This window comes from Lacerta agilis, chromosome 10 (assembly GCF_009819535.1).
Source record: "Lacerta agilis isolate rLacAgi1 chromosome 10, rLacAgi1.pri, whole genome shotgun sequence".
Lineage (NCBI taxonomy): Eukaryota > Metazoa > Chordata > Lepidosauria > Squamata > Lacertidae > Lacerta > Lacerta agilis.
The window spans coordinates 33,828,144-33,896,838 of NC_046321.1; the positions used below are offsets into that span (position 1 = coordinate 33,828,144).

Sequence of the window (68,695 nt, forward strand, 5' to 3'; positions counted from 1 at the left end):
ATTATGCTTCGTCTTTAATCATTAAAACATCAGGATTTGGGGAGTTCTTTTATCAAGCTCCATCTTCCTCCAGAATTTTAAGCATATACTATACCTACAAGATGCTTATTGTTATAAACCTGGAAGACAGAGGTCGTTAATAGCTGTTTTGATTGTTTGCAACAATGGTAGACCGGAAACCACAATACTGGAAATTAATGTGGAACCTAATTTTAGAAGCACCAGGAAGGTAAGCAATTGTAAGACTCTAAGCAGATCAGTGTGTAAAATGTGCTATCCAAATCCCACTATAAACGGCAAATAGAAGTTAGTGTGTGAGAGTGTACTCAGGAGTGATATGCTTTCCATTATAGAGCTTGATACTTTGGCAATTGGAAAATGATGCCTCTTGCAGAAGTGGAAGAGGATTGCTGGAAGATGTAGAGGGTTGTATACAATACTGTAAAAACGTGGAGGGGGCAGGATTAGTGGCACTCTCTTCAGATAGCAAATGCTGTTCCAGAAAGAATAAATGATATACCTCACTGCAGTACAATATAAGTGCAGTGGGAACCAGCTATAGTACAGTATTCCTTATTCATATTTTTTTTTATTAAAGCACACACAGGCTTCAGTTTCACACCTGGAAGACCACAGTTTATTATTTCTGCCGGAGTGTCTAGCTGTTTCTCAATCAATGGGAACCAGTGCTTTAGATTGACTTATTAAAGTAGGCTTTGTGTAGAGTAGAACTGGAGTTTGTATAAATTCTCAAATGAACTTTGGGAACATGAAATAGGTTGGGATGTTTCATTTAATCTAAATATTTTCAGTGTTTAGATATAGTTAACATGTTCAGAAAATATGCATGCATGAGATACTTTCCAGAATACAGCTCCTGGACACAATGCTCTTTTTATACAATACCACCCAGACTTATTAACTCTGCTTTTGTGTTGTATGTCATATTCAGGAAACTATAGTCATGATATTCTAGAAAGTGACACAACCTCTATTCTCCGTCTTCAGTATTTTAGCTTTCTGAGAAGAACAAACACCTTGGTGTTATTAAATCACAATGTTCAGTAGTATTTTTTCTGTACTAACCTGTTACTGAACACATTACAATTCTTACTGTATGTCTCTCACGCTCACAGACTTTAAAAAAAAAATGTAATCATGAGGGGTAGAAACTCTTCTTAAAATTGTCAAAAACTGCCTAGTTTTTGTAAGCCTTTGGCCATGTGAAACAGAAGCCACTGGCTTCAAAGTACTGGAAAAATTACCGGTAACTTAGAAGGTACAATACCTTGAGTATCGTCAGGAAAATGAAGAGCAGATTAAAGTTTCTTCAGTCAATGAATACATGAAAATGAGTGGCACTGAGCAAGGTTATATCTTCTTAATTTAAGAATGTCCCTAAAATACATTGTAAATATTTAAGGCCATGTTCCTCTTACCACAGAGAAGAATTGAAGCACCTATATCTAAATAGTGTCCTATTCTTAAACACACTTACTGGCCAAAATATTTATTATGGCCCCACAGTTCAGCAAGGAAATAGGAGGATTCTTTATATAACTGGAAAGCACTTAATTCAAAATTACATGAATACACTGCACCATATGGCCTACCGCAAGGGTAATACTGAAATACTAGCATGGGGAAGGGGCTGTTCAATACTTGGTTCCTTTTCAACCTTTACCTTAATACTGGAAAATATATAATCATTATATAACATTATGCAAAAGAAGGCACAGCCGGTTATAGTTTATACAAGCATGGTGCATAATATGCAGAAATACAGGATTAAAAAGTTTCACATCCTTTAGATAATTGTCTTGAAATCTATTAAGAAAAGTACTTCATTAACAGTGTTCAACACTTGGAGAGCAAGGATATAAAAAAATTATAACTCATTTTAATGCACAACAGATTCTGATAAAAAAAACACTGTTTAAAAATGCTAAATAAACATCATACAAGTAGATCATTCATGTAATGAAAAGTGCAAAACCATAGTAAAAGAGGGTTTCATGATGTCCTCCCAGTGTCACCAGAAAAATGAAACCCATCAGAATGGCTGTGTAAAATCCAGTTTGTGAGCGAGTCCTTTAATTTGCTGAGACATCAGGATTTATGAGTATTTGGAGACAGGAGAACTGGAGAAGAAGTCCCATCCAAGCTGGGAATTGGCACTGGGATGTGACCATTGAGCAGAGTTGGAAACTGCAAAAGGGGGAACAAGTATTTTAATTGTCTTTAAGATGTGCATTAAGGTTCAATCCAGAGATAACACTAGACAATAAACCATAAATGCTTTTTTTTAGTTTACCAATATTGTTAAGATGTATGGGCAACCTGTGCTCCCTTAAGCCACAAGCAGCCCTTGGCCTAATTTCATGCAGGTGGCAAGGTGTGGAGAAGGGAAAGGGGCATTGGGGGGGGGGGAGAGAGAGAGACAGAGAGAGAAGGGGTGTCCCATCTACTTTTCGTTCCAGCCCACCTCTCATAGAAGCACAGTCTGCATCTTAACTGCAGCCCAAGCAGCCACCATTCTGTCACAGTATTTATTGTTCATCAACCGATGCAAATAGGGACACTTCTTTGAGTAGACTGTGGGAGCATGTGTAGCCAAAAATAATGTGGCCGAAAGCTCTTCGCCTCCATGCTGCTGTTCTAATTCTACTCTACAACTGACTGTTCTGTACTGTTTTAAAGGAAGCGAGGGTGTTGTTTTTGCTAAAGGTACACTAGAAAAATGTAATTGCCCTGTAATATGTTATAATCAGCCAAGCATGTGAAATGGCAGGCTGTGCATGGGTTTAATTGCATGGGCATTAGAAACAAGATGCAGTGACCCAAGTCAGATACTTAACTTCAGGAAACCCTCAGGGGTATGGGGCAGAAGAAGAAATGAACCTCTAGCAACTCATCTTAATAGGCTTTTTGTAAATAGAGACATTTGGAACATACGTGTTCAACCTTCCTGCAATTATGCAAAATGCTCTGATTTGCTTAATACATTAATTCTGCAATCAATCATAGCTTTTGTGTTTTTATTCCTTCACTTGCTGTGTTTTGTCAGAGTCCCAGCTCTTCAGAATGAGATCCCTTTGTGTGTTTGTGCACTGCCTGACACGAAGGATCTCAGATTCTTCCCTGGAACTGCTCAGTTGCAACTATTGGGCAAATAATATGCAAACAAACAATGGTGTGGATTCTGGCTGCAAAGCAACATCAGCCAGTGGGATGTTTGAGATGAATTCCAGCCGTGCTTCCCTGCTATTGTTTTAGAACTTTATTGCAGAGTGAACTGCAGCTTTGAACAAGTCTCCCATTGCCCTAATTACACTGCAAGCTTTCAAACCTGGAGTAAGTTAATTACATTCCTCAATTAACTTGATCCAGTGAAGTAAGCTGGATGCAGGACTCTCCTCGCCCATCTGCTGGGAAACAGAAGTTGTTTTACCTGTATACCAACTAAGAGAAATAGTTTCACCAGTCCAACTCCTTTGGCTTGTGTGCCAGAGTAGCGTGTCTTAATTTTCTGTAACAGCACCTGCATTCCCCTCCCCCCCCCCAATGCATAGTTTTCTTGAAGTCACCTGAGCAGCATTGTAATGCCCCATTTGTCGCTTTCCAGCCGTTTTTTGTAAACCAAAGCACACTATTGGCTTAAGCTTTATAAATAAATATGTCCTCAAAAGGTGATCATAAGGAAAACCTTGAAAAAAGGTAAAGCAAGCTTACTTGGAGTGTTAATATCTGCCCCCCCCCCCCAATCTCAATATTTTTTTGGGAAGGAGAAATCTGCATCCTATGTGTAGACAAAATTTGTTTTGTAACCCCTGTCCGGAACATTAGTTGAGATTTCAGCACTCTGCCCATCCACATATTCTCCCTTGATCAGGAAAGGCTTTACCTGTGAAGATGGAAGTGAGCGCAGTGAGCCCTTTAAAGAAAGAAACAAGTCAAATCCTTGGTGAGTTAGATCAGGTTCAGGCTCAGCGGCTGTTGCCACTTCTTATTTGGTTCTTGGGAAGAACACTTTTCCTATGCTAATAGATTTGTCATCTTGGCCTTTCTCTGAACCACACGTTAGTCAAATAAGGGCCCTTGATGTGACGGATCTGGATCCCCTTTTCACTTCCAGTTACCACTAATAGGTGCTGGATGCACTTGGCTCTCACTACAGGGCAAGTCGTGGGTGCTTCTGTCTGATCCTAACTGGATGGCTCTAATCAAGTGTGCAAAATTATGAAATGCTAAAAATAATGGAGTTCGTGTGAGGCGAAAGAGAGCCCTAGGAGGACTGCTGCAAAGCAGGTTGTGTTCTAAGTCAGAACAGTTGTTGAAGCTTAGTGAGGATATATGGGGAGTTGGATATTTGGGGTTTTCAGGACTCTAGTTCTTGAAGCTGTGCTGCACAAGTTGGGGGTCCATCCCCAGATTTTGGTGGCAAGTGTCTTCTTCCAAATGCTCTATATCTAGTGCTGTATATACTTCAAACTTTTTTCCTCTCTCCCTCTCCTTTTGTGTGCATTTTAGGATCAAGCCTGTACAACAACGATCTACAAAACACTGGACTATTTCACATAATGTGTTACAGTATATCCTGGATATGAATCTGGTTTGCACGAGCTGCATTGTAATATTGACAACTTGGGAACAGTCCACAACTCCTTCCCTGCAGCACCTTCTCCCCATCTTCCATTTCTGCTTAAACACTACCCAGTGTCACTTAGGGGGTGTGTGCCCCCCCCTGAGTGCACACACTTAGCAGAAAAATATCTAATAGGACAAAGAGGGAATTTATACTTGGTGGGAATGCCTTGAGCACCCCCAATTTGTACAAGCACACAATTGTTAATTTATTAATGGGTGGAATGAAAGAATGCAAGCATGTTTGCATGGCGGTAGTAGGCAACAACAACAAAAACAGTATTAAATCCACCAGTTTTTAGAGACGTTTGCAACAGGACTCTGACTTGAACATGAGAAACAGTGGTACCTCGGGTTACATGCGCTTCAGGTTACAGGCTCCACTAACTCAGAAATAATGCTTCAGGTTAAGAACTTTGCTTCAGGATAAGAACAGAAATTGTGCTCTGGCGGCACGGCAGCAGCGGGAGCCCCATTAGCTAAAGTGGTGCTTCAGGTTAAGAACAGTTTCAGGTTAAGAACGGACCTCTGGAACGAATTAAGTACTTAACCAAAGGTACCACTGTATATTGCAACCAAAATCCAGGAATAGTGATGGGAATGCAAGGTAGCATAACACAAACTTGAATATTTGCAGATAGCATACCACAGCACTGCTACTACGGAGGTTTAATAAAAAGCCTACAGTTCTTATAGGCTGAATTTACGGACACACATTGAAATGCCCTGTGTGGCAGGAATTTGGTGATCTCAGCCCCCACTCACTTCAACGGCATGGTAATCCTGCAGTGACATCTTCCTTGCTTGCTCCAGGTGCTTCCCTGACATAAATTTATTCCTTCCTGTTATCGGTAAGTGTAGTTTTCCTGCGTCAGCCAAGGAAGCCAAATTCCAGGTGATGGTGCTAACATTTTCATACCCAGTATAATTTCTCCCTTTTTAAAATAGGGATTGAAAAAAAATTCCACATGATACTGGACTCATGGAGCCAAGATGCTCCTGCGATCATGAGCACTTTCTCTAGCATTTTTAATCCTTGTGACTTTAAACTGTTCTTGCAGCTTCCCTTAACACAGCCTCAGATAGGGCATGCTAATCCTCTTGAGAAATTTTCAGATTCTTTGGGAGGGGGGGGGTTGTTTTCCCATGCGCAGATAAGTTTTGACCTACAGTCTCTTTGACATATTTTGGCTGAAACATCAGAGCTGCCACAAAAACATAAGAGAAGCCTGCAGGATCGGGCCAATCGCCCGCCCAGTTCAGCACTGTGTGGCCAACTGGTATACAGAAGCATACTACCTCTGACGGTGGAGGCAGAACATAACCATAGCAGCTACCATGAATTTGTCTACTGTTTCAGAGCCATCTGAGTGGGTGGCCATCACTGCCTCCTGTGGGCAGTGCGAAGAATTACTTTCTTTCATCTGCCCTGAATCCTCCAGCATTTCGCTTTGTTGGGTGTCCCAAAGTATCTCCGTATGCATAATTTTACACATTTCTATCGTGTCCCTTTTTGCTCATCTTTTCTCTAAACTGAAAAAGCCCTACGCCACTGTTGTTATCTTTCTTCCTAGGGGAGTTGCTCTATCTCCTTGGTCATTTTGGTTGCCCTTTTCTGAACCTCTTTCTGAGTTGAGGCTACCAGAACAGCACACAGTGTATTCCAAATGCAGCTGCATCATAGCTTTGTATAACAGCATTATGACATTGGCAATTTTGTTGTCAATTCCTTTCCTAATGATCCCTAGCAAGGATTTTTTCCCCATTTTCACAGGTGCCGTGCACTGGGTCAACATCTTCATCAAGGTGTCTGGCACGTGTGTTTTCACTAACTATGAGAGAGGGGGGACTTAGAATCATAAAATTTTAGAGTTGGGACCACAAGGATCATCTGGTCCAAACTCCTGCAATTCAGGAATCGTTTGCCTAATGTGGGGCTCAAACCCACGACCCTGAGATTAAGAGACTTATGTTCTACCAACTGAGCTATCTCAGCTTGGCGTATAATTAACCGAAGCCACCTCTGCTGCTGCCCTAGTGATAACAATCACTTGCCCCTTCAGGAGGCAGATTCCAGAAAAGCAGTAAACCTCCCTCAGTGCACTGTGTAGAGTTTCTGCCTTCTGGCATCTTCATTGCTTTGTCTCTCACCCTGTTACTGAAGCTCCTTTCCTGACAGAAGATAATGTTTTTGCACATCTGATGTTATCTCTTTTGAGAATGGAAATGCCTCCACCCCCAGCCAGAGAAAGGTTCTTTTGGCTACCTGGCCAGAAAAGCGCCACCTAAGAGAGCAGAGCCATTGCTCCAACCCACCTGGAACAGGGTGTTTGGTCCTTGCAGCCTGGCAGGACTCAAAGGAGCGACGGGGCTGAGGCTGCTCCAGAAGTGAATGCTAGAAAGCAATGGACTCGGGGTCAACAGCAATCCATTTGGGGTCTGCAAGACAAAAGACACACGACATGTGTTCCAACGTTCATCTACTCTTTGGCTTACCATGTCTTGACTCACATTGCCAGGTTGAAGGTTACAGGGGGCCCTCCTCGTTGCTTCGCCCCATAGCTTTTTTTTCAGAGAGATGTTTTGTGCTTAGAAACTGTTTTCCTTTCTGAACCTTGGGATTTTTAACATTAGCATTTTAACAGGGATTTGGTATAAGAATTGTCATTACACGTACTGTGCTTTTTCTGGGTGAGTTCCTATGCAACTTCTTTCTAGCTGCATCTTCTTGTAAAGGGGAACTATGAGCAGAAAACGATGGAGAAGGAGAGGAAGCTGGGTGCAAATAAGCCCTTCTACTCACAAAAGGGCTGTTCTACATCCCACACGAGAGCACTCTGTGACCCAAAGCTGTGTGTGTGTAAGCAAAATCAGACGAACTGCCATAGAATCTGCCTATTATCACACTGTGTGGACGCTTAAGCATTTGCAGGACACTCCTCGTGTCAATTCCCCTTAGGCGAAGGGGCCATACCTCAGCAGCACAACAACTGCTCTGCATGCATCAGCTCCTGGGTTCAGTTCCAGGCGCCTCCAGCTAAGGCTGGGGAAAATTGTCCCTCAAACCTAGGAGAGGCAATGTCAGTCACCATAGGCAATATTGATGTAGATGGACCGCTGGCCTGACTAGCTTTACTGTGTGAGTCCAAAAAACTGAGCAATACCAATGTACTCTGCATATTCTATAGCCACTTTAAATGGTGGCACGTGATGAAACAACTAAAATATGAAAGCTGTACAGAATATATGACAAAAATCACTACTGTTTAGTTCATTTTTGCTTTTTGGGCATGGCAGAATCTCTAGGCTTATTATCATCATCATCATCTCTGAGCATAATACTCTCCTTACCTCTGCTTGTTTACTCTGCAAGTTATTTTGTTTATTAACACTTCAAGTCAATGTTGCTGAACGTGTCCCTTGCAGGATATGACATCACTCTAGAGCAAAGTACCTCTTTTCTTAATAAGGAAGCAGTTTCACTGCCTCATCGTGCTCAGTTTTGTTTTTCTACAATCACATGATACATCTGCCCAGCTGAGAATGAGAAGGCACTTTTTTTAACCTTCTCTGTTAGAAAACAAAGTATGAACATTGCTTTCCCCCTCATGCTGCATATATTCTGGACAGCTCCATACTGACTATCACATGATGAGGGATTTAGCTTGGACCCTTAAGAATATGTTCTACTACTGAACTAAGGTTCTTCCTCATTGCTTGCCATCATTAGCTCACATGGAGTAAAAGAAATTACCATAGTACTTGCAATGATCCACAAATGTATATTTAGGTGGAAGTTACCAAACTAAGGCAACAAAATTTTCCATAAATATCAGACATTGTTCTCACTTTTAATCTTTGAAGAAAAGAAGTGGACATATTTAATACCATAAATGGTATATTTACCACAAAATGTATATTTACTGTAGGATGACAGAATAAGACCCCACAGAATGCAACTCCTCCAGAGAACTTTGAAATCTCCTAGCCACTGGGACTTACTTCCCAAGAAAGTGTATAGGGTTGCCACTTTACAGCTACAACTACAAAAGGCCAAGCGGTGCCTTAAATATTGGCACATTTATTACAGCAAGTTTTCATGGACTAGAGTCCATTTCAAAGCTTATGCCACAATTTATGAATTGGCATTTAACATGCTGGAAGACTTGATGCTTTTGCTGCAACAGACCAACCCAGCCATCCTGCTGAAGCTTCCTGCACAATCTTGTGCATGTTTCCGCCGAGGTGCATTTTGCTCAACTCCATGGAACTTGCGCCCAGGTTAGTAGTTTGTAGCCCAAATCTACCTAGCTAGGCCTGTGTCGATTTTCAAATGCTATTTTCAGCAGCATGACTCATGAATGAATAAATCTGAGATTTCTTTTGCAAGCAGCCCACAGCTCAGAAAGCAACTGTCAGGTCATTTATTTTTAAAAGAACTGCAAACTCTCAGGCTTTCATACCCAAAATAACTAGGTTTCCTTTTTTAGCATCATAGACCGAGTTGATCGCTGCTTAGTGTTAACTGTTCTACCACATGTCTTTTGGCTAAGCTCCGCTCCCTCATCAGCACCATGTCGGAATCCTATTGTTCTATACAAGGTTTGAGCAAAGAGCATTTTTTAAGCCAGGCTTCTCTACTCTGGCGCCATCCAGATGTTTTGGGCTACAGTTCCCATCTGTCCCAGCCAAGCGGCTTTAACCCCAAAAGAGGTAGATTTGGAATGTGATGGGCTAACATGCCAGCCAGATTATTGTGTGTTTTAACACTTAGTGAATGGATGCTTTAAGGTGCAGTGTCTCTGATCCCTGCAGAGAATTAGTTTGTCCAACATTATAGAGTATTAATAAGGTTGGTTTTTTCTTAAAGCTAGACAGAGACACTTTTTCATCAAGCCAGAAAAGGTCATCAAAACAAAAGTGTCTTCAGTTGTTTCCAGAAAGGGCCAGGCTATACGTATCTTAATACTTAAAAGAATGCTACTTTAAAATACATATTCACATTACCATGTTAAATAGCAGCTTCTGAACTGCTGCTGGACTGAATAACACACGACTCTTGCAAGATGGCAGCGAAGGAAGAGGACTGCAACTGATTTCCATCAACAACCTCCCAAAGACAACAAAGAGAGCACCCAGTGCTCACTAGCACGATGTGTACATTTCATTGCTAGTGTAGAGCACCAACCTTCTGTTGTTACCAAATGGATAATGTAAGCAGATGATGCCTGGGATTCAGTGACAGAGGATTCCAGACTTAAAGCCCATCTGATGCTTAATGCAAAAGGGAGAGACAGTTGCATAGACACTCATTCTGCCCTTAAGGAGTCAGCCTTTTTTATTCTGAATACCGCAAAACCACTTTATGATTAAAGAAAACAGCTTGACCTAAACATGTCATTTCATATTTTGTTTGAGAAAGGCCACAGTGCCAGCAAACTACGAAATGTAATTAAGCTGCTAACGGTCTATCCCACTTTGAAAAGGGCGGGGGGACGGACAGTCTGGCCTCTTGTTCATGGAAGCATCCAGATTTCCTGGCATCTAAAGTGTCCACTTTCTTAGAAGGCTTTTTTCAAGCCTAATTGTTGTGGAGAGGTGTGATCTCTTGCTTCCCAGCTGCAATCTCCAGCAAGATCAACACACCCACCCAAGATTTGGCTTGAAGAAAAGCAAAAGCCTAACTGAGAGCAGATGGCCAATAGTGGGTTTACATGTATTTGATTGCTGTGTGTGTGTGTGTGTGTGTGTGTGCATGCCATGCCCCTAACAGCATCTCCACTTTGCAAATTTGCTCGTAAGCCCCAATGCTATGCAAGATTTGTCACAGGGAACGTGTGCATAGGTTTCTAGCAGATAGCTGGAAGTGGTGAGCTATCCATCCTGGAAAGCTGTTGATGCAGGAATGAAATTTACATGGAAGGCAGAGCATTACTGAGATGGGTCTTCTCAGTGGTGGTGCCCCTATTTGAACACCCTTCCCAAAAAAGATTTGGGAGGTGCCTAAACTACTGTCATTCAGATTAAGACCTTTTCATTTCCCCAGCGTTTGTATGTATTACATTTGCATGCCACTTATATCTTCCAAGGATCTCAAGGTGTTGAACATGGTTCTTCCCCGCCCCCATTTCATCATCACAACAACCCTGTGAGGTAGATTAAGGGAAGAGAGTGAGCTTCACGGCTGAGTGGGGATTCAAACCATGGTTTCCTAGGTCATAGTCCAACACTCTAACCATTATGCCACACTGGCTCTCTTTCAATTTTGCCTATGCTGATGTATTACTGCTTTTACATATTTTACTGACTGCTGCTCTCCTGATTTTTGCTCCTGCCGTATTGGTTTTATTTGTAATAACTGCTTTTTAAAAAAATAACTTGATTGTATTTTTAATCTAAGGAACATTTTAATAGAAAAAGGACTCATACATTCTTAACAAACTACATGCTGCTGTAGTTCTGTCCTTGGAAGAAAAAGGCACTTTCTCCAAGGGCACGCCATGGGCATCACTAAAAGGAACTCAGGAGGCGATCCTCTACACACAGGAGTAAGTCCCACTACACTCAGCAGAGCTTACTTCTAAGTAAACATGCATAGGATTCCCTGTCAAAGTCTTACCTGGGCAGTGAAGAAAGCAGGAGTCAGGGATCCTGAGGGGAGTGCTGGACTGTTGAGGGCAATAGAGCCGAGGTCAGTGCTTGAAAGAACCATTGGAGGTGCCGAGATCTCCAAACCTTTGGGTTTCTTAGCCTTTGGGGGAAGAGAAGGAGATTTTGTCTTGGATCCTGATGAGAGGTTCAGTGGCTCAAGAGAATCAGAATCCTGGCAACTGGACTCCAAAAAGATGCTTCTGTGTTCTGAAGGGAGGGGTGAGTTCGGAGACAGAGACGGCGACCGGGAGGAAGACGGCGAAGACGATGAGATGCTGGCAACATTGGGCAACATTAAAGAGGATATTTTTGCAGAGACAGAGGATGCTAAGAAAGCAGAAGCAGCTGCTGCCTCGGATGTTGAAGGCAGGGACACTATGGGCCTCATGACTTGCTTGTCTGATTTGTTTGTCACAAACCTTATAACAGTTCGGACTTCTTCCAGAGGGGTGGGCCCCTCCAGTTTCTCCTCCAGCTTCTCTGTTTTGATCTGCTTGAGAGTTTCTGGCTGGTTTTGCAGGGAGTTGATGGTGAAAGAGGAGTACAACCCCGAATGGATATATTCATTACGGCTTGCGCCTTTCAGGGCCGCCAAGCCATGCTTGTGTTGCTCTCTACCTTCAAGAGGTATCTTGCAGTCGCTGTCCTGCAGCAAAAGGCTCTCCCTGCTGATTTCCACAGCATGAGGATCCATCTTTAAAATGTCAGGGAATGACACAAACTTGTACACGAACTTCTGCCCAATTACCTTCTTGATGATGTTCTGCATTAAATAGCAAACGAAGTGTGACATGCGTTAGTATATTTCCACAAAGTAGCTCAGTGCACAGCATCTCCTCTACAATGCAGGAGGCTCAAGGTTTGATTCCTGGCATCTCCAGTTAAAAAAAAATCAGATAGCTTGTGGGTTTACTTAGGCCTGGCATGGTTACTTAAGCCACAAGTCCATTTTCCCCAAACCATGCCTACCCGTGTCATACCTGAAGCCCCTTGTGGTGTCAGGTGAGAGGCAGGTGGCAATGTGGCTGCCAATGACCAATTGGGAGCCTTTAAGTGCACTCGTAAATATGCACTGGCAAGGGAAGCCTTGCTGTCCCTGCTGATCAGCTGATCAGGAAGCCAGCTGGGATTGGCTGCTTGTGGGGACTCCATCTCTTGACATCATTGTGACATCAGGTGACTGACAGGTGGGCAGCCCCCACCCACCTGTCAAATTTGGCCTGCAAGTGCTAGAGGAGATAAGATCTGGCCCTGAGGTAACAGGTGATGAGAAAGACCCTCAGCCTGAGAAGCTGGAGAGCCATTGCCAGTTAGAGTAGTCAATTCTGGGTTTGACAGACTAATAGTCTGACATTTTATAAAGGCAACTGCCTAACATAATATAATATAATACAGTATGTGCAATTTGATTGACAATGCTTCCTCCTTATAGACTGTCTTTAGGCTGCCCTGCCTTTAGGTGGCTACTTAAAGGCAGCAGTTTGTTGGGGAATTTACTGCTGCACTGGTTTTGACATTTTGAGGGGGTTGCTTTTTGCATTTAGGCAAGGAAAATGATGCGTTTGGGTTTTAGGTGTTGTTGTTTTTTTAAAAAAATAAAGACTTTAAAATATATTACTGATATATATGGCTGGCTGAAATCTTTGTAAGTGGTATTTTACTGTCTGAATTTTGTATTCATGTTAACTTTTTGTGAGCAGCCTTGGGGGGGGGGGCTCTTTTTAGCCAAAAGGCAGCACTCCAACTTTAACAAGCATGTTGCTACTTTTTGCTTTCTTGTTTAAGTACTGTACTAATAGAATTTTTAAAATTACCTTGTCATAGTAGTATCTCAGCGCTCTGCTCAGTTTGTCGTAATTCATGTTAGTTTTGTTTTTTCTGAGTCCCCACAGCTTAGCTACTTCTTCTGCCTTAAGTAGCTTAAATTCACCATCGTTAGACGTCCAACAAATTAGGTGCTCATGTTTCTGATCGAGAAGCAACTGCAACAGGAACTGCCACAATGTGATTGCACTCTCCATGCCTGCAATGGGCAGAAAAAAGGAGGGGAAGACAATGTAAACAATGTAAAATACTGAAGAAAACGCATTTTAATATATCCCAATAAACCCTATTGTAAAATTATTCTGTAAAGTTTATCATTCTTTGCTAATCCTGTAGTATAATATTCCAGTTACAGGTGGGTAGCCGTGTTGGTCTGCCATAGTCGAAACAAAATAGGAAATTCTTTCCAGTAGCACCTTAGAGACCAACTTCAGAAGAAGTGTGCATGCACACGAAAGCTCATACCAAGAACAAACTCAGTTGGTCTCTAAGGTGCTACTGGAAAGAATTTCCTATTTTGTTTATAATATTCCAGAGAGAGAGAAAAATACTCTAGCCTAAACCCAGCAAAGAGTGAAGCCCACTGATTTCAATGAGTTTGGCATTCCATGCTGGATGGAGGCATCCTTTTTAAAATATCATTTTTCACATTTAGCATATACTGAATATATATAGCATCTTACTCTGAATATCAAATATCCCAAGGATTTTCCATTAAGCTACTGTTTTTGCACAATGGCCCATTGTTCTCTCTCCCCCTCTCTCTTATCTCTGTAATAGTCAATAGGATCCAGGCTGCCATTGCATGGTCTTTCTTCCCCCCTCTCTCTCTAAGTGTAGACACAAAGGGGCTGCCTAACTCTAATCTTATTTCTGTCCTGACTCTGTTCAGAATACTATTGTAATTCTGGGGTTTTCATTTTCCTGCTGTTGCTTTTATATAAAGTTGATAGTGGAAGCAAAATATACTATGGCGATAGAGAACATCAAAGTTACAGTGATGTTCTTGTAAAAATGGACTGGTGTCAACACACCTATGCATGGCCAGAGTACAGCTTTCCTGGGGCAAATACATGTCTGAATACTCCCTGTACACATAAAAGTGAAAAGGCCACAGATTGTTTCCAGAACTTCTCACAGTTTACTTTTTTTTAGAAAATGCTGGGCTTATGTTCGCTCAGTTCTGAGCTGGATATTGTTGTAATACTTCTCTTTCATAGCCTCTCTTCCTTTTTGCCATTACATTTTTGGGACTACACCCTTCACACCTGAGCAGACAGATACACACGCCCATCATCTCAGTGCTAAGACTTAAGGCATTTATCAAGGAAGTCTACGAAAATAGTTTGAACAGTGATAGGAAAATAACTCCAGTTACAGGTAGGTAGCCGTGTTGGTCTGCCATAGTCAAAACAAAACAAAACAAAAATTCCTTCCAGTAGAAGTGTGCATGCACACGAAAGCTCATACCAAGAACAAACTTAGTTGGTCTCTAAGGTGCTACTGGAAGGAATTTTTTATTTTTTATTTTGTTTTAGGAAAACAACTGTTTCTGATTTTGATTTTTATAAACGATAAAGAATTATGCAATATTATAGTTTAACTTAGGATCTTCAGTACATTGATGCTGCACCTTGCTTTAACATCTTATAATATTTTATTTATTTATAACATGTACACACTACCCTTCATCCGATTTGGATCCCAGGCTGGTATACAACCAGACCTCGTACAGTATTACAATATCAAATGATAACAGGAAGACAGAAAATAAGAGCAAAGCTAAGATTTACAGCAACCTGAAATGTATTGCCAAATAAAAACATTTTTGCCTCGCACTGAAAAGATTGCTAAGGTTTTGTTTATATGTATTCGCTTGCTTTCATTTTGTAGACGGGTGGAATGGCTTGACCTAGCCAGAACCATGTTGTGCTTCGGTAAAGTCAAGACACTTAAGAAACCATTTCTCTCTTGCTTCTTCGTTGCACGTAGTGCTTTCTCTCTTTTGCTTCTCCTAGCCAGATTACCAATTCCACCCACCTAGTAAACTCAAGCAGGGAGGGGGACCCGCTATAGATTAGTCTTTCAAATCCTTGCTCCTCGCTTCAAAAACAGCATTGCAACTGTAAAACACAATGGCATAAAAGCCATCCGTTTATTTCAGTGCAATTCGTTTCTAACTAAATGGACTTGTGATGGCAGAAGACAGCTGGATAATCCCACTTCATTCATATATTTTTTCCTAACGGAATGCAACAATGCCCCTGTTTGTACATCATTTTAAACCCTAGTTTAAAATAAATTATGTGAACAAGCTAGTAAAGGTAAAGGTAAAGGGACCCCTGACCATCAGGTCCAGTCGTGTCCGACTCTGGGGTTGCGGCGCTCATCTCGCTCTCTAGGCCGAGGGAGCCAGCGTTTGTCTGCAGACAGCTTGCGAGGCATGTGGCCAGCATGACAAAGCTGCTTCTGGCGAACCAGAGCAGCGCATGGAAACACCGTTTACCTTCCTGCTGGAGCGGTACCTATTTATCTACTTGCACTTTGACGTGCTTTCGAACTGCTAGGTGGGCAGGAGCTGGGACCGAGCAACAGGAGCTCACCCCTTGGCAGGGATTCGAACCACCGACCTTCTGATCAGCAAGCCCTAGACTCTGTGGTTTAACCCACAGCGCCACATGCTGCTAAAAGTGCAGGTTTTCGGCTCCTATCTCTCTTCAGCCTGGAGGGTACAATCAAGATGCTGGCTTTTTATGATGAACCAGTGTCATTGTTCGTTTCCTTGAAACAAACCACAGGCACAGTAAGCCAACATAGTTGTTTTTGCCTTACTAGTCACTATTTGTTTTGCAGCAATAAACTACAAGTGCTGTTCTGCATGCAACACAAAGCCAGGCTCTGGTTTTTTCTTCCCCTGCAGGAAGGAGCAAGAGAGGAGCAAAGAACATGTTCAAATTAAACCATAGCCTTATTTTAAACTTTAAAGTGATAAACCATGTGAATGTCTGTCAGGATCTCCTACACACGAGTTGGTTCAAACATCTGACCAGCTGTGTTCAATATACACTATATCAATTGGAGTAATTTGTACAAATATTACTTAATAGTGATGAGACTGGTAGGTGCCTATACTGTGCGCAACTAATCTTATACTGAAATTCTGGAGAATATTATATGCTTCTATTAAGTGTGGATAGGGGGCACACACAAAAACCCTGCCCCCAATATCCTTACACGTACCACCCTCTTCTCAACCCCCAACCTTCCTCAAGTTGAAGGGGGAAGGTCTATAAGGTCACAATTGCTTGGTGTTTTCATATCTTATTATTTGCAGTTATTTATTTTGTGATCCATTTTGAGAACATTTCAATGTAGCGGGAAAGCTCATTTAGATAAATAAAAGCCATATCTGTGCAAATGTCAAAGATCTACAAAGAATTAGCATCTACTGTATAGTTTATACAACAAGGAAAAAGTAAATAATAATAATCTCCCTTTCTATTAGTAAAACAGTTAAAACAATATATAAGCAAGGTAATATTCAAAGGGAGACATATTGGTACTTCTTCCAGTCAGTCTAAAATATAAGACCATTCTAAATAATGTGATTTCAGAATATCTGTAAATCTACGATCTCTACCTTGGAACTGAGTCTACAAGCTAACCACTTGCCTACTACTTGAGCCTAATTTTTGTACTTTCCTGCTTCCCTCTGCTTTGTGTACAATACCTGACGAAGGTTGTTCAGGAGAACCTGGAAGCTTGCCACACTTTTGTGACATTTTCTCTGGTCCCAATAAAGGTGTTAACCTGTTGTGGATTTTGAAATACAGTGGTGCCTCGCAAGACGAAATTAATTCGTTCTGCAAGTGCTGTTGTATAGCGAAAATTTCGTCTTACAAAGCACCAACGGGGGGAGAGCGGTTTGACGGGGGGGGGGGAATCGTGGAAATTTTTCGTCTTGCGAGGCAAGCCCATAGGAAAATTCGTCTTGCAAGACAGCCTTTCGCTAGCGAATGCCATTCGTCTAGCGAGTTTTTCGTCTAGCGAGGCATTCGTCTAGCGAGGTACCACTGTACAGTATTTATTTTTATAAAAAGTGGTTTTATGTGCACATTTTCTGTATCTGCCACTAGGTGGTGCACAACTTCTGAGTCTTCTTGTAACTCTTCCACATTGGCACTGAGTAATTTCAAACTCTTCCTTGCAAAGTCCCAGATGAAGCTGTGCACAAGGAATCATGCCACAGGGTTCTGTTTGCAAACCTATCAGGCTTTAGTGAAGCCTTATATGCAGAATTTTTAAAAAACCCTTTTTCTTTACTAGAAAAACACATTCTATGTTATTAAACGTTTTTAATTCTTTTGAGAAATTTTGTAACTGCATTATGCAGACTCACGTACAGACACAGGCTTCTTAACCTGAGGTGCGTGCACACATAGCAACAGCCTTGTGGAAGACATGGGGTACATAATATCCCCACATCACAAGATATGAATCAAAGACTCCTCTGAGATGGGTTGCTACTATTCCAATTTCACCAATACGAGAACAAAGGCGACCCTATGAGGACCTCAGCTTGGAATTGTCCCGTTCTTAATTCCTCAACTCTAAAGTAGTTCACTACGGGCAGGCATGCAAAGTCTCTACCACATAATCAATATGAGCAACTATTATCTCATTATAACAGAACATAATCTGGATAACTAGTAAGAGTGGCTACATGACTTTCCGTGCAAAATAGCAGGGTGGTTCACTTCCCTCTTAAGCACACCACAGATTTAACACTTCATTCTGTTTGTTTGTTTGCTTGCTTGCTTGGTTGCTTGTCTGTCTCATCTACCCACACTTGTTTCACTAGCATTGCCTTTTTTAACCCTTTAAATATTTCCCTCTAAGAAGCAAGAATGTCTATTCTGTAATTCCCATCTATACAACACTTATTAGTGCAGTGCGTGACAGGGCACAGGTTCACAGGGAGTCATTCCAGACTCATGAGGAAACCCATATAAGTTTGTGTAAAATGTGTTCTTAGGCTCCATTATATGTATATTTTGGCACTTGTAAAGCCCAGGCACTCATTATGTCACACAATGTTTTTATGCACATCTTAAGTGTTTCCAGGTATGTCCTTTTTTGGTGCAATATAAAATCAGGATAATTGTATAAATGCATCTATTTAGTATTTTGCTGGTAGATCCTTTCAAAGAAAAATCCCTGTCATTTATAAAAGGGGGGTTCTATTTGAAAATGCACCTTGCCCATATGATTCTTGTTAACCATCTTAAGTTATTATGTTCACATATTAATTTTTAAGCATGCATGAAGCAATCATAGGCTACGTCCATGCAACAGTTTATTGAAGAATCAACGGAGACCAAGTACTTTTTTCTGTAGTCCACAAACAATATGGATCTATTGTATATTTTTGTCTCTGAAAGGCGCTTCTTGAGAAACTGGTTTCATTGCAAAAATAAAAACTTATTGCAGATTGATTCAAATGGTGTGTCCATTTGAAAACAGAAGTAAACAGATGTTGGAGGTCCATGCAGTTGGGGGGAGGGGTGTATCCACATTTGCCCAACTTTGTTGGGGGTGGGAATAAACCAAGATCACAATCACCATTTCCTTCTTCATTCCCCTGGGGCAGGGGTCAGCAACCTTTTTCAGCCGTGCGGTCCACCGTACCTCAGACCATGTGGTGGGCTGGACTATATTTTTTTTGGGGGGGAATGAACGAATTCCTGTGCCCCACAAATAACCCAGAGATGCATTTTAAATAAAATGACACATTCTACTCATGTAAAAACACGGTGATTCCCGGACCGCCTGCGGGCCAGATTTAGAAGGTGATTGGGCCGCATCTGGCCCCCGGGCCTTAGGTTGCCTACCCCTGCCCTGGTGCATGTACAGGGAATAAAAGGTATGGATAAATGAATCTAGAGAAGGGTTTTCAAATGCTTATCAAGTAACCATACCAACCCTTGTATCTAGAATCAATCCAAATGGAAAGCAGCATATTGAGGATGCGCACAAACAATTCTGGATGGGGGGGGGACACAACCTTTTCGTGCTACAGACTGGTTAGTGCGTGCACAGCCATAGATTTTGGTATGGAATAAATAAAAGTAAAATGGCCTTGTCACAATGAAGGGGGACCTGTGGCTTCCATCCTACCACCCCAGTCAGCTTATGGAAGCTTTCAACGAACATCTGTAGGGCGCCAGGTCTCTCCCATCCCTGCTTTAAACCATTGTTTCTCCAAACAAGAATTGGAGTAGGTTCTTCAAACTGGCTTTCCAGTTGTGGAGCAGCATCCAAAGAAGTCATTCCACAAGTAGAATGACTTCTGCTCACTCAATTGAACTCTCCACCCACATGCCCCAAACCTGCTCTGAGGTCCCCACAACACTCTGGAATACATCTGGGTGAGAGGGAAGATGGGGACTCACACAATGCCTCTCTGGCTTGGAAGCAAAAGGAAGCAGTAACTATAGTCTGACCAGTTCAGATATAATGACCAACTACAACTGCCATGAACCAGGAAGCCATCATTACAGAATTGCTACCCTTTTCAGGTTTTTATCAAGCTTTTTAATTTCAGCCCACCATGGGGAAACTCCCAAAATACAACCGCCAAATTGGAAATCGGTTTGAAATATTGTGGAGGAAGGCCAGGGTGGTTGACTGAGCAGGAACGTTTCTTCCTGCAACATTTTGTTGCTGGATCCACTTGTAGCTAATATTATTGTTTCACGGTTAATGGTTTATACTTCTAATCTGTTATATTAAAGGGAGGGCATATAAATTGCTCCTCCCTGCTCAACCTCTTAGCTACAAGCTTGCCTGAATACCATGAAATGATTCACCACTCCCTGCACAGCACCTGAAAATGTGCCACTTTAAAGCTGCTCTGCTGAGATTTCTGCAGTCCTCCTAAACTGCATGTAAACAAGGACAACTGATTCCCTTGTGACGGTAGGTTATCCAGATATTTATTCTGATTCCGTATCATTCTGTCCTATTCTCCAATCATGAAGGTTCTACAGAATGGCTTAAAATCCTTTTTATCAAATAAACCAATGATACAATAAATGGCTGTAGCACAGCAGAAAACAACACACACTTCTAGAAGTCCCAGGATATAGCCTGATGGTACATGAGGCCACCACCTGGTTGAAGGTAAGCAAGTCTGGGTCTTGTCAGTGACTGGATGAGTGACCCTCTGGAAGTAGCATGTATGGGCATCATCCTGGAAGCAAGCCAGGTTATAAATGCAAGGGGGGGTGTGAATAAATGAAATTGAAGAGAAAATGCAAGGTCCATTTGTCAGAACATCGTATCTGAAAAGGCTGTGAAATAGATGGGCACAAGTAACAACAACTGTCTGAGTTTCCCCAGCCACTCTGGGCAGCTTCCAACAGAATATTAAAATACAACTGTCTATTAAACATTAAAAGCTTCCCTAAACAGGGCTGCCTTCAGATGTCTTTTAAAAATACATGCTTATTTCCTTGACATCTGATGGGAGGGTGTTCCACAGGGCGGGCGCCACTACTGAGAAGGCCTTCTGTCTGGTTCCCTGTAACCTCACTTCTCGCAATGAGGGAACCGCCAGAAGGCCCTCGGCGCTGGATCTCAGTGTGCAGGCTGAATGATGGGGGTGGAGACGCTCTTTCAGGTATACAGGACGGAGGACGTTTAGGGCTTTAAAGGTCAGCTTTGAATTGTGTTTGGAAACGTACTGGAAGCCAATGCAGATCTCTCAGGACCAGTGTTATATGGCCCCGGCGGCCATTCCCAGTCACCAGTCTAACTGCTGCATTCTGGATTAGTTGTAGTTTCCGAGTCACCTTCAAAAGTAGTCCTACATAGAGTGCATTGCAGTAGTCCAAGCGGGAGATAACCAGAGCATGCACCATTCTGGCAAGACAGTCCGCGGGCAGGTAGGGTTTCAGACTGCTTACCAGATGGAGCTGGTAGACAGCTGCCCTGGACAGAATTAACCTGCGCCTCCATGGATAGCTGTGAGTCCAAAATGACTCCCAGGCTGCGCACCTGGTCTTTCAAGGGGCACAGTTACCTCATTCAGGACCAGGGAGTCTCCCACACCCGCCCACACCCTGTCCCCCAGAAACAGTACTTCTGTCTTGTTAGGATTCAACCTCAATCTCAAACCTCCCTGGAGAGGTGGGGGCATGTTCCAGGTTGCATTCCACAGGCATCACCCACAGCCATGTAGACCTCTATGGCACCTCGCCCCACGGATCCTGGCTGAGGCTTGTTCCTAGATCTGCTTGCATGTTTATACTGATGTGCATGTAAACCTGTATCATGTGTAATTTGGGGACCTTTATTGGAGATTAGTGCACACCAGATTTTACTGCAATGGACACCATTACTTTTTCAAAAACATCCAACGCTTCCTTTCCTTATTTAATGAGAGTTTAGCAATAGCCAATAAATATCAGCACTACCCAGTTTGCTTGGGGGAATTAGCAACAATCACTCAATTTGATATGGTTAGACTATTTTTGATATGGAATAGATGAAAGAGAGCAAACATAGCTTTGTGGCTTGAAGCACCGGTTAAGGAGTATATAAAAAAATGAAATGATTGGTTGTTATACATTACACAGGCTATCCATTCCAAATTGCCTGGGCAGGACATTTAAACAGTTCCAACATTACATATGGAGAGAGGTAAATATGCCTAATATGGAGTTCTGGAGCAGGTTTTAGACCCAGCAGAACTGAAGAGAGACTAAATGAACCTAACTGTTGTAAAATGACACCGGCCAGTGTGCCCTGTCTGGAATAGTTCTTAATCCATGAAACACACACACACACACACACACACACACACACACACACACACACAGGTTTGGAAGCAAGGGCGGGGGTTGAGGGATAAAGAGGGGATGCTAACTAAGGCTGGAGAAGAGGGGCGTATGCTCCATCCATGATTAATGGAGTCGGAGCGTCTTAAAAGGAGAAGCATGGAGCTACCTTTTGGAAATGTCCCAAAAGTTGAAGAACTTGGGGCTCTAGTTGTAAGATAAAGACCTGAACAGATTGCAAAGTGATCTTGTTAATGTCCAGGATGGGCAGAGGTAGACGCAGATTTAGGGCAGCATGACAGTTCCCCTGCACTGGGCGCCAAGCCTAGGGATGCCACAACTATGATATGGTGAATTGAGCAGAACAGAAGGTGAGGAAGGGGGTGGGGATTTTGGCCTTGCACAGTTTGCAAATTTTAAAGACCAAAGTCCTCCCAGACACAGGTGACATTCAATATAAAAGGGCACAGGTATGAGCTGCTATAAGTTCCTGCCACACAGGCACCTTAACCAATTAGATAGCATGTCTTAATGGGTAACTTTGGCTCCCAGTAAGGGTTGAGCTTGGATTCACTAGGAAATGCAAACGGGAGCTTGCATTTTTTTTAAAGTGGAACATGTCTCCTGGAGGGAGCCCATGCTCTCAAGGGGCAATAAATGGCCAAATTAGAGGTGTAACATGCACCAGGTATGGGAGAGGATTCATTAAGCTTATGCAGATCTGTTCACACTTGTGGCTAGAATGTTTCATTGCTTGCCCTGATTTCACATGGGGTTGGGGGGAGATCTTTGGGCCTGCATACTACTAGCACATTGTCTCCCAAAAAGGTTTCCCATGAGTGGTAGTGGCCTTTGGGCTGGAAAAGTTTTCCCATCCCTGGCTTATATCAGACCTACTTTCACTGATATACTACAGTGATTCTTGTACTCGTTTCTCAGAGCAAAGCCCATCTGACTTTCTCCGGAATAGGCTTGCTGTAGACGTGCCTCTGTAGCATCTTTCCCTCCAGCTGCCACAGATCTGGACTGAGGAATTCCTTTTTCCAAGGAGAGGTCCCAGCGCTCATGCCTTGGGTGAGGGAGCTTTTCCCATCCTAGCCAGTGTGAGGAAGACACACGGCCTGCATGCTCCCAGGCATCAAAGGTAAAGGTAAAGGACCCCTGACCATTAGGTCCAGTCACAAACGACTCTGGGGTTGCAGTGCTCATCTTGCTTTATTGGCTGAGGGAGCCGGCGTACAGCTTCGGGGTCATGTGGCCATCATGACTAAGCCACTTCTGGCGAAACCAGAGCAGCGCACGGAACTCCGTTTACCTTCCCGCCGGAGCAGTACCTATTTATCTACTTGCACTTTGACATGCTTTCAAACTGCTAGGTTGGCAGAAGCTGGGACTGAACAACGGGAGCTCACCCCGTTGTGGGGATTCGAACCACCAACCTTCCAATCGGCAAGCCCAAGGCTCAGTGGTTTACACCACAGTGCCACCCGCCAGGCATCTCATACTAAAGCCAAAAGTTTTCCCAGGGGGAGGCAGGAGACACTCTCCTCCCACCACCGATCTGCCCAGGGCAGGTAAATTAACTTTGATGCAATGAGGCATTATTACATGCACATCTGCAAAAGGAAAATGACTTCTCCAGCTACCTAGCACACGTCTAATGTCTGTCTGTGTGCATGAGTGTGTGTCTGTATGTGCACATATCTCCAAGGAAACAACTTTTCACTCTTTCCCCCCTTCCAGGCGCTGTAAAAAGCTCTCGGGTATTAGTGCGTGAATATCCATTTATCGCTGCTAGATCTTGACTGTGTCTAGCAGAACTTCGCCCCCTGTCCCCCCCCCAGCTGAATGACGTAGGGCATTGTTAGCTTCGCATTCTCCTTAGCACTTCGCTTCCTCTTTTTCTGCAGGCTGCAGGCAGGAAATAGGGGGGAAACGGACCAGAGGAAACCTGGCCTTCTACATCTGTCCTTGTTTGTAATCTCAGCTCTGGCTTTATTTTGCTAAAGCACCGCAGGTTTCTTTTAACCCCTTAAATGCAAATCCAGCTTCTACCGAGTTTGTCATTCTCATTTGGGCTACATTAGGGGGGGGGACACAGATAATTTTACTACAGTGGTGCCTCGCAAGACGAAATTAATTCGTTCCGCAAGACTCTTCGTCTTGCGGAAATTTCGTCTTGCGAGGCACCTTTTCCCATAGGAACGCATTAAAATTTAATTAATGCGTTCCTATGGGAAAAAAAGTCCGGGGGCCCCTCCCGACCGGCACCGGAGCCAAGCCAAGCCGCGTTTTAAGACTGCAGTGAGCGAACAGCAGCGCTGCTGTTCGCTCGCTTCAGTCTTAAAACACGGCGCCGCGGCTCCGGGAGGGAGGGAGAGGGCCGTGGGATGATGCCCGACATCGGGCATGATGCCACGGCCCCCTCCCGACCGGCACCGGAGCTCCGCGCCGCCGAGTTTTAAGACTGCAACGATCGTTGCAGTCTTGAAACGCAGCGGCGGGGCTCCGGGAAGGAGGGAGAGGGCCGTGGGATGATGCCCGACATTGGGCATGATGCCACGGCCCCCTCCCGACCGGCACCGGAGCTCCGCGGTGCTGCGTTTTAAGACTGCAGCGATCGCTGCAGTCTTAAAACGCAGCTCCGCGGCTCCGGGAGGGAGGGAGGGGGCCGTGGCATCATGCCCGACATCGGGCATGATGCCACGGCCCCCTCCCAACCGGCACCGGAGCTCCGCGGTGCTGTGTTTTAAGACTGCAGCGATCGCTGCAGTCTTAAAACGCAGCTCCGCAGCTCCGGGAGGGAGGGAGAGGGCCGTGGGATGATGCCCGACATTGGGCACGATCCCACGGCCCCCTCCCGACCGGCACCGGAGCTCCGCGGTGCTGTGTTTTAAGACTGCAGCGATCGCTGCAGTCTTAAAACGCAGCTCCGCGGCTCCGGGAGGGAGGGAGGGGGCCGTGGCATCATGCCCGACATCGGGCATGATGCCACGGCCCCCTCCTGACCGGCACCGGAGCTCCGCGCCGCCGAGTTTTAAGACTGCAACGATCGTTGCAGTCTTGAAACGCAGCGGCGGGGCTCCGGGAAGGAGGGAGAGGGCCGTGGGATGATGCCCGACATTGGGCATGATGCCACGGCCCCCTCCCGACCGGCACCGGAGCTCCGCGCCGCCGAGTTTTAAGACTGCAACGATCGTTGCAGTCTTGAAACGCAGCGGCGGGGCTCCGGGAAGGAGGGAGAGGGCCGTGGGATGATGCCCGACATTGGGCATGATGCCACGGCCCCCTCCCGACCGGCACCGGAGCTCCGCGGTGCTGCGTTTTAAGACTGCAGCGATCGCTGCAGTCTTAAAACGCAGCTCCGCGGCTCCGGGAGGGAGGGAGGGGGCCGTGGGATGATGCCCGACATCGGGCATGATGCCACGGCCCCCTCCCGACCGGCACCGGAGCTCCGCGGTGCTGTGTTTTAAGACTGCAACGATCGCTGCAGTCTTAAAACGCAGCTCCGCGGCTCCGGGAGGGAGGGAGGGGGCCGTGGGATGATGCCCGACATCGGGCATGATGCCACGGCCCCCTCCCGACCGGCACCGGAGCTCCGCGCCGCCGAGTTTTAAGACTGCAACGATCGTTGCAGTCTTGAAACGCAGCGGCGGGGCTCCGGGAAGGAGGGAGAGGGCCGTGGGATGATGCCCGACATTGGGCATGATGCCACGGCCCCCTCCCGACCGGCACCGGAGCTCCGCGCCGCCGAGTTTTAAGACTGCAACGATCGTTGCAGTCTTGAAACGCAGCGGCGGGGCTCCGGGAAGGAGGGAGAGGGCCGTGGGATGATGCCCGACATTGGGCACGATCCCACGGCCCCCTCCCGACCGGCAGCGGAGCTTACCTTTTCGCTGCGGTCGGGAGGGATGTTGTCCGCGTCTGCCCTTTTGGATCGACTGCGCATGCACAGTCGATCCAAAATGGCGGACGCGGACATCACCCCTCCCGACCAGAGCGAAAAGGTAAGCCAGCTTACAGTGGTACCTCGCCAGACGAATTCGTCTTGCGAAAAACAGGCATAGACGAATTCGTCTTGCGAGTCAACTAAAAACTCGCAAAACCCTTTCGTTTTGCGAGTTTTTCGTCTAGCGAGGCATTCGTCTTGCGGGGTACCACTGTACCTTCAAACGAATCACACGAAACTCAAACTGTGCATGGAGCCCAATGCCCAAATGTAAAGAAGTACAAATGTATAACTGAATGGAGCATGCCTTCCCCCTTTATTTTAGCATCAATATGCAAAAACACCTTGTCCTCGGGTGTTTCCAAAACTTAAAAGCCAAGCTTAGAAAAAAGCTCATCCCCCAGAGGGGGAAAAAACTGTTTCTAGAACAACATCATTAACATACATGCTTACATTTCTGTTATTCAGATAAAATATGTATAAACTATAAAACTATAGTGGAACCACAGTTTTCAAACGTACAGTAATCTGTTCCGGAAGACCATTTGAATTCCAAAATGTTCGAAAACTGAGGAGCAATGGGCGGTCGGCAAAATCCATTGAGAAAAAAGAAAAACATGCAGCGGAAGCCATTTGACTTCCAAGGCACATTTGAAAACGGAAACAATTAATTCTGGGTTTACGGCATTCGGCTTCTGACACATTCGGCTTCCGAAATGTTCGAAAACCGAGGTTCCACTGTATATAAATTAGTGTGTGCGGAATGTTGTGCATTTGAATATCATTCCTCTTCTGCAGTACTCAAAGCATATACCAATTTTTGTTAAATTTGTTCCAACTTTGCTTTCCCCCTTTCCTCTTGACATAATAAGTCAACTGTGCCATTAATACATATTTCCTTGTCTCACATCCGGGGTTGCCAATGTGAAGTCCTCCAGATATTGTTGGACTCCAGTTCCCATCAGCCTCAGCCACAATGGCCAATGATCTGGAATGGTAGGAATTATAGTCTAACAACATCTGGAAAGCCACAGGTTCCTCATCCCCAAAATAAATTATCAGCCAAATGTCCTTTGCTGAATGTTTGATCACTTATCTAAGTAAGTAAGTTTTCCCCATCTGGCAGAAATGCTGGGTTTTCCCCAACCACTTCCTATTTCTCATCCTTGAAGCATCTCAGTAGAGAAACATAGTTTTAAGTATGGCTCAGACACTTGCTTTCCTCCTTGAATATATATTCTGCGCAGATGTTTCAATAGCATTTGCCACTCCCTTTAACATTTATTGATCTGGACAAACCAGCACCGAGGAAATGATCTTACAGATCTGGCTTACAGATTTTATGAATTAGAGATGAAATTGGGGTGGGATGGAGAATGGGGAAAATGACATGGGGATGAATAATGAAAAAAAGGATACATTTTTCTTCACAGAGTTGCACTAGGTTTTTAGTATGAAAATGTTCAATTTGGAACAGATGGGAATAACATACAGGGTTGTGTTAATTTATTCTCAGAGTAAACCCAAGTAAATTAATGGATCTAAATTAGTGGTGTCCAATATGTTCAGTGGCGTTTACTCTTGAGTAGGATTAATGCTTATTCTGTAAAATATTTTTATGTAAACTTAACAAAGAGGCTTGTGATTCCTTAAAAAATTAAGAGATTTTTTTTTCAAATAATTTTTTTAAAGAGATTTATTAAACATACGTAAGTGTTCATGGGCAAAATCTCACTTTGTTAGATGCATGGAGTGTTTTCCACAGATACACACACACACCAACACTTTCATATATGTGATGCATCCTGTGGCAGTTGCATAATATCTATATGTCACAATAAGGACATGTCCACAAGACAGCTGCCCATATTCCCAGTTGGATACAATCTCATACAAGCATATGGAAAGCATATCCCCAGGAAAAGGTAGGGCTTTCCTACTGCGGCAAGAGGAAGTCAACAATGCAGACTGCTCAGACCACGCTGGTTCCTGGATCTTTCCTGTTCTGTGTTTTCTCACCTTATGCAGCAGCAAATACTATTGCTGTGGGTACATGCATCTTTAAAAGCCCCTGGCCCATGTACCTAACAGCTATCCAAAACACAGGTTTTCCTTTGATAGTATGGAAGCGGGAATGACCAATGTGATCTGTAGTTTCTTTTGAATGGGAAACTGTGGCATAGGATAATACTTTCTCAGGTATTTTCAACACCCTTCTCACCCTCTGCAAGACAAAGGCCTGCAGTAGTGAATAAATAGTTACGGTAAGTAATGAGATCCCTAAAGGAAAGCAAATAGAGGGACCATTTATTTTCACACTGAATAAAGGTAAAGTTAAAGGGACCCCTGACCATTAGGTTCAGTCGTGGATAACTCTGGGGTTGCAGCGCTCATCTCACATTACTGGCCGAGGGAGCCGGCGTACAGATTCCGGGTCATGTGGCCAGCATGACTAAGCCGCTTCTGGCAAACCAGAGCAGCACACAGAAACGCTGTTTACCTTCCCGCCGGAGCGGTACCTATTTATCTACTTGCACTTTGACGTGCTTTTGAACTGCTAGGTTGGCAGGAGCAGGGACCGAGCAACGGGAGCTCACCCCATTGCGGGGATTTGAACCACTGACCTTCTGATCGGCAAGCCCTAGGCTCTGTGGTTTAGACCACAGTGGCTGCCTATAAATGAATAGCTACCATTTTGATTTGGGGACGGGGTATTTCCCATGTAACTCCACTGCAGTCTGTGCATCGTAGGTCACAGGGTATTTATTCTTTATTGGATACTGAATTTTGCTGGGTGAGGGCTCAAATTGTCATCTTCATCATCTCACTATCAATGTTCATGGTGATTTACAGAATACAAGAGGAGGGACCATGCAGTATGATTCAACTGTTCTTAAAAGTTGGACTTGCAACGAAATGTGTAACATGTGCAGTATATAACTACTATATTTTGATTTTACTACCCACCCAGTTCACAACAATTTAAAATATAACATTAAAAACAGTTTATAACAAAGTAAAATGAGTCCTAGGTAGATACATCTCAGTTTTATTAATGCAGATTTTCATCTAAACTGGTAATTCTCTTGTGGGTTTTAAGATAGATTTCACTGAGCATTAGCAAATTTTCCTTTTTTTTGTTTGTTTTTTTGGTCACTGACACAATATTTGATGATCCTGTTTTCCATACCCAGAACTGCATCATTTCCCAGTCAGTGCATCCTCATGCCTCCCCCCACCCCCCACCCCAATATGATGACACTGTATAATCTAAATCAGGACTTCCTCCTATTATATTTCAGAGGCGTCTTTCTGGGAAAGCCAGATATTAGTTAAAAAGTAGGAATTCCTGTAGCACCACCCAGTGGAAACATTTAAGAATTTTTTGCAACTCCTGTTAAGTTTTCTAAGATGGCTTCAGAAAACCAGCAACAACACAGAAAGGTTCCATAGCTATTTGGAATATTGTGTCTTTTGTTGGAGCAATTGTTTAGGCAAGACAGTAAACTTTCAAGCTGAACTGAACTCCTCTAGGCAGAAGTTAAATGCACTGCCTGTAGCACTTTATAGAGCCTATCAATCATGTATGTATGAATCACAGTGTGCTTTCAGGGAAACTGCTGTGGAAAGATGAGTGATTAGGTATGAGGCTTAAATCTTAAAAATCCCTTGCTATGTCCATAAAAAGGTAGTGCATTGATTAAGCCATGGGTAGGCAAACTAAGGCCTGGGGGCTGGATCTGGCCCAATCACCTTCTAAATCCAGCCCACAGACAGTCCGGAAATCAGCGTGTTTTTACGTGAGTAGAATGTGTGCTTTTATTTAAAATGCATCTCTGGGTTATTTGTGGGGCATAGGAATTGGTTCATTTAAAAAACAATTGAAAATATAGTCTGGCGCCTCACAAGGTCTGAGGGACAGTGGACCCCTGCTGAAAAAGTCTACTGGCCCCTGGATTAAACCCTAGAAATGCAAAATGTCCATCAGTTCCCCTATTGCACAACACTTTTAAAAGATGAGAGGGGCAGAAGAACCTGGTGTCAAAGATGAAGCGGTTTAAGTATGTACGAAATGCCCCTGTATTGCTCTGCCCATATACATCAATGTTAGGGGTAACTTGAGTTTTGACTTAATATATAAAGAGGGACTGAATAGCCTTTGAGGTGCCTTTCACAGCCAAAGCTGGAATGTTCCAAAATGTGAAGAGCTACTTTTAAAGACAATTAAAGCACCTGTCAAATTTTCTTATTTTATATTTTCTGCCAGTTTAAACTTGCCCTATTCAACCTTGAATATACTTTCCTCTTAGCTATAACGTTTCCACTCTCCCTTAATCTCATAGGCATGCTTGAAATTTGCTCACTGATATTTCAAAATGTTATGCTTTCCCCCCCCCCTCCACGTTACTATCTTCTCATCCCTTTTAGTTTTTCTTCCTTTTTCTTCTTCTCCCCTACCACCTTTTGAATTCTTCTGCCTCCGGATAGTTTCAGTCAAGATTTTGATAGCTTCAATAGCTATATTTGTTGCAGTATCGCCTCCAGCAATGCACCGCAGTTAGATGGTCAGCCTTGTTAACGTTGCCTGTACCAGATCCCTGTTGGCCCGAAGGTGGTAGAAGTGGAGTCTGTGTGAGTTTCCTGGTTCTACAGCAGGGGTCAGCAAACTTTTTAAGCAGGGGGCCGTTGCACTGTCCCTCAGACCTTGTGGGGGGCCAGACAATATTTTGAAGGGGAAAAAATGAATGAATTCCTGTGCCCCACAAATAACCCAGAGATGCATTTTAAATAAAAGGACACATTCTACTCATGTAAAAACACGCTGATTCCCGGACTGTCCGCAGACTGGATTTAGAAGGCAATTTGGCCGCATCTGGCCCCCGGGCCTTAGTTTGGGGACCCCTGTTCTACAGCATCCGAGCAGTTCATTTTTGCTACTGAGGTTAACTGCACCAGTACTTTTATTTATAAAAATGTAATACTACTTAATTTAACAAAAATAATCGCACACTGAGCGAGTCATCCCTTAGGAGATGTGTGTGCAAACCCAGTCCAGCAAGAATTTCCCTACATACCACCCTATAGTATGCTGAATGTAGGGTTTGCGTTAGAGAGCCAGTGTGGTGTAGTGGTTAAGAGTGGTAGTCCCGTAATCTGGTGAACCGGGTTCGCGTCTCTGCTCCTCCACATGCAGCTGCTAGGCTAGTCACACTTCTCTGAAGTCTCTCAGCCCCACTCACCTCACAGAGTGTTTGTTGTGGGGGAGGAAGGGAAAGGAGAATGTTAGCCGCTTTGAGACTCCTTCGGGTAGCGAAAAGCGGGATATCAAATCCAAACTCTTCTTCTTCTTCTTTTTTACTCTATGCATCCATGCTATTCCAGGTCTCCTCGAACAATACAAGCCGCACATAAAAGCTTGAGTCTGCACATGGATTATTCTTCCTAGACTGGGGAAACTGCCTTCAGCAGGAAGGAAATGTTGCTAGTTCCTCCTCATTAAGGCTTTTAAAATCGAACCTGTTCAGATGTTTCAAAGGGTAACCAAAAGGCCCGTAAATCTATACTGGTTCCAAAAATCTATCATGGGATGGAAATAAAAATGCACACAGGCTCATCTTGCTTCCTGCCCCGCTCATGTGGTGAGCATCTGTGGCATATTGGCACAGCATTCGGTTCCAGGTTCAAAGCCAGCATGTATCTTTATTCTTTCCATATGAATCTCTGCTGTATTCTTCTCATGTCCGTGTGGCAGAGAGATAATTATTTTGCTGACTTACATAAAACTTGAGATGGCTACCCCTTCTTTAAACATGGAAAACTTAGATGTGATCAGGATGAAACAGAAACCAGTAACTGCTACTTGTATACGACTTGTTTAGTTCATGGGTAGGCAAACTAAGGCCTGGGGGCCAGATCCAGCCCAATCACCTTCTCAATCCGGTCCACGGATGGTCTGGGAATCAGCATGTTTTTACATGAGTAGAATGTGTACTTTTATTTAAAATGCATCTCTGGGTTATTTGTGGGGCATAGGAATTCGTTCCTATTTTTTCCAAAATACAGTCTGCCCCCCTCCCATCAAGGTCAGAGCGACAGTGGAACGGCCCCCTGCTGAAAAAGTTTGCTGACCCCTGGCTTAGTTGTTCCCCGAGTAATATTTATTACACTCCTTCCTCACTGACAAATCTATACTTCAAGTAGACTTTGAAGCTTCTATTCTCCCCACCCCCTCTGGACTCTCCTCCCCACTCATTTTCTCACCAGGAAGGTGACTTGCTATACTGACAGTAAATAGGCTAAATGGGGCAACACATTTTTACAAATGTATCCTCAGTGCCAGAATTATTACACAGTGTAGGCTGTACTTTTCAAGTATAGAAACATCCCTGATGTCACTGAAGGCTCAACCCAAGGATTGTTAAAGCATGTAAAGGGAAAATTCCCATGAAAGCATTTTAAGTTTTATTTTCCTGGCTGCCACTGCAAAGCCCTCTTTTGGGATTGAACGAGTGTACACAAATAGTTGAGTTGTACACTCATACAATGATTTACATGCAATGTTCAACATGTGTACAATCTGTGTACCTGTGTACATGACAGCCGAGCTGCACAAATCAACAACTGTATATACTCTTTCACACAAGCAGATGTACCTGTATAGAGACAGCTTGCACGTATGTTTGGTGTAACGTGTCAACAAACCTAATTTAACACTGCTTCAGATGTTTTGCATGTGCCTACTCAAGCTCACACCACAACAAATGTCCTAGTCCTTAAAGCTGCAGTCCTCACTCCACTTAGCTGAGGCTAAACCCCATTGAATTCAACAGAACTTAACTTAAGTAGACATGGCTAGGATTGCACTGTGAGAAGCCAAATAACTCTACATTAGTACTGCAAAACTAAAATCCATCTTAGATTCCATTAAAGAAGTGAGCCTTGGTGGTTCTCTTTCTTTGGGTTTGTGTTACACATTCACTGTTTCCCTATAGAAGGGGTGGAGATGGAAAATGTTATGGGCAGTGCCTGCAGGCATGAACAGGAGCACACACACCTGAATCTCCCTCTCCAACAAAGGCCACTCTGAAATATGGCCCAAGGAAGAACAAGGTGCAGTATTCAGAAGGGAAAGTTCAAAGAGCCCTGCTGAGCACACAGAAGCACTTGGGCACCTGTACACGGCTGTTTGGACATGAACCTAATCCTATTTGGCTGAATTTTTAAATGAAGTTTAATCTCTCATTAAACACCAACTGCAGACAGAAAAAGGGCATAGGCCACAGTTTTGTTTATATTTTATAGGTCAGAAGAAACTGTTAGTTTCTTCATGAGGTATTCGTCATGAAGGAATTGTTCAAAATATTCAGTACCTTGAGTCCTACAAGTTTTGTTTGAGTTTGGAAACGTAGGCAACACTGAGTTTACATGGATTACAAATCTAGGAATATGCTAACAAGTTGCAAGAGCCAGCTGCCCCCCCCCAAAAAAACCCAATACTACTACTACTACTACTACAAAACACAAGAGGACACAACACTTCTTTGGCTTCTGGAGTAGGGGGACTTGATGCATGTAGATCTCCTGAGCAAAGGAATCCAAGAGAACCAAGAGGTTCTACAATTCATGGTCTTCTCAATAGGAGAATTTTTTCCCCTTTGTTGCTTTTGAATCCCACCTTTCTGCCACAGAGTTCAAGGTGGCATACAAAGTGCCCCACAAAAAACCCTTCTATGTGTGAGGTAGGCTAGGCTACGAGACAATGACTGGCCCAAGGTCATCCAGTAAGCTTTATGGCTGAATGAAGATTTGAACCTGCATGTCCCCATTCTTAGTTTAACACTTCGGCCACTACACATCAAGGCTGTCTCTCAGGTTACAGACAGCCTTACCCTGCACCTCCAGGCATAGCTTGTACAAAAATCATATGCTCCTCTGCTCAGAGAATTCTAGGAGCGTTAACAGAAGAACAAGCCCCTTGCAATTCTTCTGACATTCCTTTCATGTACGAACTATACAATGAAGTCACGTCATAGCTGAATGAACGATCTGCACACTTAAAGAGTCCGACACCAGAAGCTGAAATTCTCTAATATATTTTTTTTTTTTAACAGAATTTATTGGCATTTTCACAAAACAACATAAACCCAACCCCCACACCTACAAATATCAAAACAAACACAAATACAAATACACATACACATAATGTCAGGATTCTTCTTCTTATCTGTATATCTTGCTATAGAAAAAAAAAAAAAAATTCTAGTTCCGAATCTTGACACTTGACTTCCCCCGCCTATACACCTTCGGTTTTAATACAATACACTTTCTCCTTAACATCTTTTCTCCATAAAAGTTTAACTTATCTTGATATAGAAAGAAAAAACACCTTTGTCTTATCTTTTGCATTATAACCTAAAACTTAACCAAATATTCTTAGAGCTAAACTTATTTCTTCTATCATTTAGCATGCTGCTTTTAACTTAAATTCAATATCTCCTTACTTATTTAAAATAAACTTATTTAACAAACTTCACACTCCGATTTCGGATACCATGGCAGACCATCTATGTTATACAATGATTAATTCAACCCACTCCCCTTTTGTCCATTGTCTTCTCCTGTCTTTCACCAGAACCGAATCCCCTATTGTATGCTTCTGAATGTCCACAGATCCAGGTTACAACCACTACAAACCCTGCATCGAGCTCCAAGATGTTCATCCTCTGCATTCTGAGCTTCTCCGTAGCTTTGTACCAAAATTCTTCTTCTTGTAGAAATCTTAATTCTCTGTCCCTCGACCCCGAGCTGCCACCTCGGAATCTAGATATTAAAAAACTTTCCGTTTCAGGGTTTCTGCCACCCCCTGAAAACAGTCCCTGTTCCAATCGGATTTGCTCTGCCATCTCAGACCATCCTTCCAGCACATCTTCCAGCTCTTTGCAAAAGTCTGTTTCCATTGAGTAGATTTTTTGGAAAGCCTCCTCTGTGGAATACAGATTATTTCCATTTATAATCCCACACAAGACTCTTAATTTTCGATTAGCCAGCTCCAATTGAAAGACAGTGAGCTTTTCCTCTACCTCCCAGTCCTTCTGTGCCAGCATGAGCGCAAAGTCCAACATCTTCGGGGAAGGGAGGTGGGTATCAAATTACATTTCCTGTCTTTTTCCTCCTTTGTCTCAATTTTCTCCTGCGCAATTCCAAATCGCCGCCATTTCTTCCGAAGCCAGAGTATAAAGACCAAAACTTCAAATGGAGATATTTTTCCTCAATTAACCCCTGAGAGGGAATCTCTACAGAGTCAGTTTTCAAATTCCAAGCACTTTCAAGTGATTAGTGTAGCAGCAGTCACTTAAAGAGTTAATTCCTTCCAACCCCCGAAGGGAGAGAGGCGGGCTGCCTTTTCTTTTGATCCCAGAGCTTTTCCCGAAGTACAAAGAGTCAGTCAATTACTCACAGCTTCTGGTTTCTTAGCAACTTCTTAATGACAGGTAGAACAGAGACGCTCCTCACGGACTTTGCCGCCGCATGTAAACATCCCGGTTGGGGCATGTCCCCTGAAGCCCGACTCCGTGGTCCCTTCACCCCCACTCCCCCCTTACAGGGGGCGCGGGGGAAGGGTTCGGAGCACAACGGGCATAGCCGGGGAGCCCAGGGCGCGGGACGCTCTTCCCGCGCCCCAACCAGAGCCCTGCATGCGGCTGCAGGGCTCCTAACCCCCGGGATGAACTGGGTGCCTCGCCACCGAAGCAACCCAGGACCATCCGCAATGGCGCCAGCCATAAAGGGGAAGATTTTGAACATATAGTTCAACAAAATGCAAACGTATGCAGATATCTAAGCAATAATGGGGATGGATGATGCATACAAGTAAAAAGTTTTAATATATTTATGCCTAAGAGGTAATTAACTACCCACAGCAGGAAAATATGATATGTTTTATATGATATGTAAGCAGCCTTGTGATCCATAGGTGAAGGGCAATATATAAATTTAATAAAGAACTTCCTGTTATCTAAACATGTTACAACTTAGAAAGCAAATGTAACACAATTTTCTTCATGTGATTGTCCACATTTTTCTCAGCACCCATTCGAACATGACAGTAGGCATAGCTGACCTGTTGTGGCCTTCCAGATGTCATTGGACTACACTCCCACAATCCTTGACCATTGGCCATCCTGGCTAGGGAATGATAGGAGTCGGAGTACAACACCTTGAGGTCACTCTGTTGGCTACCCCACAGCAGTCATCCAATCATGTCATGCAAGTCCTAATAAATAGTGTAGGAATGGGTACAAGCACCAGGCTGTGCTCTAGAAAATTTTGGTAGAGTTCAAAACAAATTCATCCTGCTCTACCAAAATTCCTGGCTGGATTGCAGACACCAGTGTGGTTCCCTCCATTCAGCCTAGGCATGCCCGAAACTGAGAACAAGCAAAGTTTATCTTCTCATGCCTGATGGACCCATAATACTACTACAGGGCACTGTTTTATTGTATCACAAGGCCATCATCATGTGTCATGCAGCTCTTATGCAGCCCCCAATGCCCAACTCCCCCTCATGTCCCCTAATGTTTCCAAAGCAGGAGCAATGCCCAGAAACATCTGTCTCCCAGCACTAGAAACCTCCATTTCACTCTGCCAGGACCCCAGACAGCAGTGGGTACTGAACCTGCACCAGAAATGCTAGCTCCCCCACTGGATGCTGTTTTTCAAGCCAAGATTCAGTGCAGTGTAATGTGCAACTCAAATAAAATGGACAAAGTACAATGGTAGCAACTTCCTGCCCTGATTATTCAAGTGGTAACCGTTGTATTGTCAGCTCTTGACTAGCCCATTGCATGGTTCATATAAGCAGATCATCTGCTTCTGCTGGAGAGAAAATAAGTTCCTTTAAAAAAAAATGCGTTTCTGATATAATTCCATGTCAAGATATATAAACAAAAGTTGTTTGAAGAAACTCTGAAGTAAAAAGAAGTGGCGATTTTAAGATTTCAAAGAATTGACCCCCAAAACACCCCAAAATCCTTAACTGACTTCCTCTCCACTCCTTCCATGGTTCCTTTTATCTCCTCTTTCTCCCGCGTTTTCTTGATTCACCCTATCACAACCACTTTTATAAACTTAGCTTTCTTACACTGCTGAAAATCTTACCATCCTGCTAGGTAGATTGTTTGCTTATAATACTTCTCATATATTCAGTAAACAACATCCAGTCCTCCTTATATCTTTCATCATTTTGATTTACTGTATTATTCTAGTGGTCATCCCTGCTAGCTCTGCATATTCCAACAGTTTAATATGCCATTCTTCTTTTGTTGGTACCTTATCTGTTTTCCATTTTTGCACTAATAACATGCGACACCTCAGCCATGATCCAAAGCTCTATGGGGTTCTAATGTACACACAGTGCTTTGGTCAAGCAGGAGTTGCTCCATCATTTCTAAGGTTGTTTCATTTACACAACATCCCCCAGCATTTATCAAGATGTGGCAGCCCCCCCCCCCTCCGCATAGATTTCATCTGGATATTTGTGCTTCTACAAACACACGGACTGCTTGATTACTTTATGGGGGGGTGCAACCCACAAAAGACATATTGCTGTACAACTGAGAGAAAGAATTGAAGTTTTCTACACTTTGCAGTATAAAGTGATATCCTACATTAATCATACCCACAGTAGACCGACCCACTGGAACCAATGGCCTTAAGGCCATTGGTTTCAATGGGTCTACTCTGAGTACAACTGAGTACATACTGCCAGCCTCAATTGCGTAGGTCTCTGGCAAAGAATTAATCAGATTGACTGAGTTGTTCAGCATTTCATCACTACTGTATAATTATGCACTACCTCCGTAAAAACAACATTTTTTTTAAATTTGAAATAATAATTACTAAGGAATTTCCCCACATGTTTCCTTGGGGAAAGGTGCTCCAGGTAGTTAAAATAAATTGTGAAAGTTTCAAATTACCATAGCCTAACTACCGTATTCCACAATGGCAAATTCTTTCTGAAGAAAGATTCTCAGAAAGGTAAAATCAGAAGGGAAAGGGAGAAAAGTAAAAATCAGGGTATATTTACACATTTGCTTACTTTGTTGAATTACGGCCTTCAAATTACCACATATTTTGGTATTCTGTTAAGCTTTGTTGCATTTGATTGTTAGCCACCTTACAACCTGATAAAAGAGTGGAATATAAATCCACTGAAAACACAATCAATAGAACATTTGTGTTTCCTTAGGTGTCAAACACTTTAGCACCCATACAGGTGCATATGCACAGACATTAATTCCAAAAACACGCTTGCAGGGGTGGGGGAGGCAGCTGCTAGTCACTGGTAGATCATTTCCACACAACATTCTAGAAATGGCTGGATATGAACTCCCCACCCACCCTGCATGGGTGTCTATGTGTGTAGCGAAGTCTTACCTGCCTAGAAAACAATAGCAAAATAACTGCAGATTTGACACACATGGGTAAAACCACTCTGTGCTGAGCAGACTGATGATAAATAAGCATGCACAGATTCTATAGCACGATACTGTCATCACATTTAAGACAAGCCTTCACTGTAACAGAAGTCTGTTTTGCAGATGTATGCAGCGTAACACTAATGGACAAAGTTCGAAGAAAAAGGCAGATCCTTTGTTATAAAAATGTAATATAGGTTTCAGAAAAATATCTATTCCTGCACCATTCCGTGCATAAAATAAACCTCTTGTAAGCATTATTTGATTTTACAAGAAGCTTTACTATGCATGTTTCAGCAGAGTGGCTCATGGGATAAAACAATATAAAACTGAATACATTATGTGCAAAGAAAAACAACTAAGCTTACATTAAACTCAAACAAACACGATCGAGGAAACAAACACACATGCACATTATCAAATTTTAAAATAAATTATTCAGTGCTTGTCTAATAGCAGTTAGCTGCAGATAAACCAACTATATGCTACTAGTAATGTGCTTTGTAAGTCCTGGGTTTCTCATACCTAAATCATTCGCAGCAAATGCTTGCTGTGTTTCCTCAAATCATTCCTAGAAAGGCAATTCCATAATGTCTCAAAGCAGATTACTATGTATTACAGGTTTCTCTGACCTACGGCCAAATGAATATTGCACTGGTTTGTTCCACACTAGGTTATTGTATGTGCGTCCTTTAGAGTTCTGGTGCCTGCTGTGAACGGCCTGAAGGAAGACATGGCACCCTAATTGGGATTTATGTTGGCTCCATACTTGTTTTCTAGTTCCTTGGAGTGTCTTCCATTTCCTTGTTTCTCCTTTTCAGCAGGATGCTAAGACATCCTGCAACTGCCTGTTCTAGCGTTCAGCTGCGTTTCAGTATTCTGTAGTGATGAGTGCGCCGCTGGTACAGGATGTACATAAACTGGACCATATTTGACTATTAGTCAGTGTGTAGCTTTTTTCAGGCTACAAGCCCTACGTCCATTAATTTGTGTTCATGGGAACAAGTTGAAAAGTTTTGTGTTTTTGATAACTCTTCCACTAGCCTGAGTTTATCCATCTGCTGCATATGTCCCCACCTTGTCTCCCGTCATACAAATATGAGTATCATCAACAGTTGGAAGAGTTTTTAAGTGTCAGCACTTGAACAAATACTTTGAGAAAGTGTATCCCAACATCAAAATGAATCCTGTTCTCAAGACCCTATACAATCCAAACTATATACATTTTAAAACACTTAGTGCTTTAGTGTTTTATTTCAATGCTTAGTAAGCTTGACTTCCTGTTCCTACATCTTGACATTCCACTCTAAATCATGACTAATTCTGAAGTCATACATAATTCAACAAAATTCTTAAGAACAAATATGCTCTTGTCTTTCTCTAAAGTCTCCAAAATACTAGCTGATTCATTAAAGAAAAAAAAACTTCAAATAAAATAAACATGCATCATCACTCAAATCTATGTGATATGTTTATTGTGCAAAATAGTGAAGGAGCAAACCACAGAAAATAGCAGAAAAAACCAAGAGTTGTCATGGGAAAGTGTGCGTTTCAGAGCAAGCATGTCATCGTGGCCTGTTGTAACTAGCATTGGGCGTGGCTTGCAATGACAGAGAAGAGCTCAAGGCCAACAGATACCTTTCTGGCAGGCAAGCGGTGCCCTTATTCAACGTGGCAAAAGCAAAAATAAGCAAAGAACCACTTTGCAAAGTGCTCAGCGCTCCACTACAGCTAGGCCATGAGTCAGCATTTACGGAAGTGAAGGGTGTGTATAGTGTAAATATAAAGGCTACTTTTTAAATGAATCAGTTGAAATGTATCCTGGAGTAGTTCCAACACAGATTAACCCAAAGGACACCACAATTAAGCATAGGAAATGTAAATATAAGAATTATGGAGGCCCTTACCAGTCCATTTTCAGGACATCTCAGGGTTTTTTACAATTCTGCTCTCCGCTGATATTCTACCAAGATTTTCCTTCTTCAAATGCATTATCTGCAATGCAAGCAAACTTAATTTGCTTTAACTTTTAAAGTAGTAAAATTGTAATGGCCTTACTCCAAGCAGCCATAGATTATTATTATTTTTTTAATCAGGATCTAAAATATTATCCAATAGCAACCCCTGGCTCCCTATACCATGCAAGGGCAACAAACGGTTCCTTGTTTGGAACCATTAAGAACATAATAATTGCTCTACTAAATATCAGGCCATAGATCCCTATAGTCCAGCTTATAGAAAACTCATAAGGAGGACATAGTGCAGATAGATATTGCTCTTTGTCAACAGCAGCTGATACCCAGAGAGATCATATTCCATTTACATGTCCTCACCAGAGGGCCCCCCCCCCAAGAGGGAGATTCAGAGGTTTCTCTTGAATACAGGCGATTCCATCAGTTAATCCTCCATCATTTTTAACAGTGTTGATCTGCGATTGGAGTTCCCTGAGTACCTTTAAAGTTCTGGCGGGAAATAAAAGCTATGAACAGGTTGTTTTTTTTAATGACCTCAGCTGAACAGGGGAGCGGGGAATGTATTGGTATATCACATTCCGAAATATAGCCTCACACAAAAGCTATTGGGGCACATTGGATCCCATAATATTAATGGGAGAAACAAACAGAAGCAAAAAATGCTTAGATGAAAAACTGAGCTCAGAATAAATATCCGAAGTATTCCAGTAGTCTGAGTCTTTGTTTTTAAAAGAAAATTACAAATAAGAAATGGATGCTGTTCTTTGGTATATGGGTGTATCCGTGTGTGAGTATATGTATATATACTGGAACAGTACAGCTGCCTGTGTTCTTAAGACTCCACTTGGGGATGTGGCTAAGGAGGTGGTGCTGAAGGGACATAGGAGCGTTGGTCCCTACTTAGCTCAGTGTCGTCCACCCAGATTCGCAGGAGCTCTCTGGTGCCCCAGACATTGGTCTCCGCCAGTCCAACCTGGAGATGCCAGAGATTGAACCTGGGACATTTTGCATGCAAAACATGTCCTCAACTATTGAGCCATGATGAGCTCCTTTGCTTCAAATTTTACAACTATAGCATTGCTCCTGCACCAAGATGGTGCCAATTAATTAATTAATTAATTAATAATTAATTCCCTACAGCAAAATTTACTTCTGGGATCCAAAGGACGCCTTCATCCCTCTCATGATGATGTTTTTGGTACAAAGATAAATGTATAGGTAAAAAAAATGTACAAAACTAGAGGGGACTCTATTCTGGTGTTTCTGAAGTGGTGCAAGTTCATAAAAACTGAATTTACGATACAGGCAAACTGCTACGGGCAGAAATTCAACATTGTGTTCTTCCAGTTGTTCCATCTGCACAAGCGTTCCAGTTTGCCAGTCGTAACAATACCCGCTCCCCTACCCCTCAGTGGCAGAGGAAGGGGGTGCGGGGTGTGTGGTTCGCCCTGGGTGTAATCACTGAGGGGGGTGACAAATTGATTTTTTTTTAAAGGGCTCACGAAACTTTTTAGGAGTGACGTGGTGGCTTAGGCGCCTGCAGGTTCTGTGCTGCCTGAATCGGCAGTATAGGACTTGCGTCTGCCTACTGCCTCTCCCTCAGCCGCCCTACAGCTGGGGGGGGAGGCGGCAGAGAGGCTCCAAGCGTCAAAGAGGCTTGCCCTACCACCATGGGGGGGTCACCCTGCCCCCGGCTGCAGGACACGCCCCCCGCACCAGGCACGCGAGCGGCTAGCTACACCGCTGCTCCCCCTCTGCGCTGTTATTAGAATTCTTCCAACCCCCAAGCCCAAGCCAATATGGGGAGATACAGGGGGCAATAGGGAGGCAAGCTCTGTTGTACAAGCAGAAGTCCTTGCATAAGTGAATGCTGCCCTAAGATCATCCATACCACACTCTATTTCGACACATTGCTGGGGATAGAAAGGATCCCAGTTAGCTTAGACATTTGGTGGTTTTGCTTTCTTATTTGTTCTGATAGTGGTGAATTGGACCCACAATAGCTTAGTAAGTTAAACTTTTTTTTTTTTAAGAATTACAAAGGAGGGAATGAAACACTACGGGACAACTGACTGCACAATTTTTGAGGAAATCATGGGAGCATGAAGTGTATCGGGTTTGCTAAAAATAAGGTTACATCAATTTCAATTAGCAGCTGGGGTCCACATCAACCTCACTCCCCTGCAAAAAAAAGAAGACTTTCAGGCATATCTCTGATGCCCTGGAAGGAGCTGTGATCAGAAAAGAAAATAACATTGAGCTCACACTAGGAGGTTTTTGGGGTTTTTTACTCCCAGAAGCCTAAAGTTATAGTAGGCTATATATGTAAGTGCCTTGTGCCTCATCACTTATGTTTCAAGGAGAAATTATTTTCCATCTCTTATTTCTAAGATAGATATCTAGCACACCGTGGCACACATGGATTGAAGAACACTGATTATTTTAACAACATACTTTTCTCTCTAAGAAGCTATTTTTTTCTACATGTACCATGCATTACATACAAGTGTGCAGCTGGTTTCTTCGCATTTTGGCAATCTATCAGAATAAATTGTGCACTTCCTGATCCCATGTACATTAGGCCTTCAAGATGCATAATTAGGAGCAGATAGTCTACTTAGTAGCAAAGGACTCCACCTGTTTCGGGTAGTCCAGACATAACACCACACCACGGTTGGTGTTATGAGAATCAGTTTTTAAGCAGCTTCAGGCACACCTGCTTCCTCCTACCATCATGTGCAGTGATGACTTCTTTTCTTTCCTGGCTTCAGGCAAAGCATACTCTGCCATCTCATTCAAACCAGCAAGATTGAGTTGTGCTTGCCCTATAAATCAGAACCAGAAACTAGGATCCAGCTCTGCTTTTCAATCCTGTTTTGCAGGGCAAGCATATAAAATAGTTTTTTTTCCAGTTGAGACAAAATGGTAAACTATGGTTTGACTCAAACCAGGAAAGAGACTGCTTCACGCTAAGAAGAAAGGAGAGGAGGCAGCAGCGGTACAAAAGTGCAAGGTTCCTCAAAAGATCATTCTCATAGTGTTCTTACATTTGTACCAGATCTCTCTAGCCCTATGTGGACACGAGTCTCCTCAGGTGTAAGCAAACATGTAAGGATAAGTGAGGGCATGCTGCCAAACCCTACCACCACCTCCCGAACATCAGCTATACAGTGGTACCTCTGGTTACAAACTTCATTCGTTCTGGAGGTCCATTCTTAACCTGAAACCGTTCTTAACCTGAGGTACCACTTTAGCTAATGGGGCCTCCCACTGCTGCCGCACCACCGGCACACGATTTCTGTTCTCATCCTGAGGTAAAGTTCTTAACCCGAGGTACTACTTCCAGGTTAGTGGAGTCTGTAACCCGAAGTGTTTGTAACCAGAGGTGTATGTAACCCAAGGTACCACTGTACATCTACATCTACATCCTTTACATCATTTGCATTTACATTATTTACATCATTCCCATTCACATGTATGTGAATATCCAAATAAGCAAACCAGGAAATTAATATAAGAATCACCTTGATTCATGCCAATCTTGTAATACAAAACTTTTCTAAAGCCATTTCACCTCTGCTTTAGCTACAACTGTCAAAGCCACTTGCCTCCTAATCTCAAAGTGTCACTTCAATCCACACACAGCATCATGGTTGTTGTTTTTTTTGGGGGGGGTGTTTCTGTATGCATACCTGTTCTGTAGGCATGCCCTCTCCTAAATAATTTGGTCCTAGGCCAGCAAACATTTAGACAGCCCTGCTGCATCATTCTAAATCATGAACAAATTAAAATCAGATTCTCATTTAAAAACAGAGAAAAAACAGTAATCTTTGAAACAAAATTTAAAAAAATACTCCCTCACTATATTTAAAGGTCTGGTGACTTGTGGTGGCCGACAAAGGTCCGTATAGTTAAAGCTATGGTTTTCCCAGTAGTAATGTACGGAAGTGAGAGCTGGACCATAAAGAAGGCTGATTGCCGAAGAATTGATGCTTTTGAATTATGGTGCTGGAGGAGACTCTTGAGAGTCCCATGGACTGCAAGAAGATCAAACCTATCCATTCTTAAAGAAATCAGCCCTGAGTGCTCACTAGAAGGATAGATCCTGAAGTTGAGGCTCCAGTACTTTGGCCACCTCATGAGAAGAGAAGACTCCCTAGGAAAGACCCTGATGTTGGGAAAGATGGAGGGCACAAGGAGAAGGGGACGACAGAGGATGAGATGGTTGGACAGTGTTCTCAAAGCTACTAACATGAGTTTGGCCAAACTGCGAGAGGTAGTGAAGGATAGGCGTGCCTGGAGTGCTCTGGTCCATGGGGTCACGCAGAGTCGGACATGACTGAATGACTGAACAACAACAACAATAACTTCCATTTCAGTGTATCTGAAGAAGTGTGCATGCACACGAAAGCTCATACCAAGAACAAACTTAGTTGGTCTCTAAGGTGATACTGGAAGGAATATTTTATTTTATTTTATTTTATTTTATTTTATTTTATTTTATTTTATTTTATTTTATTTTATTTTATTTTATTTTATTTTATTTTATTTTATTTATTTATTTATTTTATTTTATTTTATTTATTTTATTTATTTTATTTAATTTTATTTTATTTTATTTTATTTTATTTTATTTTGACTATGGCAGACCAACACGGCTACCTACCTGTAACAGTAATCTTTGAAGTTAATTCCTTTGTTTATAAGTTGGTACAAATACCAATAAAAAGGTAAGTCCATCATATATGCCTTCTTAGTATTACAATGTATTACAGAAAGATCAATCGGACTTACCATTAAGTAGAAATAAGAATGCTGCCTGAACCATTTAATTTATGAGATGTTATAGGACTCAGGTTTCCCTGATGTGTGAAGTGATTGTGATTCTGCAGTTTATGCTTAAAAAATACTCCTAACATTGCAGGTGACGTAAAAGTCAGAGGTTTCTATGCCCATCTTCACAGCTCTCTATCCTCCATCTATGCCAGCAAGCAAGAAACATTATCAAAGTTCAAGGACACATTCCAGCCAGCCGAAAATCACTCAAAAAGGGTGCAGTCCTTATGCCTCCGAAGGTAACTTTAAAATGTGCTTGTGCAAAGCCAGGGAAAATTTCCAATGCTACAAGAAGCAGCTGGATTTCTACTGGACTACTATAATGCACTTCACATGGGTCTACCACTGAAGATGTTCCGGAAATTACAACTAGTACAAAATAATGCAGCAATCATACTAATACCTACAAGCAGCAGGCCCTGTTTTAAAAAACAGCTACGTTGGTTGCCAATTATTTTCCTGGCCCAATTCAAGGTATTAAGCCCTGAACACCTTGGGATCCAAATATCTGCAAGAATGGCTTATTCCATATTGACTGGCCCATAACCAACAGATGAAGCCCTCCTTATGGTCCCCATGCAGGATGAGGTATGTGGTGTGGGAGCCTAGGAGATGGCCTTTTCACAGTGGGGGTTCCTCACCCTGCTGAGGTTTATGTTGCCCCATCTCTCTATAGTTTCAGGTGGTTAATTAAGACACATCTTTTTTCAGTGTTATTCAATGGAATCCTTGCACTACCTGAAAGAGTGTGTTGGATACTGTCAGCAGTGATTTGTTCTTGTGAATGATTTTATCTAGGGTTGACTAGAAGTAAAATTCAGGACACAAAAGTTGTTGAGATTTTTAAAGGAAGCTCATAGTTGTGAGCTTTTTAAACTCAATCAATCTCAAAATCCCGGACATTTTGCCGATTTTCCAAAATTCCCCCTGGATGCTATTTTCGCCAGTTAAATCCCGGGGAATTCCGGATGTACGGAAACCCTATTTTATCTATTTGCTTCCATTGCGAACTTCCCTGCAGTTTGTGCAAAACCACCAAAATAAATAAATACTGATTGGGAGTTCAACATTGACTTGAGTAATTTTTCCACCTTCCCATAATTAACAAAACCAGAAAATATATTCAAATATGCTTCATTTGCCTATTTCATACAGATTATAAAATTTGTACAGAATTTTTATTTATGTATTTTTGTGTCAGTAAGGTAAAGGTAAAGGTGCCCCTGACCGTTAGGTCCAGTCGCGGACGACTGTGGGGTTGCGGCGCTCATCTCGCTCTATAGGCCAAGGGAGGTGGCGTTTGTCCGCAGACAGCTTCCGGTTCATGTGGCCAGCATGACTAAGCCGCTTCTGGTGAACCAGAGCAGCGCACGGAACCAGCGTTTACCTTCTCACCGGTGCGGTCCCTATTTATCTACTAACAACAGGAGCTCACCCCATCGTGGGGATTTGAACAGCTGACCTTCTGATCGGCAAGCCCTAGGCTCTGTGGTTTAGACCACAGTGCCACCCGCGTCATGATTAAAACCCACCTGATGCATAATAATAATAATAATAATAATAATAATAAACTTTATTATGGTCATAGACCAGCAAAACACCTGATGCATATTGAAATCATCACTGATGAATATAAGAGACTTAAGTGGTTGAAAACATGTACCCCTACTCCAACTGTAATACAAGCTAAACTGTATGTGAAAGGAGTGCAGAAACACTTCTCTGTTTCGTTGTCTTGCTCCTCACATCTGTTGCGTATCTTGAAAACTGAAGAGGTGGCAGGACACCCTGCCTGCCTGCCTGCCCCACAATTTCTAGTCATAGGGTTAAAAAGCTCCTTGCTACTTGTTAGTAGTGAGGTCCTTTGTCAAATCCTGGTGTGTGTGGTACTATGTTATTATACCAGCACGTCTGTTCACAAAAACAAATCAAATCCCCCAATATTTCTTTCTTATCAGAGCTACTGAATGCCCACTAACAAATACGGTGAATGAAGATATATATGGGTGTAGATCAGGCTTCCTCAAACTCGGCCCTCCAGATGTTTTGAGACTACAATTCCCATCATCCCTGACCACTGGTCCTGCTAGCTAGGGATCATGGGAGTTGTAGGCCAAAAACATCTGGAGGGCCAAGTTTCAGGAAGCCTGGTGTAGATAAACCCCATTTAATTTTGACTGAGTTCTAATCAGCTTAGGTGTGTACAGACAACCACCCACCCACCTGCAATGAACAAGCACAGCAAGAGCCTAGTGTCTCTGATGGAGGGAAGTTCCCGCTTGCAGGCTGTTCAGCTCCACCTGCTTGGGAGACAGAGCGCTCAGGCGGAGTTAGGCTTCACGCATGTGCATGCACATGATATCTCCAAGGACGATTTTTGCCTGCCGCTGAGGAGGCAGGCAGGGGAGACTGAGAGCTAAGGCAGAGAGCTACCCTGCAGTGCACACACGATTTCTCAAACAGCGAATTTTGCATCAGTCTGCTGCTGCCACTACAGGAGACATGGAAGAGCAGCTAAGGCAGAGTTAGCAATGGCAACGGCTGCACAGGACAGGAAGAAGCATCAGCTTCCCAATTTTCACAATACAGTGGTACGTCAGTTTATGAACTTAATCTGTTCCAGAAGTCCATTCTTAAACCGAAACCGTTCTTAAACCGAGGCGTGCTTTCCCTAATGAGGCCTCCCACTGCCAGTGCCTTTCCACTGTTTGGCTTCCATTCTTAGACCTATGTAAAGTTCACCAACCGGGACACTACTTCCAGTTTTGCAGAGTTCGTAAACCAAATAGTTCATAAACAGGGCTGTTTTTAAACCGAGGTACCATTGTATCATGCTTCACAATATATTGCCAGGTAATTTTTTTTAATGGTTATCATGATTTGCTCTTGATATAGATATAAGACAATATATTGAAAAATTGTCCGGCCTTAAAAGCGGGATGATATATGGATGGTTCACTATAAATCCACCACTAATATTGCATCGTGACATGTTGGAGAATACACCTGCAAAAACCACCCGTCTGGAGTTGTGCTTCTTTGGGAATAATGTTCTAAAGCCAAAGTGGTACCCTCCAAATGTTGTTGGGACTACATCTTCCATCGTCACTGAACACTGGCCAAGTCAACCATGACTCATGAGAGTTGGAGTCCAACCAACAACATCTGGAGGATGCCAAGTTGGTTGTCCCTATTCTGAAGTTTATGCACCACTATTCAAAAGGCTGTACTACATCCCACCGCTCATCAAACATCTATGATCCTAAACGTCTAAGCATAACTTCTCCAGGAAACAGCAGACACTGATAAAGTATTCACTGTATGCAGGATTTTAAAGGTCAAACCCAGCACTTTGCATAGGTGCTAACAGCCCAATATTGAGCAAAGTGCAGAAATGCCTGTTGAATATGGCCATGCCTACCTGTTCCTGGAAGGAGATGAGCAATCACATTGTCCAGCACCTAGAACTTCTAAACATTATTTGAAGGCATCCATGTTCAGCAATACTACAACAGTCAGTCCTTGAAGTTACAAATGCCTGGATGGCAATTCCCAGGCCACTAAAAGGTAAAGGGACCCCTGACCATTAGGTCCAGTTGCAGACGACTCTGGGGTTGCGGCGCTCATCTCGCTGTATTGGCCGAGGGAGCCGATGTACAGCTTCCGGGTCATGTGGGCAGCATGACTAAGCCGTTTCTGGCCAACCAGAGCAGCACACGGAAACGCCATTTGCCTTCCCGCCGGAGTGGTACCTATTTATCTACTTGCACTTTGACGTGCTTTCAAACTGCTAGGTTGGCAGGAGCGGGGACCGAGCAACGATAGCTCACCCTGTTGCAGGGATTTGAATCGCCAACATTCTGATTGGCAAGCCCTAGGCTCTGTGGTTTAACCGCGCCACCCGCGTTATTTGAAGACATCCATGTTCAGCAATACTACAACAGTCAATCCTTGAAGTTACAAATGCCTGGATGGTAATTCCCAGGCCACTACTCAAAGGTAAATAGTGAAGTCAACACAGAAAATGTAATTGACTTCACCCCCAAAGGTCCATTGTCTCCCGAGACAGACAGATGCCCACAACAATTGATAGAAAGCACTCCTAACCACTGCAGCCACCTGAAATTCTACAAGCAAAATTCAACCCAATAATGTTCCCACTGTGGACACCAAATATTTTTTATTTTGTTGAATTTCTAAGCCATCCCATATCAGGTTTTGCAGGAACATGGGAAAACCAAAATAAAAGTGCAATAAACCAATACCTATTACACTTTTTGAAACACACAATGATCCTGATATTGTCCAGTTGTATCCAAAGGGTCCCAACCCTGGATAAAATGTTTTTGGGTATTAATGCAATTATTGCTAGGAAAATTCCCAGATGCCTGGTAACCTCATCAGTTAGAAATTTGATAGTGGTACACAGGAATGTGACAGACGCATTCAGCCCTAGACAGGACAGCCTCCAATCATTTGCATTCGGGGTACTTTCAATACAAAAATAAGTTCAATTGCAACTGTCATATAATATTTTAAAATAATCACAAAATTGCACACATTAGTTGCAAGATAATTTGGCCAAATGCAGTTAGCATATATTTGCTTTTAGATAAAAAATTTTATCATCCTCTATTTACTAAAAGAGACAGAAGGAAGGAGATGGGAACTAATAAGATACAGTAGACCCCATTTTCAAATATTCCACATCAAAGCCCTAAAACCAATATAAAAGTATAAAAAGGCAAAATAAAGGGTAAAGGCCTTATTTTAGAAGCACTAAAATGAAACCACTGTGTCCTTTGTCATTTAAAAAGCCATTCAACATCACATGATAAAAAAGATGCTGCATTAAATTAAGTAGGTCCCACCCCTCACCCTGACTAAATAAAGATGTAACTTGTCTCGCTTTCAACAGTAGTGGGCAGAAAAGCTGAGAGGGCTTCACAAAACCCTCCTGTGTTAGGGAACGGAAACTCCTAATGAGATTAGTTGGTGTGTGCAGACATTACTTAGCCATGACTAAATGGGCTCTCTTCCTGCAGCCAGTGGAAAATTCAGGGAACTTTTTCCTCCTGCAGCATCAGAGTCCCTCTAACCTTCAGCACAGCCAGATCCAAAAACAACTCTCCAGTCTCTCCCCCCCCCCTCTTTTTAAACTGATGGTGTAAAATATAAAAATGGAGTGGGGAGGGGGTTTGGTGGAGGCAGAGGGTGAGAGTGAAGGAAACTCTCCAGCTCTCGCTCTCTCTCAAAACTACAAAGGAAACTGTAAAAGAGCAAATACATAAACCTGAGAAGGAGAAAACCACAGAGTTTCTTTGTGAGCTGCAGTGACTCATTTTCAAGATGTTGTCTGCTGCCAGTTTCAAACCGGAAGCGCATGGCAATTAGTCTTGCTGTTTCCAGACAAGCCAGAAACTCTCCCAACACTCCCCCCCTCCTCCTCCTCCAAAGCCCCTTGGCCGTTTCCTCCTCTCCTTGCAGCCCCCAGCAATTTGCGCTGCCCTTAAGCAAACTGCTCTAATTCCTCTGGGCTACAGTCTGCTGTGCGGTTCCCCCCACCCCACCTCACCTCGCCGCCCCACTCCTTCCTTCTGCGCGCACACACTCAAACTCATTGTCTTAATAAAACGGCCCATGTGGCAGCAAGAGCAGGGACGCCGCCACCTCGCTCCCAGGTTGTGGAAACACATAAAGGCACACATACACAAACTCTTTCCCTCTCCTTCACACACCCCTAAAGTGGTTCATGGCGACGCAGCGCCTTCGGAGTAAGATTAACTCTCGTCTCCTCGAGCCTGTCAGGCGGCGCGCGCCCCCTCCAGCTCACCCGCTTCACAAAGGCACTGGCCCCCACGCCGTCTCCCCAAACATAAGGCGACCCCTCCCCACCGCCACCAACACGCGCGCGCTTCGAGAGGCGCAGTAGCACCCCCAGACTCCCATTTCTCCAGCCAAGTTGGACGCCCCTCCTCACACCCCTCTTCCCCGCTGGAGAAGAGAGCCCCATCTTTAAACCCCCCAGCGGTTTTTTGTTTGTGTGTGTGTGTGTGTGTGTGTGTGTTTGTGTCAACGGCAGGTGGAGACTTCTCCACATTGCCATACGCACAACAAGTACAGTAGTAGTTGACACAACGCGCGCCTCCTGGGCTGCCCTCCTGCAGAAGCCAGGGACTCCTTTCTGCCCCCCACACCCCGGGAGTTCCCATTGCCCTCCCTCTCTCACGCACAGTCCAAAAGGGCGACGTCTCGCCATTCTCTCCCCCCCCCCGTCTCACACACAACCCGCTTTGCTCCCTCTCAGACATTTCCCAACCCCCCCCCCGACAGATGGCACTTCTGCCCCGCAGCAAAGAGCTACAATTGGGGCTTCTGGAGCTGCCACTCGCTCCCGGCACCCGGGACTCTTCTCCCGCCTCCCCCGGCAGCCCCAACCGGATGCCTTGTGGCGGGGCAAGGATCTCCCCCACCCACCCCGGTGGCGCGATATTTTTCGCCTTTTATCAGGGAAAGGGGGGGGGGGGAGAAACCGCCTGAGCGCCATCCCATGCAGTTCCCACCTGTCTGCCCCTCGCCCTTTTCTGCCTCCCCACTCCAAACTCAGCCCAACTTTAAAAAAGAAAGCTTACATACCCGGAGTTTGGTGGGCTTCTCCGATCTCTCCTCGCAGGTTTAAAGGGAGCTGCGTGAAATCCCCCAGTTTTCCATACTGACAGTCCTCGAAAACGCTCTGTTGCTCTTGTAATGAGATCCTGATCCCCCCCTTGTTTCTTTCTCTCTTCCACCCCCCACCCCCCCGGTTGGTGTGTGTGCGAGAGTGAGAGAGAGAGAGCAGGAAGTTGGAGCAGTCAGACAGAGAGCCGGCTCACTTCCTTTCCTGCATTATTCCCCAGGCGGTTTGCAGTCTGTGTAAACAGGCTTTTCCTCCCTTCTCCCCTCTCTTTGGCCACTGATGTGCAGCATTGCTGTAATATAAGACACACACATAGTAAAAGGGTAATGGCAACTTCACTCAGAGGCACACACAAACCAAGGAACTCCAGCAGCTCCCTCTGACCTCCACCTCTTCCTGTTCTGCACCCCCGGGGAGGAGCTTCAAACAAGACCAACAAACTTGGCTCATCAGACACAGCTACTAAAAACATAAGGTGGCTTCACTGAAAAATAATAATCTAGCTTTTCCCCAAAATGCTGGGATAGCAGCAAGCTGGAGTCACTTAACTGTTCTTGCAGACCTGCGCAGAGAGACCCCACATGCACACATCTGCATGTTAAATGCTGTGTTAACAGAATTATACAATAATAGACTGAGTTCTATTCATAAGCATGCATGTATTAATATCTCTACTAATATAGTGTAAGCAACAACAAATATTCTGCATTTTCTGTTGTTGATTAGGGTGTCTGGACTTCAGCTGTGCTAATTACTGTGGCCCTTATAACTTTTCACCAGCTTTCCTACTAATAGAGGTGCTATAAACTGCTAAATTAAGACACAATGGGGCAGTTCAAAGGCAACCTTCCATCCCTTGAAATGCAAAATCAAACTGTTTCTAAGCCCAGTGACCCAGCACAGAAGCTCTGCAATCCAGTACACAGGCCGCTGAAATCCACAACTCTGATAAAATTTAAGATGCTACTACCAATGCACAGGACTGTAGTCTTAATTCAGTGCTATGGCACATGGTAATTTAAGGAACAGCAAAATTAACCACTTAGAAGCAGTGAAGTACTATCAGATTCAGCATTTACAATGCAGCAAAGTCAAGAATGCCTCAGAAAGAAGGGGGTCTGTAAATAAAATGTAAGTGAAAGGAGCAAGACAAGAGGGTCAAATATCTCCAGAACACTTGTTGATTATTCAAAACCAAAATAATGGAAACAAAAATCAACCAGAATGTGTGCTGCAGGTTAGGAAAGGTACCATCAAATCCTAAGAGAATGCCAGCATAGTTATAGAGCAAAGCCAAGGAAATTATTAGAAGCCAGAAGGCTTCCTTCAAAAAATGGAAGCCCCCCCCCCAAAAAAAAATAAAGAGATAAAGGAACAAAAAAAATAATCTAGCCAAAAAATGGTAGTAGAGAGTAATGGGCTGATACGAGGGGAGAATTTGAGGAGGATATTGCAAAAAGATCAATAACAAATATTTAAAGACGGCAGGAATCTGGCTAGGAAGGCAAGTCAGCTATTGAATGACACAGAAGTAAAAGGTGTGCTAAATCGGGATAAGGGGATTGAATAAAAGCTGGATGAATTTACATGTATTCTCAGGAAAAGATGCAGGGCAGATATCAGTGCCTAAACTGACTTTTTCAGAAAGGAAGTATGAGGAAGCGATGCAAATTGGGTTGACCAACAATAAAGGTCTACTAGGCCTTACTGACAAATTGAAAATGAATGAATTACCATGGCAAGAGTTCTTGAAGAGCTCACATGTGAAGTTGCAAAGACATCTAACTTGTTCCTATAGCAGAGGACTGAGAAGCAGCCAATGCATTAACAGTATTTAAAAAGCGATCAGGAAGTATCCAGGACATAAGGGGCTGCTAAATTTAACAACACACCTGATCTACAAATATTGGTGAAAAGCATTATTAAACACAATATTAACAAGCACGTAGAACAGAGTGGAGCTGGCCAGGTATTGTGGACTACAAACCTCATCAGCCCTGGCCAGCAAGACCTATGGTCAGGGATGATGGGAATTTTCAACACTTGGAGGGCACCACTTTGGCTACCCATGATATACATGGACAAGTCTTTTTTTTTTTTTTTAAGAGACAGCATGCCTTCTGCAAAGGTAAGTCCTGTCTCAGTAACTTTTTAGGGTTTATTGTAAGTTTCAGCAAGTAGTGGATGGAGGTAGGTGCAAAGTGATTCCTCCTAAAGCAGGAGAAGCCAACGTTGTGCCCTCCATACACTATTGGGCTACAACTCCCATCATTTCTAACTACAGTCGTACCTTGGTTTTCAAACAGCTTAGTTCCCGAATGTTTTGGCTCCCGAACGTCGCAAACCCAGAAGTGACCGTTCCGGTTTGCGAACTGTTTTTGGAAGCTGAATGTCTGACACGGCTTCCACGGCTTCCAATTGGTGGCAGGAGCATCCTGCAGCCAATCAGAAGCAAAGATTTGGTTTTCTAACATTTTGGAAGTCAAACTCCCGGAACGGATACCATTCGACTTCCAAGGTATGACTGTATTGGCAACGCTGGCTGGGGCTGAAATAAATGGTAATCCAGTAATGTCTGGAGGACATTATGTCAGCTACTGCTGGTGCAAAGTGATTAGGTGAAAATTCCTGTACAGGGAATGCCATCAGCAACTAAGGAACGCTGTAGTTCTTGAGAATGCATATGCCATAGGGAGGCACAAGTCTCTCAGACCGCAAGTTCTAGTGTTTCCTGTACAACTTACTTTCTGTGTGTCCCCCCAGCTTTGTTTAGATAAGGGTGAGCACATACTACCCAGAATGTTGTCTTTCTTGTTCTTACAATACTTATTGACTCTTAACAAATCTTACAAGGTCTGAACGCCCCATATAAATACAGGGAAATAGGTCTGCAATAACATCTTCGATAATTACCTACAAGTTAGCTGTTTTTTTATTCTTTGTAGTAATGGGCTTGCAACCAGGGCAGGCCCCAATGAACCTCTGAGCCCAGGTAGAGTCCTCTTTTTCCACCCACAGGCTTGGGTGCCTATGTTTGGATCCTGCTTACAGCAAGTTTCCTCTTCATACTGTTATGAGTTGGTTTGTGTGTGTGTGTGTGTGTGTGTTAAACTGGGTGCCAGACCCTTCTAATCCCTGGATCCAGCAAGTATTAAAAACTAATCAAGCCAGGCTAACCTCCTGATGAGGTGATCGCTTGGATCAGGGGTAGGCAACCTAAGGCCCATGGGCCACAAGTGGCCCACGGGGGTTGTTTAACCGGCCCATGAGCCACCCCCGAACTGAGCCGCCCGCTCGGTGAGTCCCTGCACGCTGAGCTAAACCGGCACAGCGCAGACGGGGAGTTGCTTCTGCAGTGCTGGAAATCACGTCTGCGCAGACACCAGAAATTGTGGCCGCATGCGCACGCATGATCCAGCCCACGGAGGGATCTCCGTTGGAGTGAACCAGCCCAGGCAAGGTAGGCTCAAATAGTATATACAGTGGCACCTCTGGTTTCGAACTTAATTCGTTCTGGAGGTCCGTTCTTAACCTGAAACTGTTCTTAACCTGGGGTACCACTTTAGCTAATGGGGCCTCCTGCTGCCGCCGCACAATTTCTGTTCTCATCCTGAAGCAAAGTTCTTAACCCGAGGTACTATTTCTGGGTTAGCGGAGTCTGTAACCTGAAGCATCTGTAACCTGAGGTACCACTGTATGTGTAAATAAACCACTTGTAATAAAGACTCCACAGTCTCATATCCAAAATGAAACACAAACCCCTGGAGGTAAGAGCATTGTGTTAGTTGTGCTGATCAGAGCAAGCACAAGTTAAATTTAAGCAGAAAATTCAGTGGTTGTTGTTTTTATGCTCCCTGCGTGCAGTCATTCATATAATCATAGCATTAGAGGGCCCCTTCTTCTAAATCCAAATCTCTGCCATTCAGCTCATTCCACTTTTCAGTTGTCCTCTGTATTTTCCTGTTGTCTCAAATTTAGCATGACGAAGATGGAGTTCCTTATCCCCATAATTCCTGTTCTCTCACTTAACTGCCGCTGTCAAAGAGATCAGAGCAGCAGTAAGGTTGGGGAGAGGAGAGTGAGGGTAGGGGTGTTTAAAACATCTCCTCACTATTTTCCTTATCAGAATCGCCTTCTTCAGGCTTCTTATTTTCCTGTGAAGAGAAGACTACAAGGGAGCATTGTATATTCCCCTTTTAGACAATGAGCATCCTGGATATGTGTGTGATTTTGATCAGGAAAATAGAGAGTGAGGTTAAACACCCGCTTTCCTTGGGCTGCTGCTCTGAACAAATTGACATCCTGAGCAGCTGCCATACTTTTAAAGCCCATTTCCCTCAACAACAGCAAGGATCCTGGGAGCTGTAGTTTACAAAGCTACAATTCTCACAGCCTTTAACAAATTTCATTTCCCAACATTCTTGGAGTGTGTGTGTGTGTGTGTGTGTGTGTGTGTGTGTGTGTGTGTGTGCTTTAAACCAACACAGTTTCTAAAAAACAACCAGTCACCTATTTGTGAAGATGTAACATAAGCTGCAAGAGAAGCCATCAATGGTTTGACCATTCATTTAGAAATCTGTTTTTGAATCTGCCCTATAGTGGTGTGAACCCTTTTTTTTATTGACATGAGAAATACATCCTCCCAGATTCAGGCTCTGTAGTTCACCACCTGAGCTACCTGTGTCTAACTGGTTTCTGACATGTCAAATCTTTATGGCTACCCCAATTCTGTTTTTGCAGTCTGGACCAGGGGGAAATCAAAAGGGGGTTCTGGGTGGCTGCCACACATGACTAGTTGACTGAGGACTCGGCTACACAGCTGCAAATGAAACGTTTTAAATGTGTTGTAAAGTGCAGTGTGCAGATGTGACACTAGGTGGCGGAAGTGAGCTATGCCAAATTCAATGTATTTTTTTTCACACAAAAAAATTAAGCATTTTCACAGCATTTTTTATATGTGTGTAGATTCCACCTGAGTTTGGCTTGATGGGTCAGGTGTGCAGGTCTACTCTGTAGTTTCAGGAACTACTTTTTGAACTGAACTATCCAAATTCTCAGTTTTTGAAGGGATATTTATCATCCCTTTCTGGCTAGCCAAAGATAAATTTTACCGCCCCCCCCAAAAAAAGTTGCTATATTTTTCATAGCAAAGATGAAGATTCAAATCTAATTAGGAAAGGACATTAACTCTTTTTAGAAGTCCAACTTCCATATTAATTTAGGTGGGAGATTTATAGACCACAAATAGTCATAGTAATGCCTGCCTTATAGCCAGCATACTGTTTTAAACTTATTTATATTTTTCCCCAAAATGAATATGCTCCCTAAATGATTGCTTTAATGTTAAAACACTGAGCTCGTTCTTATCTTACTTGCTTTAGCATGTTTAGCAGCACACCTTTGTATATGACTTTTTATATTGACTTACACAGAAAGACTTAAGCAAAAGGAAATCTAACAAACTGCTGGTAATTTTTGGCCACTGTTTATGTTTGAACTTTTCTCCTTCTTCCTGTAGAAACTTCCGTATCCTCTTCCTGTGTCCCTGCAAAGGATTGTACAATGCTGAACAAGAAACGCTACATAGGCAGTACTCCACCTTTCTGCTTCCTGCAGGGATATCCTTTTCCTTGCAGAAATGTTAAGAATGTAATGTTCCTATCAAAATGTTAGTTTATTATTTTGCCTCTGTCCATTTCTGAATTCATAACTAGATAAAAGTTAAACGTATATGCAACCACATAGCATTCCTTTTTTCCCGTATGAAATGTTCACTGTCAGAATTGGGGTTTTTTTTAAAAAAAGAAATTTACCAGTAATCAAAATGACTAGAATCCCAGGATCTTATCAAGTATGCAAGCCCAAGATAAATGAGAAAAGGGTGGGTTAGCCTTTTCTCTTAATTGTTTCAATTGAATGAACAGGAAAAGGGGTTGAGGAGAAGGCTGGCTTTCTACCTATCTGACACCAGAGTGTTATTAATTAACTCCACTATAGATTTGTCGGTTGCAGGCTGAACTTTTAGTCTGTTACACCTCCCCCCACCCCGAACCCTACAGCTTTTATCCGGATGTATTTTCAATAGCCATTTCCAAAATCACTCTGCCAGAGCGCGACTGGTTTGGTCGCACTGTGTGCGAAGCCTCGGGAGTGCTGGGGGGTGTGTGTGCCGCAACTATGATGTACAATGGAAGGCGAGAGATGGAGGGGAGGCCATCATTTTTTTTTATTGCATAGGGCGCCACGGAAATTTGAGGCCCCAAAATCTTCCACTGACTCTGCAAACAGCTTAAACACACACAAAATTAGAGTGCATGTGGCAGACAGAAGCCTGAGTTGCTAATCACAAGAACAAAACAAGGGTTTGCGCAGCACTTCTCAGCTCATACTGGGATCTATATATGTTTCTATGTGATCAACCCTAAATACCTGTCAGTAGCAACACACTACTTAGATAACCTTCATTGGGGAGCATTCATTTATATCAAAGGAAGTTTCAGTCCAGAAAGCAAACCAATAATGCATCTTAAATTAAGGTTATATGGAATACATGTATATATATATTTAAAAGACTCTTATCATCATTGACAAAAGGGGCCAGGACCTCTTTCATACTGAGGGCCATATTCCCTTCTAGACAGCCTTTGGGGTGTGGGCAAATTATGTGCAGAGCAGCAAATATACATTTTACATTAAGCTAGTTTTGCACACCCTTCTGTATCCTCCATCTAGGCATTAATTATCAGAGTTCAATGACACATTTTAGCCAGGTAGAAACATTCTATGAGGGTGCAAAGTAGGGCTAGTGACAATTTGGCCTGGGGCAGGAAGTGGAGGTATAGCTGAGGAGGAGAAGGAGCTTGGAAGAGTGTTGTTGTTGTTCAGTCGTTCAGTCGTGTCCGACTCTTCGTGACCCCATGGACCAGAGCACGCCAGGCATGCCTATCCTTCACTGCCTCTCGCATTTTGGCCAAACTAATGTTAGTAGCTTCGAGAACACTGTCCAACCATCTCATCCTCTGTCGTCCCCTTCTCCTTGTGCCCTCCATCTTTCCCAACATCAGGGTCTTTTCTAGGGAGTCTTCTCTTCTCATGAGGTGGCCAAAGTACTGGAGCCTCAACTTCAGGATCTGTCCTTCTAGTGAGCACTCAGGGCCGATTTCTTTAAGAATGGATAGGTTTGATCTTCTTGCAGTCCATGGGACTCTCAAGAGTCTCCTCCAGCACCATAATTCAAAAGCATCAATTCTTCAGTAATCATCCTTCTTTATGGTCCAGCTCTCACTTCCGTACATTACTACTGGGAAAACCATAGCTTTAACTATACGGACCTTTGTCGGCAAGGTGATGTCTTTGCTTTTTAAGATGCTGTCTAGGTTTGTCATTGCTTTTCTCCCAAGAAGCAGGCGTCTTCTAATTTCGTGACTGCTGTCACCATCTGCAGTGATCATGGAACCCAAGAAAGTGAAATCTCTCACTGCCTCCATTTCTTCCCCTTCTATTTGCCAGGAGGTGATGGGACCAGTGGCCATGATCTTAGTTTTTTGGATGTTGAGCTTCAGACCATATTTTGCGCTCTCCTCTTTCACCCTCATTAAAAGGTTCTTTAATTCCTCCTCACTTTCTGCCACCAAGGTTGTGTCATCAGCATATCTGAGGTGGTTGATATTTTTTCCGGCAATCTTAATTCCGGTTTGGGATTCATCCAGCCCAGCCTTTCGCATGATGAATTCTGCATATAAATTAAATAAGCAGGGAGACAATATACAGCCTTGTCGTACTCCTTTCCCAATTTGCTTGGAAGAGTACCAAGGGCTAAATAGAGAGGCCCAGAGAACTGCAATTTACCTCTGCATCTGAGGTTCCTTACCCTTGGTTTACAATATATGATTTCTGAGGAGCTCAATTTTTCTCTTTTCCTCATATGTTAAAACTTATTCGTCCTAAGGACTAATCTACACTGGTCATTTAAAACGTTAAAAATGTGTTATAAACATGTGACACCAGATGGTGCTGTAGACCAGTGAGCTGTCGTCAATGTAAAATTGCGTTGAGATACTTTTTTTAAAAAATAGTGTTTTCCAGATCAGTGTAGATACAGCCTTACATTCAAGTTATCCCATTCTTAGTATTGATCCGTGACAGAAATATTGCTTTTAATGCGAGCTCTCAAATAATTAATATCCAGAAAGAAATTAATTCCCAGCTAGCACATTATGCAACGAAATGAAGAGGACTACTAAATCTGAGGAAGTCATATGAGAAGTTGCATCCTTTTCAGCTTAGAGAACAAAGAAGAAAGTTGGATGAAATATGATAAACAAAAAGCACAAGGAACAGGACGGTCCATTACACCAACAGTACGATTTCCATGTTTTTCAGAATCTATCTTGTCTCCCAGGTTTTTGGAAGTCAGGCTTCAAATAAAAATGTAAAACTCAGAAAAGACCCATTAAAATCAACGGACTTAAGTAATTCATGACTCAGCTAAGCTGGTTTATTTCAGTGGATGTACTCTGAGTCAGATGCCACCCATATTGTATTATTTATTTTTGTTTGTTGAAAGTATTTCTTACTTGCTCCTCTCATCACTAAAGGTAATCCCAGGGTGGGCTGCATAAAAATTTAAAATACATGATAAAACAGAAGAATACAAAAATAATGCAATAAACCATTTTGAAGCTTTAACCCACTTAACTGAACATTGCTTTCTATGTTCTCATACAATCCAATCACTTGAGATAAACTCTATACTCCAGGCTTGTACAGGATGCTCCTATCCATTACAAGTGCCCCAATATGAACACAGTGCTGTGTCCTACTTCGCACGTCAGGGCAGGTATAGGTTTCTGAATCAGGAGCAGTCTTCAAGGGGATTCTAGAGCAGACAAGCCATTCATTGTGGCATCTCCCCCTCTTCTATGCCTTTTTAAATGAACTAACATGTTTACATTTGTTTCGCATCCAGGTTTTTGTGATCTTGGAATATATTCCTTTCGAAGGTAATCTAGAGGGACTCTCCTTTTTCCCACATAAGACTCTTCTTACTTTCATCTTTCATACTCTTTCGTCTCCCTAGTCCTTTTTGTTGATTGGTTTCTTCTGCCTTTGGTTTTGCTTTACAGCTTTCAACAGTTGGCTTCTCCTCCCCTGAGCAAGAAGAAACCCAGGCTAGACTCTGCAAGGTTAGCTCTCTTCAAAGTGGAGAGAAATGATCAGGACTGTCTTAAGCATAACCGGCGCCCTGGTGCAAGATCCCTCCAGCGCCCCCCTCCCTTTCCCTGCCCAGCAGCCGAGAGAGCACCATGGCGCTTGCGTCTGCCCGCTGCCTCTCCCTCAAACTGCTGCCCTGCAGCTAAGTGGGAGGCGGTGGGCAGACTCCCTGCAGGCTCCGCGCCACTCGGAAAATCAACGCGGGCCTGCAGGGCGCCAGAGCAGAACACGGCTCGGGCACCGGGATTCTGGTGCGCCCTGGCCTGTCCTGCCCCGAGGGCACTGGCCCCTGCACATAGGGAGCCCAAGCGGCTAGCTGCACCACTGGGGGCAGTGGGCTCTGGTGACACGGAAGACGAGGCCCCTTGGGAGCCGCTCCCGTCACGGGCAGCAGATGAGGGAATTCCCGTGGCCAAGGGAGAGGAGGCGGTGGCAGAGGCCCATCCTCAGCCGCCGCCTCACAGTTGAGGAGTGGCTCCACGTCCACTGCAGCCCATGCTGCCACGCGACGGCGCCCACAGCCTGAGAAGAGGCGGGCGAGGGCAGCGCTGCTGGCAGGGCTGGCCAGGTGTGGCAGGCAGCCGGAGGGCAGTGCGCGGTGGGCGGAGACGCTGCCAGCTGTGCTCCGCCTCCGCCTGCTCAGCCAAACAACTTTGCGGTGCTGCCATCCAGGGAGCCCTGGCTGCTGCGCCGACGGGAGGCTCGCCGCTGGCTTCACCGCGACGGCACCCGCAGCCTGAGAAAAGGCGGGCGAGGGCGGCGCTGCCGGCGGGGCTGGAGGGCAGCTATTGGCACTGCGTGGCATGGCGGAGGCGCCTTCCTGGCCTTGGCGCCTCGCGCCAGTAGCCTCTATGGCTAAGACACCTCTAGAAATGATAGTTCTTCAGTACATTTCACTATGTCAGCTCCAGTCTGTTGACCAACCTCTGAAGAACTGCAGTGTTTTGGACATAGCAGAGTGCTAGTTAGGAAGGGGCCTATTGTCAAGTTATTATGGTTGTCCTCTCCACTGGATTTGAATCTGAAGCCACAAAATACTCTTAACAGATTGTTATTATAAGCAAAGTGTTGAGTGTATTTTCTTGTTGACAGAACAGTTTGGGCACAAGTGTGTAGGAGGGTGGAGGCATGCCCCCTTGGCTCAACTCCCCAACATCACTGGGCATACCCCCTCCATTCCTGGCCTTCATCTAATTTGTGCCGAGATCTGAAGGGGACATGCCAGTGTATTTGCCTGAATGTGCTCACAAACCTCACAAAGAAGAAGAAGAAGAGGAGGAGGAGGAGGAGGAGGAGGAGGAGGAGGAGGAGGAGGAGTTTGGATTTGATATCCTGCTTTATCACTACCCTAAGGAGTCTCAAAGCGGCTAACATTCTCCTTTCCCTTCCTCCCCCACAACAAACACTCTGTGAGGTGAGTGAGACTGAGAGACTTCAAAGAAATGTGACTAGCCCAGCAGCTGCATGTGGAGGAGCAAAGACGCAAACCCGGTTCACCAGATTATGAGACTACCACACTTAACCACTACACCACACTGGCTCCCAAGAACCCTGCCTTTTGAGGGTTCTTGATCTAGAGAGTGCCCAAAAGGTTTGAAGTGAGAACTACTTACCGATGGGGCTTTTGTTAAATCATGCCACTGCTCATCATGCCAGGAGAAAAAGATAGAGAAAAGGGCAGGTGTGGAAAAGAGTGATTGGAGAAGAGCAAAGAACGATGGCTCTATCCGCCATTATTTCTGGCTCTGACTATCATTTATTCTAACCACTGACTGATGTTTCCTGTGGGTCAACAACCCTACATAGAGTGGGAAAGGTGCAACAAACACTAATGTTCATAAGATCCAGCTGCACATTGGAAGCATACAGGTAATCTTGCACCTGGGATTTTTTTCTAGCTCTGATGAAGTGCATCCCGGATGCCAAAACCAGGTCAAGATTCTAATGTACACACAGTTACAATGGGTGCCTTCAAAATATACGTTATTGTCACCATTACTTACATTGCTTTTTGAAGATGAAGGGACGCATACACATAATGCAATGTGATCTCATGGAGAAAAGGAGATGCTTTTCTGCTTCGTGCAATACATATTCCGTGCATCTTTTGTAAGCAGTACAGAGAGTACCAGTGCTTGCTAGGAAATAGACACATGTCTTGCCCCTCTCCAATTTGTCTGCACACGCCTAATCTACTCCTGTCTGTCAAATGAAACATTCTAAGAGGTCTTAAAGACTTGCATGGAACAGATTCTTGTATAAGTGGCATTGTTTTTTTTGGAGGCATGCTAATGGAGGCATTTCTCAAAGATTTCTTCCAGGACGCAATTATTTCTAGCTTCCTCAAACCATGCTCCATGGCACTTTGTTCCTGGAATAAATGGTACTGCATGTAAAGGTATAATTATGTAGACATCTTTGTTTTGCTCACATTGGCCAATGCTAATGTTAGAAAGCACTTATCCTGTGGGTAAGACATGCTGGTGCAGCATCCAATGCCTGGAAACACTAGGCAGACGAACAAGGCCAACTTGCAGGCCTTTCCCCCCCCCCTTTCTTTTAAAATTGCAGACCACAAACACTGATAGAACGTAAACTGTTCTCAGTCTAGACAGGATGAAGAAATGGTGGTGCCCTTTCAATTTCTTCTCAGCAAACCAGTACCTTTCCTCCTAAAGTAGATTCATATCTTTTTATAAATTACAAAAAATATCATACCTTACTAGTAGAATTAAATTATTTGTGCTACCTGATCCTATTGCATGCTTTACTAAGAAGGAAATTTCAAGTTCAGCGGGACTCACTTTACTTAGAAAATGTCAGGTGTTGGGCTGATTCTCCCCACCCCCCACCCCCGCAAGAGAGCAGGTACAGTAAGGGCAAGTATAGCAGCCTTCCTTACTTCCCTAGCAATGATGGGGTGATGGGTCTCTGATTCTGGGAGCATTTTATGTGAAGTATGCTACCAAATTGCTGGCAGTTAGAAGCACAAAATCCAAAGTTGACGTGTGTGAGAGCTAGATGCTAGACAGAGGAGGCAGCCTGAAGCCTGTGAAGGAGAGACATGCTTGATTTCTGCTGGAATCCAAGGCTGTGGCTGTAGGAGAAGCAAGATCTTGTTGGGGTGTTAACACTGTGAGCCCCTCCATCATAGGCTCAGGTTGTATATCCGTGTAAATAAACCATATGTCATAAAAACACTACTGTCTCCACTGTCCCTCATTCCGAGGAAACTGAACTCTAGGGAAGTGCCTCGAAACACGGATCTCACACCACTTGGAGATTGGGGTAGTATGCAACAATATTTTGAAAATTGTGAATGGGCGTGAGAAAGGAAGGCAGGTAATGTTAATCTCGCTACATTTCAAAACACCCTGAATTATTTTTTTACCAACATGTACTTTCCCTCAGAATCATGTATCCAGAAAGAAGTAAAGAGGTGGGTCTTCGTTAAACAAAAACAAACCGAAACCTGACAATAGTAATAGGGAGAGTTCCAGCTCTTGTCTCTTAACTTGGTAAGCAGGATACCCTCACAGCATCTCTTCTCTTTTGACTAATGTGGAGAGAGCTCCCTCTCCTGTCTCTGTCTGGTTAAGCCGCTGGTCATTCTGTTGTCATGTTGTGTTCTGGCAGCCAAATCTCTGGGACCCAGAAACTACATGGAAGTTTGTGCAATACAGTATCTGTATAGCCACATACATTGTTAACATCTATGTCTGTGTCTACATGCGAGCCTTGGGAAACCTCTGCATCTGAGTAGGTGCTGCCTACCCTTACCAGATGGGACCTATTTATCTGGATGCATTTGCAACAGGAATAGACTTGGCTCCTATCACGTGCCTGGCGTAATATAATGTGTGTGTGTGTGTGTGTGTGTGTGTCGAGTGGGGTGAGTTGGGGTGCCAGGATATTAACTGTTGAGCAGGGTGAGATATGACATGAGAGGGTGGGCAGGTCAGGTAAGGAGAGGTGAGGTGAGGGACAGCACCTGACAGCTGTCCTCTTGGCAAGTCCATCCTCCACCTGGACCTAGGTGGCCCTGCTGTTCTGCCCTCTGTCCTGGCAGTGTTCTTCACAAATGCTAGCTTAGTGCAGAGCAGGCATAGGCAAACTCGGCCATCCAGATGTTTTGGGACTACAACTCCCATCATCCCTAGCTAACAGGACCAGTGGTCAGGGATGATGGGAGTTGTAGTCCCAAAACATCTGAAGGGCCAAGTTTGCCTATGCCTGGTGCAGAGTAAATCATTTATCGTGGTTGTGGTTCCAGCTTAGCAGGTATTACTGAGATCTGGATGGGTGAACTAGGCAAAGGAAACCAGAGTAAGCTCTTCCTGTCCAAATAAGTCAGTGAAGCACCTGCTCCTTAAGAAACAACACTGGACCCGGAGATGACAACTACCAGCCAATTTCAGATGTAACACTCTGCTCTTTTGAGTCAGGAGGGGATTTCCCTCTCTCTCTCTGAAGGAGCAGGTGCATTGATTGGAGGTGCTCTAAGTGCCGTCGTTGTCAACGGAGGCAGAAATGGCCTCTACAGCAAGGAGTGTGTTTTGCCAGCTTCAGCTAGTACACCAGCTATATTGACATTCCTGGACAGGGGTAGCTTGGCCACAGTGATCCACACCCTGATAACCTCAAGAATGGACTGTTGCAATGTGCTGTATGTGGGGACACCCTTGATGTTGTGTTATGTGAAGTAGGGGTTCAGCCAAATGGTGGGCTTTTGCTCTCTGTGAAGAAAATGTGACCATCCTGTAGTGCACTGAATTATTCTAAAAAACAAAAAGAAGAAGAAGTGCTACAATTCAAAGCTGTATGGTATCACATAACAGCAAAGCAATGATTATATGCCCCGATTACAGGGAAATTGAAACAAGGGGGGGGGGGCTATAGTACTTTAAAGACTAGCACCTTTTGTAAATAGTTTGCAGATTGGGCATGGGTAGGGGGACACATGCCCTGCAGAAGGGTGAAGTAGCCTGCTTCAGGCAGCACCGTGAAGGTGGGGAAGAATAAATGAAGGCTGAATTTGGGGCTTATCCACACTTAACTTTTGCCTTGATCTTTCGAGGAAGAAGTCTCCAAGTGTTTTTTGTTTCCTTGTTTGTTTCCCCCCAAGCTTTCCCCATGACAACCTGCTCTAAAGAGCTTTAAAGAGTGGGTTTTCATGGGGAAAGTTCTGGAGCAAAAAAAAAAGGGGGGGGTTGCTCAAATGCTTTAAATTGGGGGCCGTGCCTGGAAAGAGCAGAGGAAAGATAAGTGCAGGTAACTCCTTGATGTCTGGAATGTGCAGCAAAACTTTTTGAGGTTTTGGGCCTAGAGAGGGAATGGAGACTCTGCTTCAAGTAGCAAACTGTTTTGACCAGCCATGTAAGCAGACACGTTGAATCACACTATGTGTTACATACAGAGGCGGAGCTTCCTGCTCCGGCACCCAGAGCAGCACACATGCTGTGCACCCAGGGGTGGGGCTAGCAACCCGTGGGAGCGGGGCTCGCCATCCACGGTGAGCGGTAAGCGTCCTGGGGGGCCCACCCACGGCCCGTGGTGGGTGGTGAGCGTCCCGGGGAAGTGCCGCCCATGACAAGCGTCCCAGGGGGGTGGGGACAATGTCACTTCCCTCAAGGATGACACCCGGGGCAGACCGTACCCATCGCAACCCCTTCCTCGCCAGTGGTTACATACATTCTTTAGTACATATATAATGTAAATGGATCTATTTACACAAGTATTACTTATTAACGATTGCCAATGTTGCTTTTGGGTTACAAGCTCACTGCCTGGAAGTGCTATTTCTATCTATAATGGTATCAAAACAGCGGAAGAAGATGCAGCCTTGTGGCTTCCCAATTCATCTTCTACCAACTAGCTGTAGCAAATAAGACTCCCAGTTTCTTGCCATAGCAGGCAGGATATGCAACAGACCAGTGGATGAATAGGGCAGGAGGCAAAGCTTTACCATTTTTAACAGTGTTGGCAGCGCTTGCAATCCTCAGATTGTTTCCCCAACTTTTGCCTACATAAGGAGACTGCATACCCCTGGCTAACTATCTTGGCCTTTTATAAATCATTGCTTTTCCAGATTCAATGCCTATAGAAGTGAGGCAGACACCCCTGATCTTGCCAGAGATCCAGCTCACATCAAACCACAACCCTGTAAAGATATTGGAGTAAATAAAAGTATTTGTGTATGTCTTTGTGTGCATGCAAAAGATGAAATGTGGCATACAAATCAGATGGCTAGGGCATGAGAACAGGATAATTTTCCTATATCCTAGCACTGCTAGAATGCTTAAGAGTCACTCCAGTACATGGTAACTGTATGAAATGTTGTGTTCCCTCATTCCTCCTCTCTCTTATTATATCCATATGGAGTGGTTGAATCAATAAGCGGCATTCAAGGGGTTAACAGCTAAACTAGGAGAGGAAAGGGTGGAGAAGGGAAGTGGATTGGAGGGGGCTGGCAGTGGGGAAAGGAACAGTGGCACTGTTGCAATCATGAGATCAAATCGCAGGGTGGAGGAGGTTTTTCCAGATCCTCTGACCTTAAAAGTTGGGGAGTAAAAGGAAGAGGAAGCACATTTGCACAGGCCTTCTGTCATAGCTTCCTTAGGGAGGGGTGCCTGTCCATGCACACACAGAAACCTCAGCTAAACAAGTATATATATGTGAAGTTGCAAAACACAAAGGGACATGTAAACAATGGGAATATTTTATTCACAGTTTTGTCCTCAAATCCCTCACATGCTGAAAACCCAGAGCAATTCACAATGTGAAATAAGTTCAAAAAGCAGTAATGATAATATTAGTGGGGTTTTGCACTTTGACAGCACCTTCTCTGGTTCCCAAAATACACTATGTCTGCAATACAAAGGCACTCACTCATGGTCAAATAAACAACAAAACTCGAGACTTGGAGGTTTTGCTCCACAGAGGGACCACTGAGACATGAACAGTCCTCTATGCAATTCTATCAGTAATAAATACAGTACTGATCTCAGTAGCTGCTTATTAAAAGTAATCTGTTGATATGTGTGCAATTCTCCAGTGTAATTATAGAAAAATGACACAGTACTTAGAACATAAGCAGTTCCTATTGGGTATGCATCTGCTAGGTCTCTCTGCTTTCTGAGTGATGAGGCATCAAGGCTCGTTTTAATATTATTAAAAGTGTGTAAGACTAACAACCCCACAAAATGCATTAATAATGTACAATACCTATACAAAATAGACCAAATGCTATACAAGAAATATTGAAATTGCGTCATACTTTCCAGATTTTAGAGAACTGATATTAATTATTTAAATGATTTAAAAACTGAATCCGTCTGAATGTTGAGCCAATCAAGTGATCTCATTGGGAGAACATTCTTTGTAGTGTTTTGTATGTAGAATGTATTACAAATGGTTGAGGGAGCTGGGTGTGTTTAGCCTGGAAAAAGAGGAGACTGAGAGGAGATATGATAGCCATCTTCGAATATTGTCAAGGGGAATCACATGAAAGAGGGAGTTTGTTTTCTCCTGCTCTGGAGGGTAGGACCCAAACCGATAGATTCATGTTACAAGAAAGGAGATTGCGACTAAATGTCAGGAAGAACTTTTTGACA

General features: G+C 43.7%; 1 protein-coding gene across 1 annotated transcript; it reads right to left on the reverse strand.

Annotated features, from left to right (window-relative positions):
- Nucleotides 1–775: 775 nt before the first annotated feature.
- ELK3 (ETS transcription factor ELK3) lies at nt 776–52,212 on the reverse strand. Its single transcript, XM_033161764.1, has 5 exons — nt 51,830–52,212; nt 13,110–13,318; nt 11,264–12,058; nt 6,961–7,083; nt 776–2,208 (listed from the first exon to the last, which is right to left on the reverse strand). Exons 2-5 carry the CDS (start codon nt 13,314–13,316, stop codon nt 2,110–2,112), a joined length of 1,224 nt encoding a protein of 407 aa, XP_033017655.1. The 5' UTR covers nt 13,317–13,318; nt 51,830–52,212; the 3' UTR covers nt 776–2,109.
- Nucleotides 52,213–68,695: the final 16,483 nt, after the last annotated feature.

Bases quoted from the DNA above. Each gene is read 5' to 3' on its own strand.
- ELK3 (XM_033161764.1), bottom strand. From the start codon at position 13,316: ATGGAGAGTGCAATCACATTGTGGCAGTTCCTGTTGCAGTTGCTTCTC. The intron at 12,059-13,109 runs GTAATTTTAAAA...TATTTAATGCAG, and splicing joins TGAGATACTACTATGACAAG to AACATCATCAAGAAGGTAAT. The intron at 2,209-6,960 runs GTGGGTTGGAGC...CCCCTTTTGCAG, and splicing joins GACCAAACACCCTGTTCCAG to TTTCCAACTCTGCTCAATGG.